At 36.7% G+C, this 71,708-nt stretch overlaps 5 protein-coding genes, 2 long non-coding RNA genes and 1 pseudogene across 7 annotated transcripts; 7 read left to right on the forward strand and 1 right to left on the reverse strand.

Moving 5' to 3' along the window:
• Positions 1-8,682: 8,682 nt before the first annotated feature.
• On the reverse strand, positions 8,683-9,570 carry LOC115966882. Its single transcript, XM_031086025.1, has one exon. It carries the CDS (start codon positions 9,568-9,570, stop codon positions 8,683-8,685), a length of 888 nt encoding a protein of 295 aa, XP_030941885.1.
• Positions 9,571-12,736: 3,166 nt separating this feature from the next.
• Positions 12,737-14,185, forward strand: LOC115969356. Its single transcript, XR_004086946.1, has 3 exons — positions 12,737-12,974; positions 13,081-13,118; positions 14,061-14,185. It is a non-coding gene; the product is annotated as an uncharacterized LOC115969356 (long non-coding RNA).
• Positions 14,186-16,645: 2,460 nt separating this feature from the next.
• LOC115967366 lies at positions 16,646-18,419 on the forward strand. The gene is made up of 4 exons (XM_031086448.1): positions 16,646-17,251; positions 17,331-17,660; positions 17,740-17,928; positions 18,071-18,419. Exons 1-4 carry the CDS (start codon positions 16,710-16,712, stop codon positions 18,417-18,419), a joined length of 1,410 nt encoding a protein of 469 aa, XP_030942308.1. The 5' UTR covers positions 16,646-16,709.
• A 13,897-nt stretch (positions 18,420-32,316) lies between these two features.
• Positions 32,317-35,772, forward strand: LOC115966883 (ubiquitin homeostasis protein lub1-like). The gene is made up of 8 exons (XM_031086026.1): positions 32,317-32,419; positions 33,072-33,105; positions 33,177-33,252; positions 34,621-34,693; positions 34,815-34,874; positions 35,114-35,260; positions 35,362-35,400; positions 35,563-35,772. Exons 1-8 carry the CDS (start codon positions 32,317-32,319, stop codon positions 35,688-35,690), a joined length of 660 nt encoding a protein of 219 aa, XP_030941886.1. The 3' UTR covers positions 35,691-35,772.
• Positions 35,773-35,781: 9 nt separating this feature from the next.
• LOC115966884 lies at positions 35,782-40,200 on the forward strand (annotated as a pseudogene).
• A 1,672-nt stretch (positions 40,201-41,872) lies between these two features.
• LOC115966885 (serine/threonine-protein phosphatase 7 long form homolog) lies at positions 41,873-49,329 on the forward strand. Its single transcript, XM_031086027.1, has 8 exons — positions 41,873-41,891; positions 42,090-42,152; positions 42,350-42,419; positions 44,808-44,919; positions 45,026-45,792; positions 45,969-46,059; positions 46,180-46,572; positions 48,967-49,329. Exons 4-8 carry the CDS (start codon positions 44,809-44,811, stop codon positions 49,327-49,329), a joined length of 1,725 nt encoding a protein of 574 aa, XP_030941887.1. The 5' UTR covers positions 41,873-41,891; positions 42,090-42,152; positions 42,350-42,419; position 44,808.
• Positions 49,330-51,475: 2,146 nt separating this feature from the next.
• LOC115966886 (26S proteasome non-ATPase regulatory subunit 2 homolog A-like) lies at positions 51,476-53,011 on the forward strand. The gene is made up of 7 exons (XM_031086028.1): positions 51,476-51,544; positions 51,637-51,708; positions 52,028-52,080; positions 52,309-52,429; positions 52,513-52,572; positions 52,711-52,778; positions 52,969-53,011. Exons 1-7 carry the CDS (start codon positions 51,476-51,478, stop codon positions 53,009-53,011), a joined length of 486 nt encoding a protein of 161 aa, XP_030941888.1.
• Positions 53,012-56,363: 3,352 nt separating this feature from the next.
• On the forward strand, positions 56,364-56,822 carry LOC115967806. The gene is made up of 3 exons (XR_004086554.1): positions 56,364-56,437; positions 56,576-56,686; positions 56,797-56,822. It is a non-coding gene; the product is annotated as an uncharacterized LOC115967806 (long non-coding RNA).
• The last annotated feature ends 14,886 nt before the right edge of the window (positions 56,823-71,708 follow it).

Below are 71,708 nucleotides of genomic sequence, written 5' to 3' on the forward strand. Positions count from 1 at the left end.
CCTGACAAAAACTCAAAGAAGGCCGAAAATTACCTAGATCCGGCGACAATCTAGCGCTTCTCAGCTCTAATCTAGCCATGTTTGGCCTTCCTTTACTCAGGTCTACTCAAATTTGGCCCAAATCTGCTCTCTTCTTCACTTAGATATGCTTAAATTTGGTGAATCTAGCCCAGATCTACTCAAACTCTGCCAAAACTCTGATTAGCCCGACTCTAACTTGGCCAAATCTTGTTAGATCTCGACCAAATCTTGGCCAAATTTTCATAGATTCGAAGGAATATCGGCCAAATCTCATTAAATCCAACCAAATCTGACTCGATCTGGCTAGATTTCAGCCAAAATCCGGCAATATTGGAAAACTCGAAACTGACCTATTCACATCCGAAAACCAATACGACTCAACCCGGTTGATCTGAAACTTCATTTGGGTCAATTGTGGGTTGAAATCTTCTCTACCCAATAATGTCGGGTTGAGTCTGGGTTGGGCACAAACCCAACCTAGCCCGACCCATGGACAACCCTAGGTTTTGCTATCACTATCTAGAACCCAATAGAAATTTGCCAAGTGTCGTTGAAATAAAAGCATAAAAAGCATGCAAAAAACCAATCACACATCAGCGTGTGTAAGCAGTGACGTAAGCAGCCTATCGCATGTAAGCAATGACATAAGCAATCCAATCGGGTGCTGACATGTGTCACCTTGAAAATCAAGACATTTCGGCCATTCAAAAGATGCCACATGTCTTGGAGAAAAAGTATTAAACCTCCTCCAATCAGACTGTGACACATGTCACCAATAAGACTTTGCCACATGTCACTCACCCATCCTCAAACTCCTATAGCACAGAAGCCTTCTAAGGCATTTGGACACACCAACACATCTTGGGACACATACTAAGACATCTTGGGACATAACAAGTCGTCCAAAGCATAAGTAGCATCAAAGAAGATTCAGAAGCACTCAGAAGTACAGAAACTCTATAGGAATCAAGCCTCAATGCCTTAAAGAACTTCAACCTCAGAATCGAAGAATATTCAAAGCAGAACTATCCAAACTACCTTCCTTAATCTTAAAGTTTGTTGGAATCTAGCTCAAAAGCCTCCAAAAACTTCAAGAAATTGTAAATCAATGAAGCTATACAGATTCAAGCCTCAAAAGCCTCAAAGAACTCCCACCACAAAACCCTCAAAGAGCACGCGAAGAACATGAAGAATAAAGAATTTCTAACAAGCTTATAGCCAGAGATTCATTGTAATTCTATTTCAAGGGTCTTTGATCCATCCTTCAGCCAAATTGAAGGTTATTTGGTGTTCGAGTCAAAAACACATTATTATAATTCCAATCAACAAGTCTTTCAAGGAGATCGAATCAGAGGATCACTCTTTTGTAATTTCAGAGAATTGTACCATATATTCACCAATACAAATCCATATTTGTGAAACTATTTTACTTGTTTGATTTATTTCAAACTAGAAATTTAGTTGTCCACAATATTCATTTGATTAAAATACTTGGCTGCTATAAATTGTGGAATCCCTTGATTGATTTCAACCAAAGACAAAGAGCTAATAATCACAAAAAAAAAATAAAATAAAATAAAAAATAAAAAATCATAGTATGTGTATACAACTACTAATATCAACCTTTTATTTTATTTTTTATTTTTTTTAAAACACCTAATGGATAGACACAAAATTGTAATTGCTATCTTTTGTTTAAGTTACATGTGATTCTTCATCTAATCCTTTTTTTTTTTTTTTTTACATAAATTATAGGGTAAAGTATATATTTGATCCCTATCTTTTACACCATATTTCAATTTAGTTCCTAACCTTTCAATTGTATCAATTTAGTCCCTAACTTTTCAGTCTCGTGTCAATTTAGTCCCTACTATTATATCTTGTATGAAAATTAATGACATGGAAAACGGCCAAAATAAAATTTTAGTTTATTCTCACATCAACGGAAGCTATTTTTTATTTTGGCCATTAGACATGTCATCAATTTTCATCCAAAAGATAACAATAGGGACTAATATAATATTTTTTTCTTATCTTCTTTTCCTATAATTCATATGTTCACAAATTAGACTAACATTAGACTTTTTGTTCATATCAACTTCTTCAATCTATAGTGTATATATATCAAATAATTCATAATAAATACCAACTATATGATTTTTTTTTTCTTCTCTTCTTCTGCTTACAACCTTACAGGTATGTATTTGTTTACACAAATTTTTTATATATTTGTTTACTCTAATTTCTTTCATCAAATTGAATAGGTTTTGTGTAATTTTTGTCTTTTTTTAACCTATATTTATTAAGTTTTATTTGGTTCATGTAACATAATACTCATAGCTGAACCAAACACGAACTCGACATACGACCATAGTTTTCATTATTAAGAGAGAGGGCTTAATTAGTTTCAAACTTGAATACAAGCATGTAGAATGGTAGATAAGAAGGGGTCGCCATGTCATAGTCCACAGAATAAGAAGATTTATGCACCCTATAAGCATTACCTCAGCTACTTATAACCATCTTAATATCCTTTGCTTTATAAAAAAAAAAACTTTGAAGTAAAGCTATCTCTTCTAATAACTAAATATAAGAGTTTAATTCCTCTTTGTTTCAATTTAAAACCAAACTGTGTATAAAAGCAGAAAATTTTCTTTTATTCCAATATGTCTTTAGTACCAAAATCACAAATCCATTAAAACCAAACTGTGCATAGAAAATCTTGGAGATTAAAAAACAACTTTAAAGTGTTTTTTGTATCTTCATCCTTTATTGTTTCACAGTAGTCCCTGAATATGTTCTTTTGTTTTCCTTGAGTACAAATGTTGGTGTGAGTTACACATTGCTTTGAACATCAACTTTTTGAAATTTTGTAAAATCACCACCTTGTTCAGTTGATAAGTTTACATTCATTTGAAGTATCACTGATGTAAGCTTGGCAATATAACAGGTTGAGGAATGTATTAGAACATACACATCTTAAATATCATATTTGTAATTTTGCTATATTAAAAAATACGTACTTCTGTCATTTTATCAAGCTGAATTGCTGTCAGTTCCTTCAAAAGATTCAAAAACTTTCTTGACGGTGTAGAGTTCCCATCCATAATAAGTTACAATTCAAATTGAGTTTCATGAGTTCTTTAAATGTAAAGAGAACACTACAATATTTAGAAATTAGATGTACATAGAAAAATAGATGCACTAAAAAAAATTTAGAAATTTAGTACAGAGGCAAACGAATACCATACCTTTAACCTTGATTCGAATGGAGGAAAAGACTGAAGAGAAAGGCAATAAAAAAAGCAGAAATTAATCAGGAATATTATATCTAAATAAAAGTGAATGGAAGAACAAAAATTAAGAATGAAACCTATAAATTGAACAGTCGTGAAAAAAAAAAGAAAAAGAAGAAGAAGAAGAAGAAGAAGAAGAAGAAGAAGAAGAAGGCTAATAAGAATAAACTATTTATAAGATAACAGTTATAGAGTCCTAATTAAATTTGTATATTAGTTACCTTTGGGCCAGTTTCGACGGGCTGGGTTGGGTGTGTGGTGTAGAGCCGACTGGGCTGGGCTGGGTGTGATGGTGTATCACCGACCAACAAAGTTGAGGTTGCATATGGTGGTTTGTTGGTGGGTCTGCATTTTGGAGGAAGGAGAAGTGGTCTTTGCTGTGGGTCTGAGGAAGGAGATCTTTATTGGTTTGTGGGTATGGTCGTATGGTGTGTATGGTGGGTATGGTGGGTTTTAATTAAGGAATCTGTGGGTATAGTTGCTAACCTGTGCGATGCACGGGATAGTTAAACAAAATTTATACACATTCACTTTTATTGGTACAATCATTTGAAAATAATTCTAACTAATACCCAAATGTAAGAGACATATTGACTTACTATTTAAAGTAGTCTTCTAAAGAATTTACACATATTGTACAACTGAGCCTTAATTTCTCATCAACGGTTAGAAATATAAATTGCAAATATATAAATAAAGACCATGACTTGAGAAGGACGCATTAAACTTCAAATTAGAGTAGTAATGTTACTTTCTCAATCTTTGCTTAGTTGTAATAATAATATAGAGGAAATTCAAAATATGAAAAGAAAATAAAAATTACAACAATTAATTCCATTATCTTTCATGCTATACTTTGTAATTGTACGGAATTAAGTGAACTCAATTTAAGTAGTTGTAATAAAATTGGCTTCTACTATTCTCTATTCTATAGAGATATGAACATATTGGATTTCTCAAACAATTACCGGTATTGCAATAAAATGATTTATTATTGAGAATAATAAATAAAGAAAATCTCTCTATAGCTTAAGAAACACAATATACTAAAATTAAAGGGAGAAAATTTTTGGAGGACAAAATATTATAGATAATTTAAAAGAATTTTGGTTTAATTCCTAAACACTATAACTCCATAAGATTCATACTAATAATAATATTTTATGATAGCGCAGTTAGAATTTTGGTTTAATTCTTGAACACTGAATTGTAAATTGATTATATGAGTATTCAATGGTGAACAAAAATGAAGTTAAAATTTGAGCATTGTAACAACTTCTTCACACAGTATTCTACAGGTAGCAACAAATTTAATTTGATTGTGTTACTATATAATCCAAACTTATTAATATATTAGGACTTTGAATAAACTCAAAAAAAACTATCAAAGCCTTTCCACTACAAGAACATGTGAAGATTCTATTAATTTGAGCAAACTTAAACCCCTCCATCCACTTAAATTTTAGAAACAGATTATACACTTAAAATGGTTAGTAATTTATAGCACTTACCCCCCACTATTAGTATACAGACACCAAGTGCGGTCATCGTAACCCTTTGAAAGAACCTTCCCCAATTGGACCCTTTCCAAAAAAAAAAAAAACACTCAATTAACAAAATTGATCCAAAAGGGTCTAAAAAGCACATAAAATCAATTCAAAAAACAAAAATATGAGACAAAGTAATTACTTTCCGCTGCCACTGAAATCGTCTTCTACATTGTTGTCTCTCTAAGGCCTTCAATTAACGAAAACACAAACTTCTCTTAGAATACCGAAGTATTATGACCATCTATACACACACACACACAAAAAACAAAATCAACATAACCCACTATAACTCTATAGAAGCCTAAAAAATACAAAGAGAAACTAAAGGAGTTGAATTTGATATTTACGTTTGGAGAGAGAGAGAGTTTGCAGAAACCGTGGCTTTATATTTCTTAACTTGAGAAAGGGGTAAGGTTGCTAGGGTTTTGAGAAGTTATAATGTTTTTATTTTTATTTCTATTTTTTAAATATTGTGCTGACGTGGAAAATTGTGGTGTGAGTAGAGGTTTCGGTTATATATATATATATATATATATATATGGGGGTAAGTTACACACAGGGGGAGAGAGTGCCGTTCAAATGGACAGTCTCAGTGCGGAAGCTTATATAGGTTACAAATGTAGTTCTAGTACAAGTGTAAACTAGGGGGAATGAGAAGAGAGCCATTTAGGTTTACAATGTATTTCTAGTACAAAGTGAAACTGGACCTCTGAGGTAGTGAGGAACTAAGCCTACAAACTGAACCAACTGAAAACTGAAGCAAAGGGTTCCTTTTATAGCTGGAGGAAGCCTTGGATCCGTTTAGGAGATTGCGGAAATCACGGAAGGTAAACTGCTTTTACTATCAGGTGAATATCTTTTCAGCCGAAAGTAAATAGTAACTTTAATGATTCTGTCAGGGCACTGTTGAGTGAATAATAACTGGTCACTATTTATGAATAGTGTTTTGTCCCCTTGCTTTTTAGAATAGTAACTCTGCATAGTGTTCTGGAACTTTGCAGTGAATAGTAGCTTGTCGGCAACCTTGCTGGTGCAGGTACTATTCTGGAATAGTAACTGAGTGCAAAGGTGGTTCTTGAGCTATTCTAAGGCTTATGGAGCATCCGGGAACCACTTCTGGGACCGCTCAGACTTTCTTAGTCAGAAGTACCAGATGGATACCCGTCATAGGGATCCCATTCAGGCCCATTATAATTGCAGTCATGTTCATGGTATTTGTCAAATAGATTACAAAACTCGCAATATAGGAGAAGTTCATAGTCTGCATTCTGTGTTATGAATTGACTGGGATCAACATAGTCAAGCCTCTGGGTTGTAAAGGCTTCTGAATATGGTCTGGTAGTGAATATGGTCATCCGGCCAGTATTTCCTACAAGATGATAATTTTCCCATAATTCGCCAGTGACATCGCGGAGTTCATTATTGAAGTAGTTTTTCCAACATTCTGCGAGAGCAAATGGGTCATCATAGGATAGGTAGGAGTCTCCTTCATACCAAAGGCCATTGTGAGTGCACCCGTTGATGAGTACAAGGTGGTGAGCAAGTTGCACTGACATCCAATTGTTACCGTCCCATTGTGGGAGAGTGCTCTAGCATCTGATGGATACAAATGGACTTTTGATCTTTGCAGCAACCTGTTGGATTATTTGTGGGAATTGGCTGATTTGACTATGGCTTGTTAGCTTGGTGAGCTTAATGAAGCCATATTCAAACATTCTTGAAAGCCAACTTGGATCTCTATCTTCATCATCTGCCCCGTCTTCATAGTTGACTATTAGACCGGGAAAAGGATGTTTCTTTTCATAGACCCTGTGACTACTTCCAAAATATTCATTCCAGGCTGAACGGATGAAGTCAGTTTCAATGTCATTTGATTCTTCACCGTAAACCGGGAAATGGGTGGTGACCATCATTTTGAAATGTTTGAACCATTGGTCATGTGATTCAGACATTGCCTTACTTCCCAAAATACGTACTTGTATATCAGAAGGTAAGTTGGCAACAGCACCTTTTAGCTGGTTTTGAGTCTTAAGACTTAACCTAGCATAATCGGTACCCATAATAGTCATTTTATCCATTGAATGGATATCCTTTTTGCCAAAGAGTTTACTAGTGAGAATTGCATTTCCTGCCTCATGCTCAACTATGTGTAATTCTAGTGCTTTAAGGGTTCTTTGGAAAAGGTTATAGTGATTTTGGGTAAAAGCTCTCTGAAGGTTATCAAGGATGAATTTAATGGAGGGTGGGAGATCCGTATACACTCCATTGCTAAATTACAAAGCCTTGTTTTTTACTTCTTGAAGAGTAATAGCCATATAACCACTAGAATATGTAACTGCTGTTGGATACATATTTTGAAGGGATGTTGCTTTTCTGGGTTCTTGTCCAGAAGAAGCACCTTCATGCATTTTCTGAGGAGATCCCTGTATAGGTGCCTTTCCTTTGTTTTTCTTAGAATTTGAAGAAGACATTCCTGTATCAACAAAATGGTTGTTTTTAAAAGCATTTTTGTTAAAATCATGAGATGTCATTGAACAAATTCTTTTATATGCAATGTGATGAGATGATAATTTATGAGGTTGACTGGGACTCACAGAATTATTAAATATGATGGATGGTACAATTTGATCAAGGTTCTTGGCTTGATTTGGACAATATGAGGAGGTTTTGGCATTGATGAGGTTAAGATTTTTAGAAACAAAAACTTCTTGGAGATATTCAATCTCTCTTGGTTCAGGGTTCCTAAGAAACTTAAACTTTACTGGTTGGCCAAAGGGATGGGTAGTGATTCCTTCACTATCCGTGATGAAAGGATACAACAGACACATCAATGGGTTTCCTAAGATGACCCTATCTGTCATATTCTTGACAAGAACAAAGGTGGTTTTGAAACACGCATTGTCTTGGCAAACATGTGCTTTTGGGATTTTGAATTCAATCTGCATTTTTCCTCCACTTGCGGAAGTTAACCGTTCTTTGGTTTTCTGGAAGTATTTAGAGGGGATGATTCCTTCTTGAATGCAGTTGAGATTAGCGCCTGAATCTATTAGGGCTACTACCTCAAATTCAAAATCTCTGCTTATGACAATCCTGATTTTGGAGTGCCATTTCTGGAAGTTAATTCTACTGATGGTTTGCAAGAACGATCCATTGGATGGTTCGGGTCCCATATCTGTAGTAGGGTTAACTGTTTCATCATCTTCTTCATCTGAAGGGTTCTGTAATGAGATTCTGTCCTCATTGCCTTGATGAGAAATGTTTTCCAAATGTTTGACTCTTTGGTCCATGAGACCGTGATCAACCCTAAGGATGACTAACTCTTGCCTAAGGTTTCTTACTTCTGATTTGGTATCCTTAATCTCTTTCTGGAGATCTTGGATGGTTATCTCTTTCTTGGATTTGGTAAACCTATTGTAGATTTTCTCCAAATCAACTTTGGGTTCCTGAAACCTAGGTTTGGATGTACTGGCTTCCTTGACTAGGGTTTTGTGGAACTCGCTAAGTCTCTGAGATTTCTCAACTGGGTCTTTAATCTGTTCTATGAGATCTAAGAGCAGTTCTTCTTGCTTAGAAAGGACTTTTTTGATAGTCTTGTTTCTACAACAACTATCTTGGCAGGCTAGGATTTCATCTGTGTCACTAGAGGAGCTAGAAGATACCCTAGAGGTTTCAGAGGAAGTCCTAAACAGTTGGTGTTTCTCTTCTTCACTGGACTCACTACTTGGGCGGTCGAGTTCTAATAGTTTGAAGATTTCTTCTTTATTGGTTCAATCACTAATGAGGGTATTGATAAGGGTTTTGGCCTTAGCTCTACACTATTTCTGGAAATGACCTTTCTTCCCACACTTAAAACATGTTCCTGATGTTTTAGGTATGAATTCTCTTGTGGATTTGGATTTGCCTTTCTTATAGAAATCATTAGTTTTGAACTTCTTTTTTCTATAATGTTTGGAGGCTGTTTTCTTCCTATGGGATTTTTCAGAGGGTTCTTCTTCTCTGTGTTTGGATTTCCTTTTGGGGATGATTGAAGGTAAGTCATATTGGGTACAGAAATTCCCTATTTCGTACTTGGCTTTGCTCTTGTTGGCTTGACTCTGGATTTTGAGATCTCTACACATCTTCATTCCTTCATTTTGGATTGTGCTTGAGATGTCTCCATAGGTTAGGCTATCATAATCTATGACACCTAAGGGGCTAGCAAGAGTTTCTTTGACCTTCTGTCCAAACAATGTGGGTAAGCCATTAATGAACTTCTCCTTCCAAAATGGAGAGTTACAATCGCTTCTATGCATGACACGGGTGGTGAATACATCCTCATACCACCGGTATTCTCCAAGGTTCTTACATCTAAGGTTACTCAACTGGTTGTAAATCCTAGATGTGATATTGCTGGGTTTATCTATGAAGTGTTTCATGATCGTATAGATCAGGGTATTGACTCCATCGGGAATACCTCTTCCTATACGTTCGTCAAAGATAGGGTTCTCATCCTCATCTTTTTGGACAGCATGTTTAATATCTTCCTTGGAAGCTTCTGTTAAACAGTTATTCCACCAGACTAATAGCTTTCCAGTGAATCCTAAAACTATGAGCTCTACAACCTCGGTATTCTGGATGCCATCATTTAGGTAATTATTGGCTACATGGTTATATGCTGGATTTTGTTTAGGATTTCTTGTTCGGATAAACCATCTATGTTCCATTCATAGAGTTTACCACTAGACACTGTGAACTAGGTGGACATTTCCTCATACTGAAGGTCAGGGGGTGTAGGTTTGGGATACCAATTCTTGGTAAGGCTGGTTGGGTTTACCTTAGGTTGGTAAAGCCTATTTACCTGTAATCCTCAAAATTGGTCTTCTAGGTGTTCTATCTCCTTTTTAGTTTCTGAGGAGGTTTTGCCAGAACTGCTAGAGGCTATGTGTGCTTCTAGGGTGATAAGCCGGTTATCTCTAGGTTGTTCCCTACTGGTTGAGGTGGTATCTGGTGAAGGGGTGACTGGTTCCTTCTTCACAAATTCCTCAAGTTTTTGGGCAACTATTTCTAAGGCTATTTGGTCCTTAGGTCTGAGACTGGCTTGTCTAGTTGTGGGGAGCTTGACTAAGGGTTTTTCTAGAGTTTGGATTGGTTTGCTATTCATTCCTGGCTGAAGGAGAACCTTATTGTCAATCCTATCCTCTATCCTATCAAGTTGTTTTCCAATGACTCCTAAACACTGGTTGGTATAGTTGTTTTGCTCTATCACCTTCTTGACAACCTTTTCTTCTGGGGTTGTTGCACACTTAAAGGGGGAGGCAATAACATCACTACCACGATGGTTAAAGAGTACGGCTTCTTGGGGAGGATGGCTAGACCTAACAATTTCTGGTTTGCTAGTACTTGGTGCATCCTTTTTGGGGAGTAACTTCCAGTTGGTCTTGGAAATGACACAAGACTTCTTATGCCATTTGAAATGTTTCTCAAAGTATTCAAAGAAAGGATAATCACTTGATACCTCTTTCATGAATAACTTTCATTTCTCCAAAACTTCAAGTTTATGTTCTTTGGTATGGTTGGCTCTATAGGCTTCTCTTTTGGCTCTATTTCTTTCAGAGTTGAAATCCTTTTCAAGAGCGTCCATATCAGGGGTGAACTCTTTTGTCAACATTAAGAGCTGATAGTCATATTCAGTTTCTTGCTAAATAGGATTTCTCATATCAGTTCCTGATGGTGAAGGAGGCTTAAGACTGTCCTGACTAGTGCTGTCTTCTTCTTGATCAGCAACTGAGTCTTGTTTGGCTGTGTAACAAGGGGTACTAATTTGGGAGTGGTCTTTGACACCTTGAAACTATGGACCTAAGTCTCTTCTAGATGTGGGAAAGGGAGCTCGTGTTCTAGATGAACTACACTGGGATGCAGGTCTATCTCTAAGTTGGATAGTTGGCTGCCTAAAAGGTTGGCATAGATCTACGGATCTAGACCTTGGTTCCTCGTACAAATTTACCCAAGATTTGGGCTTGGGTTCATCATACTCTAAGGGTGATCTAAACCTAGACTGGTCAAAGCTTAGTCTAATTGTTCCATCGGCTAACTGGTGAACAAAATCTAGATCTGGGTTTCTCACCGGATTTTGGATCTGCAATTGATAGTTCTCATTATCAATTGTCCAATGTGCTAGGAAAGTGACTTCAGACCACTTCAGGGTTCTGGGTACCTGAACTGTGGATCTAACGTCTGGGGTTTGGATAAGAGTGGTTTCTCTTGCCTTTCTCTTATCTATTGCCTGGATGGACATGTTTGTCCTCATGCACTTATAATACACTCTGTATATAAGAGCAAGTTGTCTGGTGCCATGTAACATAAGGGTTCCATGGGTTTTGATGTTAAGGGTGAGGACCTTCAGGATGTGAGGGTTGTCAAGTGATACAGTGAGATTAGGGAAACAGTCAAAGTGAACTGGTCCGCCACTCAAACTAGATTCCATGGTGCCTAGAATACTGTCATCAAATCTAAGAAGACGAGTGTCTCTAAGGGCTATAAGGATTGAGTTGTTCAACCCTTCCCTGATCAATGGTTTTACTCCTACTTGGACAAGTCCTATGTGGAGGAATTTATGATCTTTTTCCCTGTGAGCTTTCACAGCTGCAGGGGATAACAAGTAGCATGTTTCATACTCCTTGCTGATGCTGTAGATTTGTTCTATAGTCCTAACATGGTAGTCGGTTTTGAAAGTCTTTTTCAAGGACCATGATGATGACTTATAGACCTGGGTTGTGGGAACTTTGGGTATGTTCCAATCACCTAACTTCTGATCTAGATCTGAGAGCTGGAACGACTCCGAGTTAATTGTTCCATCTTCTTGTGGAATCTCAGGAAGGTTTGTACTGCTAGATCTAATGCTGGTGGATGAATCACTCCTTCTAAACATCCTATTCATCATCCTGGATTGAAAGCCTAAGAAATCAATTATAACCTAGACTACTTCTATCTTCCAATTTCTGGATCTAACCTTAGATCTGAAACAGGGTGTACAAGGATACTGATGCCTTCTGTGGATACTGCCACTACTTACTACTGCTTTTCCATATTGTTGAAACACACAAACCTTCCTGCTCATACCCTCAACGCCCTCCTAGCTACACAAGAATTACTGTTTGGCTCAAGTTCAATCACTCAACCTCGGTACTTAAGACTTACTGGGCAACAGGTAGACACAGAACCAGACTTACTCTTCTCTACAGTACACATCTGCAACAAACTTTGGGCTAAAAACAAAGACAAGAAGAAGAAGATAATTGGGGAGTAAAGGATTAGCTTAAACAGGTAATCACAAGATAATAAACAGAAAGAATGATCAGGAGGCTCAGCCTACCACCAAAAGAAAGAACAATAAACACTAACTAAGATGAAGTAGGAGATGAAGAATGCAGTATATAGGAGTAGAAGGGCTATCAGAAAATAGATGTAAAACAAAATAATGTTTGTTAGAGATAACATACTTCAAAGTAATGCACAAAATAATGGATAACTATGGCGGTTGTACTGGCCAACTTGATTGTAATCTATATATATATAATAGCAGAAGCTGAGAGAAAATGAGTTCCTAGAATTAAGGAGATAATGACAAATAGGAAAAGTCCCTACTTAAAATTCAGACATGTATAACTTTAAAAAGCGATACATTATATTGTTTTGACAACGCTATAACACCGTTTAAAAGTGACAAATTATAATTTTTCGCTACGTTAAAACACTGTTTGGAACCCCTCTTGGTATAAAAGGAAATTAACTGCTTAAGACAGAAAAAAAGGAAGATAGCTACATGAAGAAAAAAAGGAGAAAGAGAGACCAAGAGATAGAGAAATAGAGAGGCAGAGAACACAAAAGGAGAGAGAGATCGAGAGATCAAAAACTGCACGCTCTAAAAACTGAAACCCAAAACACACAATCATCCATTCTTTCCATTTGTTAACACAAACGGCCAAAAGAAAAGATTTTCCCTGTCGATAAAAAACAAAAAACAGAAGCCAATTGACATATTTCCATGGTTTGCAATCAAGAATGAAAAGAAGTCTCTCACTTTCCTGTCAGATTTCTTCATCTAACTGTCCGTTAATTTCTTTCATCGGTGAGTTTTTATCTTTGATTTAAGTTTGTTTATTAATTATGATTAGGTTTTGATATATAGTTTTTGATTTTGGTATTTTAATTAAGTTTTTCTCTTCGCTTTTCAGTTTAACATTTTCATATGCACGCCCTCAAGTTCAACCAGGTACCAATTTCGAATCGATCAGATTCCAGATCGCTTAGATCTACTTTGATTTTTTTTTTTCGTTTTTGTCGGATCTAGGGTTTATAATTTTCTCTTTGGATGAATATTTGAGACCTGCTCTTCCGCCCTATTCCGTTTCTTCTCTGCAACTCCATACACACAAGGTCAGAATAGCGTGGTTAATTTCCCTCTTTCGGATACTCTCTCTGATGATTTGGCCCACTTTTTAATTGTTTGCATGTTCCGTTCCAAACCAACAGACAGAGGAAAAAAGAAAATCCAAAATGTTTGGCTATCTTTTTCCCTAATTTCCCATATAGTTGCTTTGTAGACAAAATAGAAAAAATTATTATTGAAATCCATGACAGTTTGGCCGTGTAATCCATAGAAAGTTTGGTAAATCCCTATTTCTATCTCCTCATAATCATTTTTTCTCTTCTTGGAAGAATATGAAACTTAATCTTAAAATGAACTTTTAGACTCTAATTCTTATAGGGCTCCCAAGTTGGAACCCTTCTATATTTTTCTCTATAAAATTGAATGACAATTGCCTTTAAGATTATGTATTTGAAAGTTAGGGGAACTATTATGTACTCTATAATGAATAGGAACTATTTGTGGTGCTTTCTGACAGATTAAGCTTCTAGAGATAGTTGTGTAAAGCTTATTTAATTGCTAAAAAGAGTTTCTTAAATTGCCAAAATGTGTTTTGAATTTGCTTCTCAATATTGCTTCCTTAACATATAAAGGGCTTGATGATTAGTGAATAAAATTGAAATGCATCTTACATGATATTATTATGAATATAGATATTTCAAGTCATTTTGCAACAACGTATGTGAAATCTAACAGCATCTGATGTCCATAACTAGATTCTGTAAGCAGCAAACCATACATTTGGTTGGATTTGTGAATGCTAAATATGTGCTCTTTAATGAACAGGAACTAGATTCTCTCGACATTATTAGACTTTTCACTTTTGTGAGGTGCAAACTGGAATTTTGTGTATGGACATGATGCTATAGATTTCTGTTGGGTATCAGTATAGCCAATTCATATTTCATGGGGCTGGTATCTCACCGTTTCAATTGCCAGGTGCTCTATACAAAGGTCTGTTGCTAAAAGCAAAACATTAGGGTTCCAAGTAAAATAATAGTTTTCCTTTAAATTGGTTTGAAGAAATCTCCTCCAACCAATTACATGGCATTTAGATGATGAACCACATGTACTTTAATCACATGACATGTTAAGCCAACTTGACTATTAAATTGATCACATGTGGATGATCAGTTGAATGCCATATGGTGAGTTGGAGGGAAAACTATGTTCCAAGAAAAATCCCTCTTTTGATGGAATCATTGTGTTTTCCTCACAATTACTGTGCATTTCTCATCTGTCACAAATATAATGCTGAACATCTTCATCTAGGCATCAATTGTCCAAAAATGGCTTTATAGCGGTTGTGACAAGTGTTTTAGGACTTAATATGCATGAAGAGTACAAGATGAAGTTATCATCATGCAAGATGAAATTATCAACATGACAAACTCGCTATTCTCACATGAAAATTAGTCTATAGGAAACCATTGGATCAATTTCCTGTAGAAATTTCTTTTTCCTGATTTTTGGCGGCATGAGCTCTTAGTTACAAGTAGCTAGGAATGCTGAGAATGAATTTTTACAAATTTTTTAATTTGTCACTGAGAATGAATTGTTAGCTTAGTGAATTTGGGTTTGATTTAGAGGTGGCTCGGTGTTTTTGAAAGTATATTCATAAAAAAATTGTGGGTCTGTGAATGTGATCTTACATTGGAGATTTTTACTGATTTGGTGGTGGCAGTGGTATTGAACTTGGAATTTATTTTTTTTTTTGCATACAGGTTTGCATTAGTGAATTAAACTTATCTTCTAATGAGATTAGATTTTATACTCCAATATTTGTTTCTATGATTGATTACAGACCACAGTTTGATATTTTGGTTTTCTGATTACAGAATATATTCCTTCTTTCATTTATTTATGTGCCCTATATAGGGGCCGTCTTATTGTTTGATTTATTTTTTCACTTGATGTATCAAAATTTTGTAGATGCAACAACCTTTTTTTTGGTTACTAATATTCAAATCTGACTAGATTGTAATAAAGCTTTAGCATTTTTTTAAAAGCATGTTGAGTATGTTACTTTTGAGAAAACTGGTAGTAATAATGCATTTATTTGTTTAATGACAGGCATATATTAATTTTGAAATATCAAAGGGTGTGGTTGAATGGATCAAAGAGCTTGATGAGAGACTTATAGACATATTAAAGCATTTGAAGGTCTGGATAAGCCATAAAAAGTTGGAGGTTACTTTTAACTTTGTGCCTAGATAGAATAAACCACTCAAATTTCTTATATTGGTGTACTGTTTTAAGAGATTTGAGCTTTTATAGGACTTTGAACTTCTGTTAATATTCATGTATTACTTAAGGTTTTTTATTTTTGTATGGAAACTTCCATATGGATCTAACATTTCTTTATTGTTATATTCTTTTTTTAATTATGTTTTAATTACTTGAATTTTTTCCTTGAATTAGAAGCATATAAGTTTGTGAATGTATAAGAAAACTTACTTTGTTCTGTATAACCAAATTTGTAGTCCAACTTGCAATAGATTTTGGTTGCAAGGAGATATGGGTACACTTTTTGCAATTTCATATTCTGCCCTGCTGTTACAACTCCCCATACACTTTCAATAACGCATGAATCTATGTATAACATAAAATAAATAAATAAATAAAACAATTGGTGTATTGTTTACCGTAGATTATGATCAAACTTTGTGGTTTATATGCATTTATGATTTTTTATTTATTTAAATTTTATAGTTTCTTATCAACCTTCTAAGATACATTTACTTTGTGCAGTATATAAGTGTTGGGGTTGAACGGAATCTATAAATGTCTATATTTATTCCTCACAAAAGGGACATGATAGACAGAAAATAAGAAGGGAAAACAATATTTGGTCGATTGGAAAGGAGCAAGAACAAAAAGAACAACTGAGATATAAAATGAGCATTGAGCACATAACCACACAGAAAGCAATGTAAAAGGCACATTGGAATTCAAAAGGAAAAAAAGTTAGCTGATGCTGAATCAACATCTTCAAATGCACTTGGTTGGATTGTTTTAGATTTAGATATTTGAGTTAGATTTGGTTAAATTAGTTTTTGGTATCTGCCTATGGTGTTTGTAATTAGATTTGTAAATGGAGATATGTGTTGGGTGTTTAGTATGTGGTAAAAGTGTATTTAAATATTATTTTTTTTTAAAAAAATCTTTCTAATAAATATAAATAAAAAGTTTCGTATATATATATATATATATAGATAATAATAATAGTTAATTCTAAAGGATAGAAACGAGCTGACAGATTTTTCAGTTATGATGAGTCGGTTGATAAGTTAACCACACGAGGCCTATATAAAGAGTCTCACTCACACTACGCATAGCACCATCCTTCTCTTAAACTCACAGCTTTCAGTTTTAGATAAAACATAAAAGTACTTTCTTTCCGTTCTTTGAAAACCATCCCCACCGGCCACCACCATGTCAGATGATCCATCCAAGGTGTCGGTGAAGAATGCAGATGACGCTGCCTCCAAGATTGAGAAACTTCCAAAAATCAGACTTGTTATTCCCAAAAGAAGAAACGTTGGAAGTTGCAGCGGTGCAACTAATTCCAAGACAACTGACGTTGGGACGAACTCCAACACAATCTCCTTGGATAAGAAGGATGTCAACGAAATTGTCACCGAGTCGCGCCCGCGTGAAATAGGCATCGATGGTGATGGTGATAGTTGCAAGAAGGCAACGGGAACATCAAAAAATGATGCACTGGCTATTCCGACGAGCACTGGAGTAAAGAAAATCTCCATGGGTCCAAGTTTGAAGGACACATCTAAAGAAGTTCTCCGTGGGTCCAAGTTCAAGGGCGATGGACTTCATGAGGCTCACAGAGATTCTCAGCCTTGCCAGGTGGATAACTGCAATGTAGAGGGCGGATTTTTTCAAGTGTGTGGAGGCCACATGTGGTCTTTCGGTGTATCTGTGAATGGCAAACCAAGCACATATTGCCATTCATGTCACCTGTACGTTTTCTTTGACAATCTTGTTTAATTTGATTTTCTTGTAGGCTTTAATAATTTATGTATGTTTTATATGGGGTAGGTTTCAGAACGTCGAGGACTTCGACGAAGGGATGCATAGTTGCAAGAAGGCAACGGGAACATCAAAAAATGATGCACTGGCTATTCCGACGAGCACTGGAGTAAAGAAAATCTCCATGGGTCCAAGTTTGAAGGACACATCTAAAGAAGATCTCCGTGGGTCCAAGTTCAAGGGCGATGGACTTCATGAGGCTCACAGAGATTCTCAGCCTTGCCAGGTGGATAACTGCAATGTAGAGGGTGGATTTTTTCTAGTGTGTGGAGGCCACATGTGGTCTTTCGGTGTATCTGTGAATGGCAAACCAAGCACATATTGCCATTCATGTCACCTGTACGTTTTCTTTGACAATCTTGTTTAATTTGATTTTCTTGTAGGCTTTAATAATTTATGTATGTTTTATATGGGGTAGGTTTCAGAACGTCGAGGACTTCGACGAAGGGATGCATAGTTGCAAGAAGGCAACGGGAACATCAAAAAATGATGCACTGGCTATTCCGACAAGCACTGGACTAAAGAAAATCTCCATGGGTCCAAGTTTGAAGGACACATCTAAAGAAGATCTCCGTGGGTCCAAGTTCAAGGGCGATGGCTGTATGATGTATGTATTTCTTCTCTTTCTTTCTTTTTCTATATATGCTTCAAATTAAAAGAAGAAAAAGGGTGGACAATCTTTTAACCTGTTTTGATTTTCTTTGAGGAATTTTTTTTTTTTTTTGGTACGTATGTTTGTACCGTGGCAGGTTTCAGAATATTTCGGACTTTGATCCAGGGAGTCGGATTTGCAAGGGCCGGGCTATGGTAGAGAAGGAAGATGCACCAGAATGTTATCCGGGCAGTACGGACGAGGCTCTACATTCATCTAAGCTACTGAAGCTCACAGAGGAAATGCACAGCAGCATTGCTGACATGGGGACACAACTGGTCCGTTTGGCTGAAGATACTGAAAGAATGCAGCAAGATATTGAACAAACGCAGCAACTAGTGCTCAAAGGTAATAAAAAATTGCGTCAAGAAGTACAAACAAGCAACAAGCGGCTGCGAGAAGATATGGATAGAAGATACGCTAACTTGCAAAAGAGCATCCGATGAATTTTTCTTTTTTTTTTTTTCTTTTTTGGAATTTGGAATCCTATTTTGGACTATAAGAATAAGACTCATCAGCATCAGCTTTGAGTGTTTGATTTGTAGCAAACATTTTAGTAAAAATTCGTGTTTCATTAATTCTTCAACTTTGCTTCTTAATGCAACTCTGACCTGTATACTCAGAAACATGAGTGTGAGAGAGAGGGAGAGAGAGTTATCAATTTGGATTGCCCAAAAAAAAGTTGATATTAACCGAAAAAGTATTTGAGTTAGGACCTGCTCAAGAGAACATCCACATTGTCATCCAAGCATACCATAGTGATCCACAGTTATTGTTGCATCCTAAATTGAATTTTATCAAATAATTGCATCATGAGAGAACATTAAGGTTTCAAAAACACAAAATTCATGTGATGCTCAAATTTTGCACGAACAAACTAATAAGTGCTCTTTGATCATCCTGTTAACCATAAACATAAAAAGGGTAAAAGTTTGTCCAAGTAGAAAGTAAAATACAAAATCAATTATTAAAGAGGCAGATAATGATTACGTATGCCACGGAGAGCTCTTTCGATGTTAAGAGCAGGAATCCAGGACGGAGGTTCTTTTGGAGCTTCAATGGAACTTTCTGATTCTGCCTCTGTTCCAACAGTCTCATCGGGTACAAAAGCAATGGAATTTGTGAAAATGGCACCACTTATTGGCGTCTGAGTGGGGAAATCTTTTCGAGAAATGTACACTGTAGCGGTGGTGGATGACACAGCCATTTGGCTGGGGTGACCATTTTCTGTTATCTCATGGACGCTTTTCTGGACTCGTTTGTTTGGTTGCTATTCTAGGAGTAGATAAGGCAAGGACTTCCCATCACTGAATTGTTATCTGACATTCTGACTAAATTTGGACTAATGTAGTATAAGAGAAATCTTGGAAGCAAAATAACAAAAAAGAGAAAGCTTGTTCTAGTCAATTTCATTAATTTACTTTTAATGCATTAGATGATCCAATTTGAATTTCCCATGATCATCAGACTGGCCTGCAGACATGTTTATTGCACACAATACTTTGGGCCTAGTATTCTGAAATGCCCTAAATTGTCTAACACTCATACGACAGTTCTGCTCTCTGACATACTGTAGCAACCCCCTGCTACAACAAAAAAAATACACATTAATCAATCAAAGCATGTAACCCAACCCAGTAAAGCATTTGAGGCCAAACTAGTTCAGCTGTTAATTAAGATAACTACAAGGCAGAGAATAATACTGCCAAAAGCCATGAAATTTAAATGAAATACATGGGGAATATAAATTTATCTCCTCCACTGAAAAGACATAAATCACAAATGCAACTGATCTATTGAAAGTTAAACCCTACACTGGCTTCTTTTCTCATTTTGGGTGCCCCAGGGGGGGGGTGCGCGGGGGTGGGGCTGGCTGTGCGGGGTGGGAAGGTGGACAGATTGGAACTTTACACACCTAGCAGGTCTTAAACCCACAACCTCAACCTCCACCCCATTCTGATAGGAAGAGGAAATGCCATTTGAGCTCAAGCTTAATGGATCTGAAGTGGCACATTCATCTTCAAAAAAAAATCCTTACTTTATGAAGGCCAGAGTGTTGCCTAATAGTATCGTAGTTCATAACCTCTCTCTCTCTCCAGAAACTAAAACTTAATATATCAGCAGTGATGACTGATGATACAAAAGGCTGCGCATTGGTGTGACACTAAAGCAGTGTCCTAAATAGTTAGTTATGTTTACGAAACCAAAAGTAACTAACCCAGCAAAAAAACATATTAGGTCATCACTCTAAATTAACCGTTCATCATAAAAACATATTTTTCTCTCTATATGCATATTTGTTAGACCTTAAATGATAAAAGAAGGAGAGAGGTGTATATGAAGTTGCATGTGTGATCTGTTTCTTCAAGTGATCTTTTCTATAAATTCTACTCAAAAGTATCGTCATCAGGAATGAGACATATCCATGGAAGACAATTTTAATCGGTATCACATAAAAATTGACACTCTGAAATTGAATGCATTTTGTTATAGGGTATAAGGCAATATTGAACCAAACAGCAAGCTTTTCAAACAAACAGACCGCTAGTAAACCATATTTTCCTCTTTCTTGGTCCATTGAAGGTCAACTAGGGTATATCATGTTCCACATGACAGGAGAAGCTTCCATAATAAATCGACCAAACTTATCCACAAACAGACCCTCAAAACCAAAATGATTACTTTAATCCCTAACATAGTTAAAGCGATTGCTTTTAGTCCTTAAAGTGCTCAAAAGAGTGATGACGTGACAGTTTTTAGTTTAGCCATATAATTCTAAGGACTAAAATCACTCATGGCCTAAAGTTTAGGTGCTAATAGAGTATATACCATTTAAACCATTACAATAGTCTAAAAACCAAAAGCAACAAACAGAAAATCAATGCATCAATTTATTTAACAAAATTAAATTCTAGAAAAACCCATTTTCACTAAACACAATAACCACATTTTTTCCCCAAAAACACACACTTTAATGAGCATAAAACTTGTATTTATCACGAATTTTATAAGACCCATTTCCTGAACCCACTTCTCCAAGCAAAAAAACATATAAACTGGAAGAAACATAAAGAAATAGACCTCCAAACATATCTAAAACCAAAAAGCTAAAACACCCAGGTAAGAATTGTACACAGTAATCTATTTACTTCATATAAAATAGAAAAAGAGACATAAAAAATTTCACATTCTCCCATTAAGGGAACACTCCATGGGTACAAAAATTCTCAACACTTGATGTGAGTGACACTTTTTAAGTTCACAGAAGAACACTGTGATCGAAAAAGCTCACCTTGAACCTCTGAAACAAAGGGGAATGAATTCTGAGAGCCATTTTGTTGGAAGCGTGGAAGGCGAGAGCAGATAACAAATGAGAGGGATATGGAGTAGTCATTTCTGAAAAATATGGAAACCCGTTTTGGGCGAAAATGGGATATTTTTGGTGATGGGGCTCTATTATTTCTAAAGCGCCATAGTTGTGTGTTGGAGGATAAGATCTTGAAGCCCTTGGATTTCTGAGTGAAGACTGAAGAGTTCAGAGTGGAATAGCGTTTGAGGTATTGGAGGTTTTAAGGGGGAGGAGACATGATTGGGTGCTTGCAAGTCGTAGTGTAGACACTTGTCTTTGTTGTTGTTGTTTTTTTTTGATAGGCATAGTGTAGACACTTTTTTTTTTTTCGAGAAACTAGTGTAGACACTTGTGTAGCCGCATCTTATCTTATTTTTCACATCATTTTTAGGAGTTAGACAAGTTTTGATTAGTCGTCAGTTTATCTCGTAACTAATGTTACTTTTGTGTTTACTAATAAATAATAGTAAATATATATATTGTTTTATATTCTTTTAGAAATATTGTACTAGATTATTAGACCCTTCATACCTTAGTTCCACCTCAAATCTAGATAAGTCTAGACTATAAGAATGGTAATGGGATGGGACATAATTATTGTACTAGTTTAGGCATGTTTTTCATCCAATTTATTCTTGCTGCCTTTTAAATTGAACCTACACTTAAGCTAAACTAATTTTGTTACTAGTTCTGCCTTTTACTAAATCTGAACTAAAATGTATTGCTAGTTTATTACATGTGAAATTGTATTATCTATAACAAAGTATTGCTTGTAAGAGCATTGAAATTTTTACATATTTAGTTATATATACATAAAGAAGCTTATCTAAAAGAAATGTGTATTTTAATTGATTGTTGTTGGATTGAAAAACTGAATGAGTTGAACCCAAGCTTAGTGCTCTATGAAATCCTTCAACTAATTAGGTTTTGTTGTATTACTTAGACTTTAGCCTCTATAACAGCAGAGTTTTTGTAGCTTTAGAAGTGTACCAAGTTCTTTTCCAAGAATTAATGCAACTCTTTGAAAGTGGATTTAATCATATTTTCTACAAGGGTACACTAGATCCTATGAATAAAAGGTTTTTGACTGTACTAAGAAATTTGAGTTGATCATGCATATAATGGAGTTTCCAGATTTGTTTTGTTTGATTTGGGCATTAGCCTTCCAAATTGTAAAAGTCAATTTGAACTAAGCAAGGAATATACATTTTCATAATTGGTCAATTATGGTGTAAACTCTTTTTATAAATTGATGGTCAATTATGTATTTGGTTGAACATTATTATTAAAAAATCTAAATTTTGTTTAGATGGTTAAGAACAAGGAGACTTCAAATCCCAACACTAAACAATCCCAAAATAGCTCAAATGTTAGAGTTCAATGGCTATCAAAAGTAACGACTATCTTTTGTGAAGCTTGTGTGGATTAGGTATTTAAGGGTAATCGGTTTAATACCCACTTTAGTAAAAAGGGTCGGACAAATATTATATCATCTTTTGAAAAGAAAACTGGAAAGGAATATCGTAGGTCAAAGTATAAGCATAAGTGGGATGGATTGAATAAAGATTGGGTACCTTGGAATAAGTTGAAGGGAAGTGAAACCAAATTAGAATGGGATGCAGCCAAAGGAACAATAGCTGTAGTTGATGAGTGATAGGAGAGGAAACTAATGGTATGTTTTGTATAACCCCTTGTACGTATTTTGTATTAGTAGATAAACCATGCTAATTTGAGTTATTAATGAAAATATTCAAAATTGTTTTAGGTTCCTAAAGCTACAAAATTTCGAGAGAAAGGTTTGGAGAATGTTGACTTATTAGACATTATGTTTAAGGACATTGCAGCCATGAGAGAGTTAGCATGGGCCCCCACTTCCCACTTCAGGAGTGTTACCTAATGATCTTGAGACACCTGAGGGGTTAGGTGATACTTTTGCTGACTCGTCTTCTCCAAATGATGATGATGACGTTAATGAAGATGAGACTCCTAACCTCACATAAAATAATGAAGAACAATTAAAGAATATTGTGAGCATTACAATATTGGCTAAGAGGTTACCATTTGATTCGTCAGAAAAGACGGCTCGTCCCAAATCTTATCTATCATCAGGGACCCGTTGGGACGAGCCTTCTACTTGATGTCCTTGAAGCTTGACGGTCTGAAGTACCACTTCCTTGAGGACCCGTCGAGTAGGTCACACGCATACCCTACTGTGGTCTCGCTCCAATACCGAAGAATGGACCCTCTCAAAGATAGTCAAGTGGCTTAGACCCCAAGGAATTTTTATGTGTTCTGCACTCTCAAGTCCAAACATGGAAATATCTTGTACAACACGTCCAAAGACCTCATTACTCGCTTATATCTTCCCTATTTGGGAAGATAAGCCCTAAGATCTCGGGGACTTAATTCTGAATCTTCTCTACAAGGAAAGCTCCTTCATCCAAGGGATCTAGGTCAATACTGCGCCACTATATGAGCACCAAAACTCCTATTCTTCAAGGTACAAGAAAATCCCTAAGTCTGACTCTATTGAGTTCTCAGAGGTTTTCCAATCACTAACTTAATCTTTGGAGGGTTTTTGACTGACACCCCACTGGTGCTCTCTGTTGGTTCTCTATTTTCTTATTCTACAGGTACCCTCATTGGTGTACATGTGGACAATCAGCTCGTTGATGACTTTTGTGCATCATCAGTTGGCATCTTCTGTGGGAATTTCAAGTGAATAAGCCATATCACCACTTCCAAGACAAAGAGTTGCATGGTCCAGACACGATCAATTGTTACCATCAACCAGGAGACTGGGAACCCTCTCAATGCCTTAGAAAGACAAGTGCAAACCCTCGCTACGGCAGTTGAGCAGCTCACCCAGTGTAATCATGAGTTGGAGTGGTAGTTGGATCAGAGGAATGAACGACGACAAAACGATTAGCATGAGTAACAGGACAGTGGTGAGCATAACGACTATCGTCCCTCGACAGGCGATCGTTAGGAGAGAGAAGATCCGGAAGAAAGCAATGTTGCCAGTAGGCAGGAGCAGCAAAAGGACACTAGCCATCCCTCTGAGCTGGAAAGCAGTGCGATGCGCATGGTGCAAGACATGCAGATGATGAAGGAAAAGATGGACATGATGATGAACGCCTTGAGGGAACGGGTGTCTACCAACCTAGACAAATAGGTCTATTAAACCGACTCACCCTTCACAGCACCATTAACCTTTTTCCCCCTTCCAACCAAGTTTAAGATGCTACAAGTAAAGGCGTACTATAGATCTCAACCACCTAGAATCATTCAAAACCCTCATGCATCTACAAGGGGTTCTAGACGAAATCATGTGTAGGGCATGTCCCACCACACTTAAAGGGCCGGCCAAGGTTCAGTAAGAGAGCCCTCATGTAACATCCTAACCCAACTTTATAGTTAAACTATGTATTTGAGTGATTAATTATTATTTTAAGCCACTTTCTTTCTATAATTAATAGAAGAGTATTTAATAGACATATAATTTTTAATGCCATTGAATAAGAATTGTAAAGATTATAAATAATTGAATGGCTAAATTGTATTATGAATATATACTAAGTATGCACAATACTATATTAAATGGTTTAAGTTATTAGATACATGGTGTTTTATTTAGGTGTGATGCATGAGATGTTATAACATAGTTAAGGTTGCAAATAGGTAGTCAAGAGAAGGATATAGTGGAAATTCCAACTACACATATAACCAAGTAAAATTCATCACATGTAATGCCAAAGTATCATGCATGGTGACATATGTTATCTTCTTTTGACCCAAAGACCTACACCTAGCTGGCCATGCAATACCTCATTCTTCTTTCTACTCTCTCAAAGCAACTAGAACAATTAAGAAACTCTTTCCCTTTTATACCCATGGGTCCAACATCAAAAGAAAGAAAAACTCTAAGCTCTTCTCTCCCTCTCACACCTACGGGTCCAGCAACAACAAGGAAGTTTATTTCAATTCTTCTCAAGCTCTTGTTCCCAACTTAAAGCTAGAGTGATTCTAGCTCTATCATTCCAAGACAAATGTCTAGGATAAGGGGAAAATCTAATTCTTTTAATCTATTATCCATTTAAACTTAAGCGATAGTTATATGAATTTGTATATGGATGTGTTGGATTCTAGAGACTGTTGATTGCCCGAATATGAATTGAGTCATTGTTTATGCTTATATGTGCTCCTAGATGATAGACTAAGATAAAATCCGTTATGAGTAAGTGTTAAAATGACTAAAATAGCTAGATAAACTTATGGAATTGCTAATTGAGGTGCTAAATGTGCAGTTAATTCAGTAATTGAAGCTTGTTGAGAGTTAGTTATTAGGCGCTTCATAAACTTGTTAAGAGTTGCACTCATTGGTTAACCTATTTGGTCATTGTGAATCCTGTATATTTCTAGGACAACTATGGTTAAAGGTTTGTTGGAGATTATTATATAATATGTCCAGTATGTGTGTATTGAATTTCATATGAAAATACCATCTTTTGATGATTGTTTGTGATTTTACAAGAAAATGTTGCAAAGCTGCCACTATGATAAATTCTATGTTTATGCACAATAAATTATGTATTAAATTGTATAAAGTGAATTTGGATGCTAGGGATATTTTCTATGAAAGCTAAGACACTTGTGGTTGTTATTGAATTGGTCTCACAGCAATCGGATCAATACAAAAATAATAGTGCAACTTGTAAGTCAATTGAAGTTCTGTTAGGATAGATTTGAGTATGTTGTCTTGTATGATTTTTAGTAAATCATGGTTTTATGATTTGGCTCTGAGAATGATATGGAATCTACTAGACATCCATAGGTGAAGTATATGCTGCTAGAATAAATAGTGAACAGTAATTGACATACCTAAATTTGAGGATTTAATTCTAAAGTTAGGTTGAATGATTTGAGCTATAAATTAATATGCTCATCATTTGGTATGTCTGGATCATAGATAAATTTTGAATACCTTGGTTCGAGATTTAGTACTCAAAGCAATTTGTAAGTCAATTGATGTTCTGTTAGGATAGATTTGAGTATGTTGCCTTGTATGATTTTTAGTAAATCATGGTTTTATGATTTGGCTCTGAAAATGATATAGAATCTACTGACATCCATAGGTGAAGTATATGCTGCTGGAATAAATAGTGAATAGTAAGTGACATACCTAACTTTGAGGATTTAATTATAAAGTTAGGTTGAATGATTTGAGTTATAAATTAATATGCTCATCATTTGGTATGTCTGGATCATAGATAAATTTTGAATACCTTGATTCAAGGTTTAGTACTCAAAGGAAGGGTTCTAAACCATTCTACTACTTTTTCATGTTGCTATTTTGTTAAATGTGTTGTATGTTGCTATATGGCTGTATATGGATATACGACTATGCTTAATGGACTTTATATTTATGCATGCATTATTGCCCAAATCTCAAGCACATTTTGAAATGAAGTTGGCTCCTTTGGAGATATGATATAAATATGAGAATGATGGTTTTTCTTTAGTTTGGTACATCATTTGTTGATGTATGCATAATATGTTTGTGGGAACCTCGTTGAGGTAGGATTAGGATTTCCTTGATTTTAAGAGATATGCTTTGAGATGAATGTGTAAGTTTCTTCTAAGATATAATTGATAGTAATAAGTTTCGATATTTGGTTTAAGTATTACCAGTACCCAAGTTTGAGCTCCTTCGATTATAGGCTCTCAATTCCTCTACTTTCAGGTTAGGATAAGTTATATGGGCATTTGATAAGTCGTGAGGTTATTTTAAAGTGTATTATGCATTAAAGGTTTTTTATTATAGATATGACATATAATTATGTTTTAGACAAAGATAGGTTTGTGAACTTTCAAAACCTTATGTATATTATTTAAGCATATTGATGCTATTATTAATTCCACAAACATGATATTTAAAGAAAATAATGGAAATGCTATTACTATGAAATTTTATGCAAACTATGAATTTCAATATGATGTATAAGTGTGAAATGTTTTCGAGTTATGTCTTTTGATGATCTGAACTCAGTCAGTAAGGGTTAAATTACTGGTTTTTTTATGGAAAATGTTATCTAATTGGCCATTAAAAGTAGTGAGGACTCTGTTGTACCCGCCCTTGTTAGGAACGGCCAATTTATGGAGGATGCTAACCGACCCTCATGGTTGAAGATATGTATTATGATATGATCCTGGGAATCCCTAGCACTGTGGGGAATGCTGGATGCCTGGGACAATGATGCTAGAAGCCTCCTAATTTTGTACAGACTTATTAGATATGGACTAACTAGTATGTTACTTATGAACAACAATATTATTTTATGGATCATGAGAGAATGATTTTGTTTAAATGCATTGTGAAAAGCTAAAAGCTCTCATGAATAGAAGAAGTTTCTGATGAAAAGAAAAGCTATTCTTTAAAAATAAAAGTTTCTGAAGTTTGTATATGTTTATGTTAAAAGTAATCAGATATCCATTCTTTATAAAATATTAAGTTTTGTGACTATGAAAGTTATAATATTTTATGAGAAGAAGTTTATGAAGAAAAGTTTGTTATTCTTTAAGATGTTTCTAATTTAAGACAAAGTTACCAATTATCTGATTTAAGTTAAAAAAAAAAAAATTAATATTATATTTGGTGACTTTGTAAGAAATAAAAGAAATTTAGTCTGAAAGGTTTTGGTAATATTATTCTGATAAGAAAAAGGAGAACAATTATTTTCCTATGAAAAGCATATAAGTTATTATTATGAATAGTATAAAATAATATGCATGAAAAGATGTTTTCCTATCTGAATATTCATAAAATGAAATGATTTGATTTACATGCATTCTTATTAAATTCTCGTGTATCTTACCCTTACTAAGCTGTGTAGCTCATCCCTTCCAGTCTTTTGGTCAACTAGTTTTATTCTGGAACAAATAGGGCCTTAGTCGAGTTTTGGAATGGGCTAGTTTTAGTTTGAAAAGCATAGATCCCAAATTAGCAATTTGATTTTTAGCTTTGTGGTATTGTGTATTTTAGGATCTAAAGAAAGTTATGTACCTTAAAGTATTAAGAGATGTATCATGTGAAATTCAGAATTTGGATAACTGGTGGATTGTGTTATCCCTTGAAGTACAATGTAGATGCTTTGAATATCAAGTGAAAATTTATGTCAAGAAGTAAAGAAACAGGAATGAAAAGAATGAGGGAGTGGTCAGTTGAGGAGTTTGTTGCGGGACTAATTGAACCCCGACAAGTTGGGCGCCTAGAAACCAATGCTCGATGTTCATGTTGCGCCTTTGAACCATGTCATTGGCTGGTTCTAGAATGGCTGGATCTTCAACAGGGACATGCTCAGCTCTAATGTGGAAGACTAAGTCCGCTGAACTGTCTCGGGTAATAGTACTAAGGAGCCTTCTCTTACAAATTGAGACCCTTTCTCTCGAGCTTCACCCACCATAAGGCCTCTTGGCAAGAATTTAGGCAAGTGAATGCCAATGTACGACAGTAGAGGGTTGCCAACTATCAGAGCAGATATGGGGTGCTGGTAGCTGGTATGGGAAGGGAAACAGTCGAGGATCAGGTGTAATGCCCTGAGCTGCCCGTCAAAATGCATGAAGATCTCGAATCGTAGAACAAAGTTCTGGTCTCTTACATGAACGAAGTTGAGATCGGGTTTGAAGCACTTGAAAAATGCATGATAAATCAAAGACAAGGTCGATACAAATGAAAGTCAACAAAAACAAGAAAAAGCTTATGTGATAAATAATAGATACAGTAAAGGAAAATTATACAAGAAAGAAGTAGGGGAAGGTAGGACAAAGGAAGCTAACCTTACACTAGATGTGCTCGGTGTTGATACCGTATTTTGTCCGTCCTCGATTTGCGTGTCGGACCTCAAAAAATCCAAAAATATCATCTTCTCTCCATGGGGCCACAGGAACATCTAGAATGACATAGCGTAACCTGTTCGGACATTGGAGCATTCAAAATGCCTTTTTCAGCCAAAATGACCAAAATGCCCCTAGTCAATCCTGGGTTGACCAAAAGTCAAACAAAGTCAAAATCCACGCAAAATATCACTTTTCATCATACCCAAGCTTCTCAGACATTTTTGGCAACTTTGACCAAGTTTTATCCGGAAGCGACTCTCGGTGGGTCCTAGAAACCCTAAATTTGATTCGGCTGTCAAAATGGGTTGAAACCAATAAAATTGTAAAGATTATCAAATTCTCAATCCAATGACTATTGATGGGTCAAAATTGGAGTTAGAACGGTCGAGATATCATGAAAACCGGGTTAATGCACCGATTGATGCACTACTAACTTCTAGGAGCCATAACTTTTGATCCGATTGTTGGATTTTCAGGTTCCATACCTTTTTAGAGACAAGAAGTCAAGATCTTTCCAAAGGTGTCAAGATCAACCAGATCTGAGGTCATTTGAAGGTGGTTGCCCTTGAAGGGCTGTCGGCCGCCTATAAGGGCCACTACCTTGTAAAGCATGCCAAGGCTATAAAAGGTCCCAGACACCTCCAGACTAGAGAGAGAGAAAAAAAGAAAGAAAGACTTTTCTAGGTTTTGCTCTCTGCCTGGTTGTTTACTACACATTTTTCTTCTCTCTCAAACACACTTTTACACATAAAAACACACAAAAAACATATTCAAGCCTCTTGATTTTTCTTTTGTCACCAAAAATACAAGGTATTGTTCTTATACCCAATCTTCTTCTCCTTGGTTGTGCACTTTGGATTTGGGGTTTAGGGGTGTGAATGTAGCTTTTTAGCTACTATCCACACCCCTAACATTCTAAATTTTTTTCTAGCATTTATTTTGCTTTTTTTTGCCTTGATAACATGATTTGTTGCTTTATCTAGCATGCTCTTTGCTTTATTTTGCTTCTAGCTTGTTTTTGGTTTATTTCCATATGCTTCCATGTTTGTCCATGTTTTACCTGCCTCTTCTATATGTTTTATGCTTTATGTCATGCTTTAGATGCTTAGATCCTCTCTTTTCCATGTGTTGATGTTTGGGTCTACATGCTTACATGCTTGATATCATGTCTCCCACCATGCCTTGCTTAGATCTACATGTTTATATGCATGTTCTATGTTCCTATGCCTATGTCTATGCCTTCACATGCTTATATGCTTGGATTTGTGTTCTTCCATGCCTTTATGCTTACATCCACATGCTTAGATGTACATTTACATGCCTACATGCAAATTTCCATGCTTATATGTGTAGATCGGTGTGTTTACATGCTTAGATTGATGTTCTATACATGCTTTATGCCATCATCTATGTGCTTGCGTGTTTCATGCCATGTTTATGTGCTTAGGCCTAGACCTTTTTTGTCCTACCATGTGCTATTGTACCCCTTTTGTTCCTTTTATTGCATTTTCTTCTGTTTTGGCTTAATGGTTAGGACCCGATCTAGACCCTATGGTCTTTGTCATCGTCCATACACAAAGGCCCATATCAAAAGGGTTTGGATCATTCCTATTTGCATGTCTATGCTTGCTTGCTTCTATGCTTTATACTTGTGTTAGCCTCTTTAGTTCTAGGCTTTGCCATGTTTGGCGCCCTTCGCGAGCTTGACCTTGTGTGGTTACATCCGATGCCCACGAGGCCTTGTTCGGATGTAACCATTTGAGAGGCATCTCCGTATGCTGGGTTGCTCCTTGTGTACCCTTCCCTTTTTCGCTTCGCGCGATGCTATGCTTACCATGCTTGTTTATGCCACCCATTGGCTTTCTATGCATCTTTACACGCTTGCTCACATGTCCATGCATAAGTCTTGCTTGTTAGTGTGTCGTCCATGCTTTAACACAATGAAGTTATGGACATTAGATCCAAACCTACATTTGTCCCTCACAGACACCACCCTTTGTTTGCTTTCTTACTTGTTTGCCTTTTTGCTTGTTTGCTTGCTTTCTTGTTCCTTTGCTTGCCATGCCTATCATGCTTATAAGCTTTATGCCTCTTTCATATACTATTTTCATTTTTTTCCTTCCATTGCTTGTCTGCTGGTTTCTTGTCTTTGCCTTTGCATGTACACACATGGAGCTAGGGCACAGTCTCCCATGCGTAAGCAGAAAGGGCGAGGATGTGAGCATGTGGATATAAGCCAAGTGGTTATGTTCAGTAAGTTTAGGGGTCTAGCTTTTCCCATTTGGTTATGTACTCTTTTAAACCCCCTTCCCTCCTCCCTCATTTCTCTCTTGGATGGGTTGTATTAGGTATATCATATCCTGTATCATTCGTCCTCATCTCTAGAATATGGTGACCCTTGTTTACTTTTCTACACCTATATTTTGGGTTATGCTTTAGGGGTGTACGCATTCACTTTCGTGCTCTGTGTGCTTGCATTGTGCATGATGTATGTATATATACCTGCTCGCCCTTTCCGGTGTGATTGTCACAGTCCATGTCACCTAAAGCAAAAAGATGCCCAATTTCCGCTGCGAAAGTAAGGTGACATGTCGCCGGATTTTTACCATGGAAATCTGGTACTTTGCCCAAATGCCTTAGGAAAGCATAGATTGGGACCACACCCATTCAAAAGCCAAAACCTCAAAGCCCCCATGCAAGCAAAGCCCTGAAAGCCAATGCCAAAATTATGTTTTTTACTGCCAATCTCCAAAAATTAAGGTTTTATCAAAACAAAGGATTGTCCTTGGACAGACGTTGTGGGGTGCCTAACACCTTCCCCACATGTAACCAAACTTCCAGATATTAACTAGATGTCATACTTGGTGTTTCAATTGGTTGCAGATATTTGTTGATAACACAAGCTTCTTTGTTGTCTCCCGGAAATTTTGTTCTTATTTAATTTTTTACTTAAATTTTTTTTTTCTTTTCAATTCCTCATTTGAATTTTCAAATTAATCTTGCCCAAATTTGTTTTGTGTAATAGGCATCCCTAATTTTTAATTTGTTTTCATTGCTACAGTTCCATAAGATTATGGGCATTAAGTGGTGAGGTATTAATGGAGATGGTTGGTCATACTTCCATTGTCTATTCAGTTGATTCACATGTCTCTGGACTTATTGTCAGTGGTAGTGAAGATTGTTTTGCAAAGATATGGAAAGGTAGTTATTTCTGGTTTCCATCCTCTTTCCGGAGAAGTTATTTGTGCTTGGATTCTCACATTTGATTCTTGTTCAAGCTGAAATAGTAATTGATCTGTGTTGTTGCCTGGCTCAGATTTATTCTGTGCATTTATAGAGTTTTGGGAGAACTTTTTCAGATTGGCTGTTTTGGCCCATACTATTTCTTACATTTCAAATTCACTCCCCCTTCATCACCCCACACCCCACACACCCCCACCAAAAAAAAAATAATAATAATAATGTAAGAAAAGAAAAGAGGAAACTTCAGTAATTTTTGTTCATTTTCTTCACTTTCAATATTAAATGTCCATTTATACATTTTACGGATATGGAATTTCTTAACATTAAAAGACGTGGATGTCTACCAATAAAAAAAAAAAAAAGACGTGGATGTCATGTGATGACTTCTATTGTGGATTGTAAACATTCTTGTCTAAGGGACAAAGGATTAGCAAAAGCTTCAAATTTGGGTATGTTAAATTTTGGTTCTTGCCATGTAATATGTCCTATACAATGGACCTCTTCACTTCTTTTTCCCACTTGAAATCTCATTACATGATTATCTTAAATTTTGTTTGAATTCTGAAGTTCTCGACTTATTCCTAATTGTGAATATATTTCTGATTTCCAGAAATTCTTTGGATGGATTTTATGATTTATCACCTGTAATTTCCACTTGGATCAACATTACTTGTCAACTTTGACTTATTTTCATGTTGGGACTTGTTTGTGTTAGGAAGAGGGTTGGAGGATTAAAACTGGATGATTTACCAGGGCTGGAGGCTTTACAGGTTCCAGGTGTGATTCTAATTGTACATTTAGCTGCATGGTATCTTAGTTAAATTTACTAAATATCTTTCAATTCAGTTTCTCAGTTATTTTCCATTTCAAGTTGTGGCTGACAGGTTTTCTTCTATTATAATTGTTGTATCAGAGATTTCTCCTTTTCAAATACGTTTTCAGTGTGAGTCATATTGTTTGATTCAAAGTCTGATTTTCTTCAGCCAAAAATAAAATGCTGTCAGTAAAGAATAGGAAACATTTATTACTTGTGTAGTTTGCTTGTGACTGGGCTTTGCCTTCGCCATTTTCTGTTCGGAGTTTCTGAAATATATATATTTAATGTACACAATAAGAAGAAAATGAGCTTCCATGAATATTGCCATGTTGACTCCTTTTTCCCCATATGTATTAAAAAAATCAGTGTTCGGATGTTCATACAGGATTGATATGTTGCACCTGATTGCTGTTGTATGCTGCTTAACATGAATTGTATTTTCTTTTCTTCCATATCAGGGATGAGTGATGGGCAGACAAAATTCATCAGAGAGGGGGACAATGGTGTCGCATATGCTTGGAACTTGAGGGAATAGAAGTGGGATAAGGTAATTTACAATTCCATTCTAACAACTATATCAACAGTTAGATTTATGGTTTTCTGTGCAATGCAACATTAAGTGGTTGCCTCTCTGACGCTTGATATACTCCTTTCCTTTTCTTCCTTTCTTTTCTGTGGTGTTTCTTAGAATCCTATGCTCTGCAAGTTTGTTCATTTAAAAAAAAAAATTTAATCTCTTGTATAGCAGATGATGTGACAGGAAATTTTTTGTTTTTTCCCCCTCAATTGTGAATAAAAACTAGGAAGTGGATAGAAAGGTAACAGGTCCAGTTTGCTGTGTGATATTTACAGCCACAGCCTATGTCCGTCTTCACCAAAATTTCCACCCTATCTCTGACTTTTTTTATGGTGTTTGTATTTTCATCACCCATTTACTTAATTTTATGGATGGTAGTGAAGTTTATGGGGAGGCTTTTTAATGCAATCTCTGAGACTGCGGGATTCTAAAAATGTGCTCTATCTAGTAGTCTTGACTTATAATTGTTGAGTGAGGTGTCCTGCACTTTCATGCAAATGGCTTTAATATTGTCCTTATTCCTATTCTACTTATTTATGTTGAATTCCCCTCTTTTAACTCATGTTTAAGTTGACATTTGGAATGAGTTTTGAGCTGGACCATTAAAGATTTATGCATTTAATTTTGCATGTTAGTGCATTTAGTTTGTTTTCCGAGTACCTTTACATTCGCCGTTTTTGTTTGCACTTTAGTTCTCTCTTTCTCTAATATTTGAAAATTTTTAATTAGTCTTATGTTTTTATTTTTATTTTTATTTTTTTTAAGATTGGTGAAGTTGTTGATGGACCGGATGATAACCTGAGGCGCCCTGTTCTTGATGGGATTGAATATGACTATGGTCAGAATCTTATGTTCTTTGACTACTTTAATATGGTTGACCATTTGTCTATATCATTTATTTATTACTATTTTTTTGGGTAATAAGTAACGATTCAGTCTTTTATTCTGTTGTCACTCAGTATTTGATGTCGATATTGGAGATGGGGAGCCTATTCGTAAGTTGCCCTACAATCGATCAGGTATTTTTTTCTTGGTCCTTTTTTCCTGTGGTTGATTATAATTGCAATATCTGTTGCTCTTCATTTTCCTTTCCACCTTACACACACCTAATGGGTCTTGAACCATGACTTCACCCTCCACCTTAGTTTAGTTTAGGCCTTAATTGTTGTTTGTTTAACTTACTACATCATTGACATCTAATGAATCATGAATGTAATTGTTAATTCAAAAAACAATGACATAAAATTTGATATTTCAGATAATCCTTATGCTACTGCTGACAAATGGCTTCTCAAGGAGAATCTACCTCTTTCCTATCGTCAACAAATTGTAGAGTTTATACTCCAAAATTCTGGACAAAAGGACTTCACCCTGGATTCATCATTTCGTGATCCCTTTACTGGCTGTAAGTACAATATTTTTATGGAACTATGACGTGAACGTCTGAGATAATTGATGTAGTCGCTTACTTTTTGCTTGTCTAATGTTTTCTTTTTTTCATTTCAGCTAGTGCTTATATACCTGGAGCAACTTCCAGTATGTCTGGTACGTATTTGTATTTGTATTAGTTAAAAATTAAAAATTGCTGTTACTGTATGTTACTTTCTCTTGCATATGCTAATATGTATTGAATGCCTGACTTACTTCACAACCTCCAATATAAGACTATGGCTCTAATGTTTTTTCATATTCTTGTTTATTTAGCAGCTGTTTCAGCAAAACCCACTTTCAAGCACATTCCTAAGGTATGCTGTTACAGTGTAGTGTTAATAGGTTTGGATATATCAGTCAAGGGGTTTAAGATGCATTTCCAGGAATTGCATGTCCATTCTTAGGGAACTTGTAAAAAAGTATATATTGAGTGATTGTAAAAGCTCATGTATTATATTTTATTTGTTTCACATGAAATATTACCTAGTGAATGCAATGTACCTTTTTGGAATTGTTTTCCGTAATTCTCCAGCCAAAAGAGGCTCTTTGGCTTCCCTACTTGACTATTATGGCTCTACTCCATTATGGTTGGGATTGACACCTTTTCACTTAGAGTTGTAGACTGCTTTTTTAATTACTTCTGGGTTTTTTATTTTCCTCTTAAATAATTTTATGTTTATTATTCTTTTTCTTGTATTTCTGTTAGAATGTTATGCTTGTATTTATACCCTCTGGTATTTTATGAAACTTTTCTCTTTGGTATTAATCCTCAGTTGTACAAGGGAATTATGAGGGTTTTTTGTTGTTGTTGTTGTTGTCTATAGAAGTTTCTCACTGTGCTGATTGTGTTTTCATTCTTCCATACAAATTTTTTTTGCTGTTCGTTGTTTGGTAGATATGTCATGTAATTAGGCTCTGGCTGTTTTGAGGCGAGTTTTACCCCCTTGAGCATTTTGGGCAGTGTATTTTGATATGCTAATTATGTATTCCAGGACTGTTAGTTTTGATATTCCAGTGTATTTTGATATTTTGACTGTTAGTTTTATATCTATATAGGGATCATTATTTGAGTATCTGATATATTGCTGGTTGGGTTCGTCAATAGGGTGGCTTCAAAAGACGCATTTACCTCTCTCAAGTACATTTGTTCTTTTCTCTTTTTGGGAATTGGGTACAGTTGGGGTGTGTGTGTTAGTTAGAAGCTGAGAAATTTGTTTAAATTTCCTTTGGTTTTTGAATACATAGATTGATATGTAATGTTAGTAGCATGGTTTAGTACTCCAAAAAATTAACTTTCATACTCTTTACTTGTATACAAAATTGCCACTGATAGAGTTCGAATATTATGACACTAGGTCTTAAAAGTGTAGAAATTTATGATGTGAGGAAGAAAAGAGAGGAGAGAAGAGAGAAAACATGATAGTTTACGTGGTTCGGCCTTGTGGCCTACATCCACGGGACAAGAGTCCAAAACACTACATTTTCTATTACACCTTTCTTGATAATACATTGCCATGGAATCCTTATTTATAATGAAGAGTATACACAAAAGACAATGTCAATTTAAATTTGAATTGCGCATTGATTGCATAAATCCCATGATTTTCTCTAGCAAACAATTTCTTCATTTATTAACCAATCCCATTATATTCTCTGGCAATTAATAACTTGATTTGGTCTTCAATAATTGGACAGTGAATTATAATTTTCAACAAAAAGACCTAGGAGATGAGATTTTACGACATAAAGGGATGGCCATATTGTCAAACTGCTTTAGCTACATAAAGTATTCTGTAATTTTGCCCTGATGTGTTATAATTAGAAATTGGTCTTGTATGTATGTGATGCTTCTACAGGTACTTTCATTGATCAAGGTGAAGATCCAGACTTCTATTTTCAAAAGTACCCTGAAGACAATCCTGTCTTGGGATTCTTCACTTGGAGATGGGTTCTCACCCTTGGGTTTGACCACATGTACTCATCTCCTGTTTTTCTTGGAACATTAGTTCTCCTGGGTGCATCGCTCATGGCCTACACTTACACAACACAGATACCCCTGGTTAAGGTCGCAAGAAGGTCTAATTGAATGATTCTTATTATTATTTATTATTTTGCTTTCTCATATTTAGGTCCTCTTTGGCTAAGAATGAATTGGAGAAACCTTTCAATCACAGAACTTGGTTGATATTTATATATGCAGATGGAATTTCTTAGACTCTTCTGAGGCTATCCGCAAGCAGGAATATTCAGACACTCTACCTAGAGCATCAGTTCGAGATTTAGGTGTTCTTCTGATGGGAGCAGGATATGAGGTCATACAATCTTATTATTGCTTGCTTTATTTTCTTTCTCATTCTCATTTTGTGTATGTGTGCACACGTATGTTTCTTTTTTCCTTTAATTTAAGTGGTGTAAGTTTTTGTTTCCATACATTCATCCCTTTTCTACCCTTAAAACAAAAGTTGATGCATGTTCTTTTGGCTAGGCTTGCATTTTACTAGCTCAAGGTATGGAATTCTGATATTAGCTTTTACTAATGATGTCCTACATGCAATCTGTTGTTTGGTTGCTGTAGGTATTCCTGAAAGGACCATCTTTATATGCCTTTAAGGGGCTTGCTGGTCGGTTTGCCCCTATTGGAGTACATTTAGCAATGCTACTCATAATGGCCGGTGGAACTCTTAGTCACAGTTCCACAGGGACTGAATTTTGTTGTTGGAGATGTATTAGGCCCAACGGGGTTTCTCTCTACTCCCACTGATGCTTTCAATACTGAGGTTCATATCAACAGATTCTACATGGATTACTATGACAGTGGAGAGGTAGATGTTGATTTTGTTTTGGCATCAGTGAAAAACTATAAGGGGAAAAACCTTATTACGAGTTTATTAGTTCTGCATCAAATTCTTAATTTAATCAAAGGCTTCCTGTCAATTTTTTTATAGGAAAAAATTCATTTTTTTTTCTCTGACTGTATTTTTCAATGGGACCCTTCCCTAAGTCGTTAATCCAATGGATGAGAGTGAGTAAGTCTTCATGAGTTCTTCAATAGGGATCCCTATAGCTGATTAGAAATATGTTGCTTTAGTAATCTCTATACTCATTGCTAGACATTTTTTGTGTTCTTTCTTTGGATTTATAGGTGTCCCAGTTTCACACTGATCTTTCGCTCTTTGACCTTGATGGGAAGGAGAAAATGAGGAAAACAATTAGTGTAAATGATCCTTTAAGGTATGGTGGAGTCACTATATACCAGACAGATTGGAGTTTTTCAGCACTGCAAATACTTAAGGATGATGAAGGACCTTTTAATCTGGCAATGGCACCCCTACAGATCAATGGAGAAAAGAAGCTTTTTGGGACTTTCTTACCAGTTGGAGATGCCGAATCGCCTAATGTAAAAGGAATGTATGTATTTTTCTACCACTATGCACACTTGATATAAGATATATGTATTCCAATTATATATGCTCACTCTCTTAAGGTTATGGGAAAAATGTATGTTGTCCATATAGCCATGTATTTTCCCTTAATTCTAAATTCCTTTCCCTTTTTCATTTGGATTCAGATCAATGCTTGCTCGTGATCTACAATCAATTGTCATATATGATCTGGAAGGTAAATTTTCTGGAGTTCGACGGCCTGGCTCTAAGCTCCCGATTGACATAGATGGTTCAAGAATTGTAATTGTAGATGCAATAGGCAGCAGTGGCCTTGACCTGATGGTGAGGACTCAAAATAACTGCTGTACTAAACAATATAGGATTTTCTTTGACAATTTATTTGTATTTGTGTTGGAACTAAACATGGTTTTTTCTCAGACTGATCCTGGGGTGCCAATTGTTTATGCTGGATTTGGTGCTCTAATGCTCACAACTTGCATCAGTTTTCTATCTCATTCACGGGTAAAACATCTTTTTACATGATAAGGGTTGGCTGTATATGTTTCAAAAATAGTAATTATATACCTGAATTATAAAGGTTCATAATAATGTTGTATTTGGTCATACTGATCTGGCTATAGTTACAATTTACATATATATAAATTGAGTGGGTTCTAATTAACTCAACCGGTAAAGTCTCTTGTTGTCGAATAAGAGATTTGGGGTTCAAACCCCGCCTACATCAAAAATCGATTAGTGTTGTTACTTAAGAATATATATTAAATTGGAATGTGGTTCTGGACTTAAGAATGGTGATAAAAAAAAATTAATAAATTGAATTTCTTGCATCATTACTTTTACACTGTTAGGGTGCAATGTGTTTAAATTTCTGTTTTTTCTTTTTAATTAATAATTCTACTTTTGGTTTGATATTGCCATAATTGAAACCATGATTCCAATTTAATCCATACTCATCTGTTCCACTATTTTCTTTCTTGGACATCCAAAAGATTTGGGCCTTACAAGATGGAACTATGGTTATCGTTGGAGGAAAAACTAATCGAGCAAAGGCTGAATTTCCAGAGGAGATGGACCGCTTGCTTGATCGGGTTCCAGAAATAGTTGAATCATCTCGTTCCAAGGAACCTGATAAAGTTAGTGGCTAGTTTATGAGGCATTTAGATGGAAAGAAAGAACACTTGTAGTGGGATGATAGATGCAATCTTAAACTTTGAAGTAAAGTAGAGAGGTGGCTTGAATACAATCTGACGTCCAGCTCTCAAATTAAGGGCACCACTCCATCCCAGTTGAACAAAACTTTGGCACAGAAGGTGAATTTGTCTTTCCAAATGTATAGTTGCAGGCCTTTTTCAGCTCATATTGCAGGTTCCACAGCCACGTTTTGAGACACAGTTTTACAGTCTTTTTCTGCTGAATTGCTTATCCTCCAATTATTTCACTTACCATACAAGATGTAAATTTCAGACTGAAAAAAATTTCATAAATACAATATCATTCTTTACTGCCTCTAGGTCTACATTCCATTATTTTTTGTGATTGAAGGGATGTTGTTTGATAATTCAGACTCTAAAGATCGAGAGTTTATCACTGCCCTATTTTTATTAAAACTTTTGTCTTTGATTGATGGGATGTTGTTTGATAATTCAGACTCTAAAGATTGAGAGTTTATCACTGCCCTATTTTTATTAAAACTTTTGTCTTTGATTTCCTAGATGGTTGATAAATTTCTTTCCTCATTTTAAGTACTCATGATATTGGAGTCAAACATATATTTTCTAGTATTTGATAATTTGTATTTTCCAATTGGAGTTGTGACGAGCTTGTACTTGAGTAGCACTGGGTGCTAACTAGCCGAAGTTTGATAATTGCAGAGAAGTTGTGGACTAATAATAGACGTGTACAAGCCCATTGTATGATCTAGTCAAGCCCGAAGTATGTTGTATAACTTGTATTATCCTTATCCTGGTTCTTTCTACTAAGAATCCCGATGTTACTTGTATTAAAAAACCTAATCCATTTTTGCAGTGCAAGTAATAAGTCCATTAAACTGAATCACGGTAATTCCATGTATTTCTCTTGAATTTTTAATTCTCTTCATATATTTTTCCCATTTACTTTAACAATTAAAAAGCAAGTATTTAATGTCAACCAAATTTATGAAATTGACTTGACCAATCCATCTCTCATCATCCATTTTTGGGTAACTGAAGTGTTCATGTTGAATAACTGTAATTTGCAAATCCCCACAAAAGGATAATGAAAAATAATAATTTCAGGCAGAAGCAGATTTCTAATTCTGGAGCAAGAACTGAGATGAGAAGTGACCCTAGTAAATGACGATGGGGAAAAACTCAGGATTGTGCAAAGCTTGAGAAGTTAACTATAAAGTCATCAATAAAGGTCTGTAATTACATACCTATTATATCTCAGCATGCTTGTGAAACATGCCCTAACATCTTCAGGGAAAAAAAAAAAAAAAATGGCGAAAATGGCCAACTGGCCTTAAAAACGAAACTATCTAGTTAGTAGGCTCTCTTTAGAAACATATTTCATTTATAGCATCTCGAGTCTTAAAGACTCGATTTTGGGCTTCAAAATCGGCTCTTTAAGGCTCGGTTTGTATGCTTGACCACGTCTGATGTGGCAGAGTTGCCATCTGGCATTGACATGGAAATCGAGTCTCTTAGACTCGATTTCCACATGTATTGCAACCGGAAATCGAGTCTTAGAGACTCGGTTTCCTATTGGGGTTTTTCAAATTTAACGTCTTCGTCTATTGCATTTGTCTCACTTTCACTCACACTCACGCTCACACCCTCTCACTCTCACACAAACCAGAGCGCTCTGACTCTCTCACCCTCAGTCTTACATTTTCATTTCCCACACTCACAAAACTCTCTCATTTTCTCTCTATCTCTCACACGGCCTCTCACATTCTCTCTCTATCTCTCACACGGCCTCTCACATTCACACACGCTCACACACACACAGAACCCTGCCGGTGTCGACGAGCAGAGCCCAGCCCAGCCCAGCGACGACGCCGACGAGGCTGAGCCCAGCCATCGGCTCCTCTCCTCGTCAATCTCTCTCTCCCTCACTAGGAGATCCTTTCTCCTTTTCTCCCTCTCTCTCATTACCACCCCCATACCCATTCATTTTTCCTCACCATAACCATACCCATACCCATTCCGATTTTGGTTGGTAAGTTATTTATATGATTTTTTGTTTTGATTAATGTGAAATTTTGGGTTTGGATTTGGATACTTAACATCTAGGTTATTTATTTAATTTTCAGTTTTGATTTTTGTGAAATTTGGGTTTGGATTTTGTGGTAGATACTTTATTTAATTTTTATTTTATGATTTTTATGAAATTTGGGTTTGGATTTGGTGAGTGCAGATGACATTCAACTCTCTTTGGCTGAAGTCAAACTTGCTTGGTTACCCATTCCGATTTTGCTTGGTAAGTTATTTATTTGATTTTTTGTTTTGATTATTGTGAAATTTTGGGTTTGGATTTGGATACTTAACATTTAGGTTATTTATTTAATTTTCAGTTTTGATTTTTGTGAAATTTGGGTTTGGATTTTGTGGTAGATACTTATTTAATTTTTATTTTATGATTTTTATGAAATTTGGGTTTGGATTTGGTGAGTGCAGATGACATTCTTGCTTGGATAGTGCATATTGTTGCTGCCATCCTTAAGACTTTCCAAATTTCTGGCTTCAGGTTAGATTGTTATTGCTGATTAGGATTATAGCTTTTACGAGAGAATTGTATATCTCATTAGGCCCATTTGCTTGTCTATTAGGAGCTTAGAACTTACAAGTTTATATGAAATAGTTATCTCATATATTTATAGTGCTTGCGTACCATTACAAATTACTAAATTATATGCATATAAAAAAGCACTTAGTAGTTTGCTATTGAAGAAACAAATTACATAGTCTTTTTTCAGTTATGTATTTTGGTTGATTGGTTATGATTTAGGTTTTTCGGTTAGGAATGGTTTTGTTTAATTAGTTTAAATAGATGGATTAGATTTAGTTTTGATTAAGGGATTTTGGTTAGAAGTTTTTTTTACGTTAGCTGGCTTGGCATAAATTGGTTTTAGGTATCTAGAATCGATTTTGCATATTTGGGTGGCTCTGATTCGGTGAACAAAGCACATAGAACTTACGGCTTTAAGCTACGGGTGCTTTTGAACTCTAGGAAGCAAATGCCTCTTTGAAAACAAAACCTAAACCCTATTCAATTATTGAGGGGGATTTAAACGCTGTTTTCCTTATATAAGAGATCAGGAAATGTCACTAAATTACAAGATTCTTGGCCCATTTAAACTGATTCTAAAGTAGAAATGGACAACAATATCTCTAGAAAGTTTAGATGTTCAAACAAGCATATCTCATCCAATTTAGTCTGATTTAGAACTGGGTTCTAAGTTGGCTATGGAAAAGTCAACAAATTTTTTTTCTTGGTCATTAATATTAGTATAAAACACAAATAATGTGTCACATCATATTATTTTTCAAGTATAAGCATGATTTGTCAATTATCACCAAAGTTGTATCAACACCACTTTAAATGCTATCTTTACTAGCGTTGTCAACTTGTCATTAGAATCTGGCTTATTAGCCACTTCTTTTTTGTTTCTTTTTTTATTTTTTTCTCCCCTTCTTATTTTTTTTGTTTTTGATTAGTCATTAGCTACTTCACAATTTGTCTACATCGGCATTCCTCTTTTACCAAACTTTTGCATAAGATTTCTCATTCCGAAGGGATAAAATAAAATAAAATAGAGAAAAGTCAAAATATCCTCCATTTAAGATTATGTCTTACTGCTTTACCACTATTAAAACTTAAATTATCATTAAAAATAACCCAATTGATGGGTTTCCAAGAGATTTTAAGAAAAAGTACAAAGAACAGTGGGCAATTTATTATGCCATAATGCTGTATGAAGAAAGCAACTAGTCTTTGTTGAGCAGATAATAACTGCTTGTTTGAGGAATTGGTTTTCTATTTGATGGTAACTGCCAGGTTGGCTCCCTCTCAGACAAGCAGTTAAATAAAGAACATCAGTTACTGAAACCATAAGATCTTTAAAAAAGGAATAATTGAACTTCAAACTAAAAGTTGCTACAAAGGTATTGTGTCGATGTTTTTTTGATACATTTTAAGTTGGGAGTGGGGATTTAAACCCTAGATGTCTCTGTTGAAAACACCAAGCAACGTAATTGAACTATAAGGCTTCTTGGCAAAAGTAGTGAATCAAAGTTAAATTATTATTAAATAAAATGCATTACTATAGCCGCAATATACCTTGTCAAGGTCCTTAACAATTTTAGCCTCTGGTGAAGAATTCTCCTCATATTCTGAGAAAAAATCACCTATTTCCTGGGCTGCAATTTATAAATAGGAAGTCAAAAATTGTCAAACAACTAATTACTTTCAGGTAGAGGAATAACAAATTCATTTTCCTCACATTGACAACAACACGTGCGCACACATAGAGTTAGTGAATAAAGTACCTCTTGACCCTCCACCAAGTAATTTGCACATGTGGTCTAATGCTTCTCGTTCTTGTCGACTCTTCTCTTCCTTTGAAATCCCATCTGAAGGTGTAATGTCCCCAACAATGGCTATTCAAAAAAAATTTCACAAGGTAAAAATAACTTTTAATCGTTCACCAAGAGAATTTACTAAAGAAAAGCACAAATAAGTAGAGATTATACAATGATCCTCATAAATCACGACTAATAGAACTTTTAAACATTTAAGGTCACATAATTGTAGTTTACTTGTAAAAGGATTAGTTCAATCTACTGCAATATCATATGGATCCAATCCACTTACGTGTGGCTTTGGACCATTATTCAATATAGGGAAAAAAATGGGAAGGTTATGAACACCTAAGTGTTCTCATTGGAGTATAGTAATTCTAGTTAGACCTAAGTGATCTCATTGAGATTCTAATCAGCAAGTTTATATAGCTAGTAAAATATTAAATTATCATATTTTTGTTTTATTTAGCTCAAAAAAAACTTTTGCACCATCATATCTATGTTTACTTGCAATGTCAATATTACGTGCTAATTGCTTATCATTCTTGTGCAGTATGGATGCTGCAAATGCTGGACGGATTGACCATACACGGCCTGGCTCTATTGACGATTCGGTGTTAAAGTTGCAGTCCACCCATCGGTCAGAAGCTATTTGGAATGGGCAGGTACAATACAGCAGTAAATATTTATGTAAAATGTACACGTATTTAATTCATACAATATACATGCAGACGTTTGTCATATGTTAATCCAAGGATTCGTTTTGTGCAGGATCCAGGGGCCCTTACTTGCCGTGGCCATACTGAAGAGTTCTCCAACCGAGAACCAATGGTAGATGATCGAGTTGTTGACATTATTAAGGCATTGGGCTTGGAGGGACTGCTGAGGCAGCCGGGTAGAGAGCTTGACCACGGCCTAATTACAGCCTTAGTGGAGCGATGGTGGCCCGAGACTCACACCTTCCACATGCCACATGGTGAGATGACCATTACATTGCAGGATGTGGAGGTGATTCTCGGGCTTCCTATCGATGGTGACGCTGTAACAGGGAGCACACAGAAAACTTGGACGACTGTGTGCGAGGAGTTCCTTGGCTTTCAACCAATAACTCAAGACCAGCATAAGGAACTTCATGGCCAAAGGATTCTCATCAAACAGCTTTTGGAGCAAGTTGCTAATCCATTGCCACCTAATGCCGAAGAGGATGAGCTGCATAAGTACGCACGATGCTATATCCTAGCGCTACTGGGGGACACAATATTCATGGACAAATCTGGCGATAGGGTGCATCTAATGTGGGTGCAGCAGTTGGAAGACCTTCGCAACCCACGAAGGTACAGTTGGGGGAGTGCTTGCCTTAAATGGTTGTACCGAGAGCTATGCAGAGCAAGCCATAAGGAAACCAATCAAATCGGTGGATGCTTACTGTTGGTGCAGTATTGGGTATGGGCCAGGTTCCCTTATTTGTGCCCGGCAATTGAGCGTGGCCCACCAGTAGGCGCTTATGGTCCTCCAGCGCGTGGTCCTCTGTACCTGAAGTAAGTCTCTACCTTATAAGGATTATTTCTTATTGTAGTGATATTATTAATTGCCTAGTTTTTATCTATAACATTATCTTAGTAGTTATATGTGATAACATTATAGTTTTAGTCATGACATTATCTTAGTAGGAAAGTTATAAATATTGATCTTTTGTTCTTGACAACACTTGTAGGTGGGCGTGGGTCCCAAACAAGAAAAACAGGCCTGCCCACATCTTCAGGGATAGGTATCGCCAGCAAATAGCTTCAATGCTGCCAAGCCAGGTATGAAAATGTCTTGTTTAACATGTTAACATGTTTAGGAACAAGATATATGTTTGGTGAATTTTGAAATATAAACATAGTTGCCTAATATGTTGCGTACTTGTTTTTGGGCTACTGTAGGTGGTGTGGCAGCCGTATGAAGCCGATTTTGAGGACCTTCCGCCATGGTGCGTTGCAGGGAGGGTTGTGTGGACGGCAACGGTGCCGCTTGTATGTTTCCACCTAGTAGAGATACATACACCGGATCGTGTCGTTCGTCAATTTGGGATGATCCAAGAAATTCCCGAAGATGTTGACACTGACCCCGTGCTTCATGCCATTGATTTGAGGGGGAAGGTGGGCGTTGATTGGATGCGGAAACATGCTCTGCATTTACTAAATTGGGGTAACCGCCTTCAACGGTGTTGTCAAGCAGTGCTTGGTGATATGCCTCCACAGCATGAGTACTTCGACTGGTTCAAAAGGGTGACTCGGAGGTTCATTGATGTTCCTGGTGCTACATTGACTATACTGGTAACTTCTCCACATCTTGTACATTTTACCGTACTCCTTAGCATGAAGCAATATTGCATGCATGAAGCAACATTACAAATTTGATAAAAATCAGTTTCAGAAAATTCGGTAAACATGTTACTAATTTATTCAACAATATTGCATGCATGCATGGACAACTTACAGAGTTATGTCATAGCTTTTTTATGATATAACCCTCGCATTTTGCAATTAAGAGTGAACACACATAGAGTTTTACGAAACCCTGGTCTCTGGATATGTAAATTGCCTATTTACAAACAACTGAACACTTACTTTCTAAAGGAGTCCACAAATGTAGCAAAAAGGTTAGAGTTCCTCTCAATAGTTATGCTAGGCAGTGCACATACCAACTTTTGCAACATTAGAGGGGACATAAACCAGACCATTAGTTAAATGTCACCAAGCTTTAAAAAAAAAATTGTTGATTGAAGGTGGACTATATATGAACTTTATTGAAAAGGATATCAGAATTTAGAACTGTGTATGAATAGTAGACACATACTCCAAGAATCATAACCATCGCCACCAGACACCATAAACTGATACCGCTCAGCAAGAGTACGCTTCGCTAGGCATTCCAGTACTAGATAGTTTAGCTCTTTAACTCTCTGAAGCAACTTAAGAGCAGCCATTGGCCTGTCACCTCCAAACCCAGCTCCACAGCCAACATAAACCTTCTCCCTTCGCTTTTGAGGATTAACTCTCTACAGTTAACGTTCAACATACTCATCTCTTCCACTGCTTCTCCATGCCAAATGAACAACAACCAAAATGAAAGAAATTTAAGGGAAAGAAATGCAAACTACCAGCTTGATCACACAATTATGAATTTCATCTCTGTCCTGGCTTTCCATTGTCACCTTAAGCTCCCTACAAACTGGTCCTGCTAGCAAATTAGTGATCAAATATCAATCCTGTGTATCCATCGAAAGCCAACTTTATTGAGATTATAGACACTTGAAGCTTGTTCTTTTAACATGTCCTTCGCATTTTCTAATTTAAAAGAAGACACTTCACAATTCACATCATGTCATATATTTCATCATTTCATTGTTGATACTCTTTAAACAATTACCAAATATGTATTTCAAGTAGTAGAAGCACAAGATTAGTAGAAGTTTTGCCGTTTCAAAAAACAACTCTTTCAAAACTGCAAACAAAGCCTTACCTGCCATTTACTTCAAAGATATACCACCTTATAAGATATAAAGAAAAAATGTGCACAGATCCGCATTACTAGAGAATCAGTATCACCTTGAATAACTCATGTACATAAATTTTTTTTTTTTTTTTTTGAAGTCCATAATTTTGGAAATATTCAGTGAATTATCCCCTGAGTATCTAAGCTCATATGGCTATAAGCACCAAAACATTGGAGGGTTTTCAATACCACTTCCAGGAAGCACTCACTTTTCACAAACACCAAAGGAAGCACTAAACTTTTTCGTTCATTATTTTTTAAGAAGTAACTCTAAAATTTTATGTTAAACCCATCACAGTCCAGCTTACTCACAATCATTTGAAAGCCTTTCAAATGATATTTTCTGGCCATCAAAATATGACCAAAAATTTTGCTCAATCTATCCATCTCACAGAAAACCCATTAACTATTTTTCAACTACCAGTCAATAACCCTCATTAATTCCACCAAATTAGTAATCAAATGGTTCAATTTTACTTAGTATTAGCAAAGCTCATCTTTTGGTTTGTAGTATACAATAAAAGATGTCTTTTTTTGGTCAGACAAAATACAAAAAACGCTTGAGAGAAACATAGACTCACCGCAAAAGCTTTGTTGAAGGTGATGAAACAGGGAAACTGCTGCTGTAATGTAATGAGCCGGTGTACAACTGTGAAGAAATCAAGTCAAATTTTGGAGCTCATCATTTTTTGGGGCTGAAGTCCAAAAAAATAATTAGTTTTAAATTATTTTTGTAAATGAATTAAACTCTATTTGGGAGAGGGAAAAAAAAATACATTGTATTACGTTAGTTTTTGGCGAAAATGGCCAACTGGCCTTAAAAACGAAACTATCTAGTTAGTAGGCTCTTTTTAGAACATGATATATGTGGTCCAATGTATGCTTAGCATCAAAGAAGTAGGTTAAAGTTGTTTTCTACTTAAGATTCCTTATAGAGAACTTTATTTGTTTACCTTATAGAGAACTTTGTTGATTTCAAAATCTAATTTCAAAATCGAAGGTCATATTTCTTATTTCAGCCTTTAGAGTTATGGTATATATTCTTCTTCCCAATTTTTTATGGAATAACTTGAATTGCCCTACAAGTAGAGGGCCCATAAAACATTGATTGTTCATTCGTACATACATAAACTGTATTGCATTACTGATATACATGGTTTTTCCATGTGCAGATTGAAGGATACCTCCGTTTGTTGAGCCGTCACCCGGTGGGCACGGAGGACCACCAGGATATTATAGATGTGCTAACTGCAGTACAGGTGATTGGCCGTGTACGACCTCGGGACCTTAAGGTCCCGAATGAGGAGGCAGCTACTCCTGCCGCAGCAGCTACTCCTGCAGCAGCAGCTACTCAGAGGCCAAGCACTACTGAGAGCCCAAGCACGAGCATAGCTCCCACTAGACGTCTGGTGTTCGTACCCCTCGAGTTGTCCCTACCTCTGATCCCCCTCCACCCACCCCACATCCATCCCTTAGCCCCACAATCCCTTCACCCACCCTACATCCATCTCGTAGTCCCACCATCCCCCCATTGACTCCACATCCTTGTGTTGGGCCTGACATTCGTCCACCCACCCCACGGTCATTTCCCGATGTGTCACCCATTCCATCCTTTGACTTGGTTATTCATCTAACCCCACCTGACATACAGCAGGAGCCACCCTCTGGCAGTATGTCTACTAGCCCTTCATCAGCCATCACCCCACCCCATGTTCATGTTGAGGAAGCTGGTGGGTTACCTGTTCAACAAGAAGGTCGGCCGAAACGCATATCAAAGGCACCTCCTTGTGGGACAGGAGGGCACAAACATGGACACAATGTCGGGCCCGAGGCATCTGACGAAGGACATGCAAGACCTCCTCCTTATTATACGAGACGGCATAAGGTCCAAAAAAGGTAACTGAAATGATACATTTTCAAAGTTTATTTTACAATATATGACCAGCTAAAAAGCATTATTTGTCATATAATAATTACTTAATCATTATGGTTTGTTCATTAATTATGTTCATGAAGATGATGATGCTATGTAAAGGCCGGAAGCACCAAAATTCAAGTTCAGCACAATAAAAGTAGCAACAAATAACCTTTCCAATGCCAATAAGCTTGGAGGAGGCAGCTTTTAGGTCGATTTTGAAGTGGCTGGTAATTTCCTAAAAGCTTAAGCTTCTTGGGACTTGGTAATTTATCAGTTTGGTTTTCTTCTTGTACTTGTATTAAAAACAATTGTGGTTCTTAGGTTATTCGAAACGAGGCCTTACTGTTGCTTACTTATTTGACCCGTGAAGCTGAGGTAAGATATTCCTGCCATTTTGTCATCTAATGGTTTTCCTGAACCTGTGCTTGAAAATGTGTTTGATTTCCCTACTAATTAATACAGTTTTGTGAATTTTAGGAGATTCAAAAAATTGTGGTCTTTGAAGGTGCATTTGAGAAGATTTTCAGCATCATTAAAGAGGAAGGAGGTTCAGAAGGTGGTGTTGTTGTGCAGGTGATTTACTGTTACTCAATTTGGAATGGTAGTTTAATCAACTTTTCTAGCTTGTTTATTGATAAATTACTTGTCTTGCAAATGGCTTCTTATTGTTTGGGTGTCTACAATTTAAAACTTGTTTCCTTTATGGTCTTTTGAATGTGACACTTTCTCAATTATATCAATCAATCGAGTAGTTTGTCATGGATTACTAAGGCAGCTTCAACAATGAAGTTATGATAGTGTTTAAGTGACTCTATTGTATATCACTAATTCGCTAGCTAAATGAGCTGTTTATATGCTATAATTACATTGAGATTCAGCACCATTTGTGGGTTTTGGTCTGAATGTTGTATTTTGTCATTGTTTATTTACGGTTATGATTCTACTTGTAGCCTAAATTAAGGACTCTTGTAGTTTTGACCATTTTTTTGAGTTTGAAACCCAAATGCTTTATATTATCCTTTGGCTGTCCTCTCCTGTATGGGTTATGTTGCTCATTTGACACATTCTAGTTGAACATTTTAGGTGACAAGAAAGCATGAACATTTTATGGTTCTACTTGCCCAGACAAACACCTAACATAGAAGAGAGAGAGAGAGAAGGGGGGAGGGGGATATTCTTTGTAGAAAATTTGTTACAATAAACAAAGTTATGTGCATTGGCCTTCATTCTGAGTCCCATTTTCAAAACTTTTTGTTTTTCTCAGAATCACAAAACAACTTATGGTCGTTGACTGTTTAGCTATTCCTCAATTTATTCATTTCTATTTTTCTTTACAAGCAGTTGAGAATTATGCGAATATCTTGGTTATAAAACTATTATGCATGTAATGGTGCAGGACTGTCTTCCATTGTTGAACAACCTTCTCTGAACTAATGCATCTAATCAGGTCTGCAGCCTCTGTTGTGTTATATTTTATGCTTGAGATTCTCTCATGCTCCTAATGCTTCCAAGTGTGGTTCAGATACTACTGAGAGAGACTATGGGATTTGACCCCGTAATATCAATTCTGAAGCTACGGGGAAGTACTTACAGTTTCACCCAACAAAAGGTTAGATACTGAAATGTATATAAGATTTTACCAGAGATCTTTGAATTTTCTGTTACAGAAGCCTTACTGGTATTTCTTCTTTTCCATGAAACAAACGCCATGCCAGTACACAATTAATCTACTCAGTGCAATAGAAACCATTAATTTGTTAATGATGGGAGGTACAGAGGCTGATCCTGGAAAAGATGCAAATAAGCTAACAAATAAAGCAACACTAGTTCAGGTTTCTTACTAACTTCATATCTGCTATAATTACTTCCTTTAGAATCATTAACTTGGTGGTATCTTATCCTGTAATGTGTATATTGGTTGCAGAAAAAAGTATTGGATCATCTTCTTTTGTTGGGTGTTGAAAGCCAGTGGGCACTAGTAGCTGTCCGTTGCGCGGTAAGATGACTTTTCTGAACATTGTTCACTGTCTTTTTGCCTCTCTGTCTCTGTCTCTCTCTCTCTCTCTCTCTGTCTCTCTCTCTCTCTCTCTCTCTCTCTCTCACACACACACACACACCCTTTTTGTGCACATAATTTGCACAGAGAGAGAGATAGATAAAAGTTTAGATATTGCACAAATAAGCATTTAGGAATACTATTTCAAATTTCTGGTTGTTGTTGGGTCATTCGCATAACAAATTTCAATGTTGTGTATTGTGTCAGTCTGAAGAGGATCTTGCTCTGAAGCAACAATTGACAAGTGCTGTATGTGGAGAGAGTTCAGGATGCTGACCATAACTTACACAAGGTTGCGCTTGAGAGCATGAGGTAATAGTATTTAATATTTGCTTTCACTTAATATAATTCTGATCTTTATGTTATGGTTTAATGTTTGGGACTTTGTTATCATTTTTGGGTATAAGTTATAATTCATCAATTTGGTTCCTTGATTGATAAAAACATTTCTGGGGTTTTAGATTAACTTTGAAAACATTAGCTCCTTGTATAGAATGGAAACATATGTCATAATAGCATGTAAAATTTTGATAATTGTAGGCAGGAAATCCGAACCTCTACAAGCTCCATGACTTCGGTCCCAAAGCCATTGAAATTTCTGCGTCCACACTATGGAACATTAAAGGCATTTTATGAAACCATGGGGAACTCGGAATTGAAGGTATAATTTTGTTTGCTTGGACATCTGTTGTGTTATAGAAGTAGCATTCTAGCCCATCTAATTAACTTTCTTTGTCAATGCAGAAGTACCTCGCTGATATACTCTCCGTTCTGGCTCTCACCATGTCTGCTGAGGGAGAAAGGGTACGACTGAAGTTTATTGTATTGTTTTTTCTGATTTGTTTAGTTGATTCTCTTTACAATTGCTAAAGTAAATTCGTTTTATGTTATTTGGGACTAAAATATATTTCATTGCTTTTCTATTGCTGAAAATTCTTTTAGGAGAGCTTAAAATATAGATTGGAGGGTTCAGGAGGTGATATTGGCTCATGGGGCCATGAATATGTGAGGTGAGTGTCGTCTGATTAAAATACATTGTGGTCTCTATTGGGTTTTTTGGTGGTGGTAGGTAGTTTGATCTGGTCAAATCAAAGTTCATTGTATGGTTTTTAGGTTATGGTAGTGTTTGAAGTTCAATCCATATAAATGAATATTAACCTCACTCACTATTGATTATTATTATTTTTTATGTGTAATCAGGAACGTAGCTGGAGAAATTTCACAGGAATATGCTAAGCGATAGGTTAGAAATCAATGCTACCCCTCGTGTTCTTTATGAAGAAAAAAGCTTGTTATGGGTACTAGGACCATTCTATAAATCTTATTTTTAGAAACCAGTAAAAAACAACTTTTTATTCATATGCATTTACAGCTCAAAAAATTTAAAATTTGGTTCCATATGCATCTTGATAAACAGATTAAAGTGCTTTAAACTTTATACTATTATGCATTATGATATCCTTGCTTCCCTGAATTTGAAAATATGTATTATGCGGTATGGTATTGGAGTAGTATTACATCTTAATAATGCTCATTGCTCTGTGAATAGAGTGGTGCATTCTCTTTCGATAGAGGATTTTCTCTACAATATTATCTTCTTTGGCCTTCAATACTTTATTGTTAAGAACTCGTTCTTAATTTTAATATATTTAATTTCTTTGAATTTACCACAACAGAGTGAAGAAGTTCCAATCAAGGATCTTATGGAGCTTGTTCAACAAATAGTTGCTTTTCACATGAAGGTATGATTCAGTAACATGTTACAGTATGACGACTATAGGTGACATTTGAAAGGATTATTTTTTTTTATTTTTAGTTTTTAGTTTTCAGTTTTGTTCTAATCATTGTGAATTGCAATGCAGCACAATGCCGAGCCTGAAGTTGTTGATCTTCTAATGGAGGTATTGAGCAGTATTTCTCTTTTGATCTGATTTGTTTATTGTGCTTTCCTGCCCTTAATTTTTTCCTCCTCTTGGTGTTTGGCCAATAATGAGATGTGTGTAATCTGACTAATGCTAGGTTGAAGACCTTGATCTTTTAATAGAGCATGTTGACAGCACGAACATTGCAACATTGCAACATAAATTTTCTGCCTTATATGAAATGCTATACCAATATGTTCAGTAAATGACAACCTTTTGCCTTAGGGTTCTTATTTCTAAAGAGTATTGCAACTTGCAACATTAGTTTTTTGTCATGCATGAAATGCTGCACCAAAACTAAGTTTATAATTGCTCAGTAAACTACAGTCTTTTGACTCGGGTTGTTTATTTCACCTCTCTTTCTCTCTCCCCCCCTTGATGACATTTCACATTGCAACGTAATGCAGATGCCTCCCTGGACCTGATGACATGTTGGTTCTAGATACAGCCTACATGATTTATTTGAAATTTGAGGAGTATCCAAATGCACTTCAGATTGCCCTATTTCTGGATAACATGGTTTGTACTTTAAGAAAAATACTTTTTATAACTCATCCTTCCCTTACTATTCAATTGTGCATTGTGTTTACCTGTATTTGGTGAAGAGCTACAAGGGGAATTATATTTCTTCATTGATTGAAGAATTTCACAGCTACACATTACTAGAAAATCTTATTAAATACTTGATAAAATTTATGATGCAATCCTTAAAATGTTATTTTGGTTTGGTCCTCGTAGGAATTTCCTCTTTTTGTATTTAAAGTTAATCATGTCCATATTGTTGGGTTATAGTATCTGTCTAATGTAGTTACTCTGTCCTGATCATTGTTGCTGGGTATTATTATAAGATGATGAAATAGTCATGACTGTTGTCCTTGGTCAGTTTATTTGTTTTATTTTATTTTTTAGGGATGGATTGTAGAGTTTGATAATTTCTTATGTCACTGTATCAATATAACCTCAATCTGCTTCTTACATTTCAAACTACGTTTCCATGAAATAGGTTATTAATTGTATATGGCAGCATCCTGATGCCCCTGTGGTTTATCTGACCTGTGACCTTCTCGGCCAGGAAGAAATTCTGGCAAATGTGTCCCAAACATTTGGGTCCAAGATCTGCAAATGTGAGAAAGAGTTCTTGGAGAATGAAAGTCAAAGAAAAATGAGAATTAATGAGGCAGTAAGGGACCAATTTGGTGTTTGGCATGTTTCTTACTCCATTCACTCGTCCAAGGAAGAATTAGAATGGGCCCTGCAACTTCTTGTGCCGAAATGGGTTGTTTCAACAACCCCCAGTTGCAGGGCCATGGAGCTAGATTTTGTTAAGAAACACTGCTTTGGCAATCAAGTAGCTCCAAATGACCCTATTTGGAAGCTTCTTGATATTTCCACAGAAGGTTCTCTAGATTTGGATGTATCCGTCAAAGGTGTTAGTGGTTCTCCTATGGTTGAAGAGCACACCCAAACTTATGCTCAACCTCAATTTGAACCAGTAAAAGTATCTACTGGCCTAAAAGGACTTATAAAATTGTCCCCTCCAAGCAAAAAAGTGACATTATTTGGAAGAGCGAGACTTGGTCTCCAAGATTTTAGTTTTTCACATGAAGGTCCAATAGTTGTATCTATCAACAATAACCCTCCACAAATATCTGCCAGCAAAGTAGAAGAATTCTCATTCCAGGAGGAAACTGAAGTGAAATGCCATAAGTCAGAAAGCAAGACAGGTATAGCAGATAAGAGTGTAATAGTCTTGCATGTTATGTTTTCTAGCTAGTGCACATGCGGGTTATTCAAATATTATTGGAGGATGACAGCAATAAGAACCAACACTTAGCTCCAAATATTTGGGGTTGGTTATGGAAACTCGACATATTAATCAAGTTCAAAACGTATTCTTTCATTCTATTATATCCGAAATCATAGTTTTTGTTACATCTTTAATTGACAAGTGCTGTTTTGCTAATTTTATTAGTAAAAGTTTAGGACTTCCTCTACCTTTTTCGTTCCATTGACTAGAATCAAACTCTATTTTTTATTGGTGCATTAATTGCTCTACTTGGCATATGACCAAACCATTTCACATGACTCCCTCCCATCTTTTTATTAATAAAGGCCATCCAATTTTTAAGCGAATTTCCTCATTTCATATTCTATCTTATTTTTTTCATTTATTCATCTTAACATTCTCATTTCAATTACACTTATTTTATAAACATATTGCTTCTTAACAACATTTAGAGGGGCTAAGCCTCATGAAGTTGGGGAGTTTGAAAATGTGTTGTATGATTATGTTGTTTATCAGGACCGTATCTATTTTTGAACTTTGCTCTGTACGTAGGGTCCAAGGAAACTGATGAAAAGGCTACGAGGTTCTAAAGTTGGATATCTTGGACGGTTGGACGCCAGAAAATCACTATCGATGGACTGAATCTAAGTGTTAAACATTTCTAGGTTTAGACCATCGATAATGATTTTCTGGAGTCCAACCGTCCAAGATATCCAACTTTAGAACCTCGTCAGCCTTTTCATCAGTTTCCTTGGACCCTACCTCTGAGGTCCACGAAAATGGAGGTGTATCATAAGAAGTCGGGTAGGTGTATTCAATCGATAAGTGGACCAAATGGGGACTGTATGCCCGTCAGCTACTCTAGCTCAGTACATGGTCTTCTTCTTCGGGCTCTATCTGGTTGCTTTGGGGACTGGTGGGATCAAACCTTGTGTTGATCAGTACTGCCTTGATGATTTAGGTTAGTTTTTAGTGCGTGTAGCGCTGCTGCTTGGTTTTCTTTCCTTTTTGGGTGGACATCATACTATGTTGCTTTTGTCATGGTTTTATTTCAGCGCAAACGGCTTCTCATTTATTGAAATATCTTTGATATGGGTAGGAGCTCGCAGAACCATCGATAAGAGATGCATTTTTTTCTTGCATTCAACAAGGTGCAGATCATGTGATTGTAAGCCCATTTTTTCTCTTCCTTGGACGACACTGGCATCAGGTAGCTCGGCTTACTTTCCTCTGGTGCCTTGATTATAGATATACTGTACAGAATTGGTGACTAGATTGATTTTTTTTTTTTTAATAAAAATGCTTTGTGTCACTTTACAGGATATTCCTTCGTTAGCTGCTGAAGCTGTAAAAGAACACCCTGATGTGTCATATATCGTTACTGCACCTCTTGGTCTGCATGATCTACTTGTGGTATCAAATTTTATCCTTTTCCTTCTATTGGGCGAACATCCGAATGAATGTCTCTAAAGCTTTGCCAAAAGTTTAAATTATGCTTAACTTTCTGATTGGGCTATGTGCTCTAATTTTATAGTGCTTGCTAGTTTTTTAATCTTCACACCATTTATATTTTGCAAATTGTTCCTCATTATTGCTCTTTGTGGGGAACTTATTAATTTGAACTCAAGTTCTCTCCATGGAGAGATCTGGGAAATGCCATTGAACTGTTTTCCCTTTCTTCACAAGTGGTACTGTTATATAATACTCTTGATTTATTAAATTAAAACTAGACCCCATTTGGGGCCAATCTGGAGTAATCGAGTAACCCCTGCTTTAACATTTTAGTAATATTTAGATGGAGATGCATATGTATCCTTCTTAAATGAAATCTATTTGCTTAATTTTTTAGCTAAAATGAAATTTGTGTTAGTGGTGCTGATCTGGATGGAACTTGTAAGGTTGAATTTATTCAACCATCTAATTGGCTTTATTCCGTGCCAAATTTGCTTGTAATTCAGCATTTAGTAACCCTGTATTTAGGTGGGTTTGATGTAAGGGTAGTGAGTGAGATAGAGTGAAGTTTGCTCAAGAGTGTGCAAGAAAACAGAGACTCGCGGCTGGGACTCGCGGGTGACTCGCGGCTGCAAGCCGCCAGAAGCTGCACACGTGCCAAGCATGCTGGAAGATGAACAGTCATGCTAGCTGGAGCACTACAGGACAAAACAGGACAGCTGGCCATACGGTTATCTCGCGACTGGATCTCGCGACTTAGTCAAGCCGCGAGGTCAAGCCGCGAGCCACCCCTGTTTTGTAAAAACCTGACGTTTCACATTCCTCTCCACTCCAGTATAAATACCCCTATTACCCACGATTGAAAGAGAGCTTCCAGAGAGAATTTTGAGAGAGAAACCCTAAAGAAAAACCAGATTGTTTCACCCACAATCTCTACCTTAGAATCTCTTCAAATTCCTCAACTCTCTTCCTCTCCATTGTCAAATCCTTGAGAGGCATTATACCAAACCTGGTTCTCACCATCATCATCACTGTGAGACAGTTGTTTGGATTTCTGGGAAGCAGTTAGGAAGGAGCCAATCTTCATTGGTTGATGCTACGGTCTAGTAGCGGAATCCGGGAAGCTAGAAAAGAAAAAGGTTCGGCGCAACCTCGTTGGAGCAAGAAGCTTGGAGGGCTTAGGTGCACTGGGTAGATTAGGCTTGGAGGGTCTATTGCTGTCCTTGTATCCCAACTATATTTTCTAGTGGATTGATTACCGCTTGGAGGGTGGCGGAGAGGTTTTTCGCCGAGGGCTTCGGTTTCCTCTTCGATAACACGTCGCGTGTTGTCTTTGTGTTTGCATCTTCCTTCCTCTCTATCTTTTCCTTTTATTTATCTGCTGTGGATTTTAATTTGTTATGGCTTAGATAGTATTTAATCAATTTCATATTATAGCATATGTTAAGTTTCCGCACACTAGTTGTTTGACATATTGCTTGAATTGATTAAGTTGTATTTTGGGGGTCTAAACGTTTAAAAGTGTTTTTGTACACGTTTTTGAACTTTCAATTGGTATCAGAGCGGGTACACTTGTTTTGGTTTTATTACCTAAGTGTGATCCTTGACCTCTTGTGTGTTTTGCCATGGATAATGCTTTGTATGCTTCTATGGATATTGTTGATTGTAACATGCCATGTGTTTGTGAAAATGCCTCTATGAGTGCTAATCCTCATAATTGTGATGACATGTTACTTGAATCTATGGGTGTTGTTGACAAACTCTTGAAGAAAGGAGCTAAGAAGTTTCAAAAGAATTTGAGCAAGTTAGTTTGTGAAAAGGATGATTTGATTGCTAAACTCAATGAATCCAACACATTGGTTGAGAAATATATGAATCTTGCTGAAATTTCTCTTGAAAAGCTGAAAGAGTTTGAATGTTTGAACATGGACTTGGATGCTAAACTTGTTTTGACTAACAAACTTGTTGATGATCTTAAATGTGAAAATGAATCTCTTAAGATGCATGCCAAGTGTTTGATTGCTGAACCTACTGTTAAAAATGATGAAAATATGTGTTGCAATCATGTTGTGGTACCCGATTTTGTGCCTAGTGTGTGTTTTACCTTAAAGGACAAATCGGTGTACATTCCTCCACATAAAAGAAATCAAAAGGTAGAGAGAAAGGTTGTTAAGTCAAAGCCTTTGTTTAGGTCTCAACGTAAGGCTTTAGATGAATCTAAGTTTGTTCCAACTTGCCACCATTGTGGTGTGATTGGTCACATAAGACCCCAATGCCCCAAGTTAAAAAGAGAACAAACATTTGTTGTTAGATCCCTTTCCAAAAGGCCTAGTGGACCTAAACATATTGTTTGTCACCATTGTGGTGCCTTTGGTCATCTAAGACCTCATTGCTCTGAGTTTCAAGCTCTTAAGAGAATAAAAAAAAAAAAGAAACTTAAGCTTTTTGGAAGTTGTGCTTTGAAAGCTAAACCGGATTGGATGGAAAATGGTAAGTTGTTGAAGAAAGTGGTTAATGCTCTTACCTCCTTGTCTATGTGCATCTCCGGTTCTCATTCTTCTAACCCTCGTCTCACTTCCCTTGAGACACTCATTCCAAACAATCGTTTCGTTTGGATGAGGAAGGGTTCCTATGGTTGAGCCTTTGCTCTTTTGGTCCTTGATCTAATTCTTTCGATCTTTGTAGGACCCTTCATGCATTAAATGTCATAACTTCATGCATTTTGTGCATCTTGCATCTATTTTTATGCATTGTTTTGTTTTTTATCTTACTTTTATATTTCAGTTTTGTGTGTGTAAAAAATCCAAAACCACATAAAAAGTGAAAAATTTAAAAAGTTTGATCGTATATGTTTGAGCACATATCACATGTGAGTTTGGCCTTGTACCTTTGTACAAATGGCTTTGTGCATTTTCGAGCTTAGCTTGTTATTTTTGCACTTATATCTTTGTGGGAAAAATCTTGACATCTTTGTGTGATTGTTGTAAATCGATCTTCAAGCTTGTCATGAATGATTAGTCAATAGTCATGTTAGTCTTGATACATGCGTAGACTTGTGCTTATATCTCTTCCTACTCTTTTATTTTTTTTTGCTTAAAGAGCTCAATAAATGTAAATCTCAAAATGAAAAGAGATAATGAGCTGCAAAAGCCGTCGCACATACTAGTATTCGACTAGGAAAAAGGGAAAGCGACTTAAATGAAATTGTATGATGCCTAAAAAGCCAAAGGCTTGTTCATCAAATTGAAATATCACAAATTTCAGGCATCGATCTCAAAATGAGATGTTTTGATTCAAAATGATCAAATGTTATGAATTGTAAAGAAGCCAAATGAAAAGCTTCATCATATGTAATCATTTTCTTGTGGGAGGTCATATATGTTCATTTCTATAATTGAGATAGACCACTTGACTTAGCACTAGTTGTGTATGGCTTGATTGAATTGATCATTGAAGTTTCACTCTAGACTAAGGACTACTCCACATTTGATACACACACACAACACACATGCCTAATGTTCAATGAATGTCTTATTCATTTGTTAGATTGTACTTGTCTAAATGTGATGTGCGTGTGCTCAATCTTATATGGTTTAATCCAAAAATATTTTTGATCATTTTATATGTTTTTGGAAGTGATTTTTATCACTTTTTGTGTTTATGTTTAGTGCTTACTTTGTTTTTCAATGTTTAAACATGTTCTGGTTTGAAAAACAAGTGTCAGATTTTTTGGCCACTCATTTTGGCCACTTGCGTGAGCTGCCAGCAAGCTGCCAGTTTTGGCTACTCGGTTTGGCGGCTTGCAAGCCGCGAGTCTAAGCCGCGAGTTCATACAGAGAGGTTTCGTGGCTCACTCGCGACTCGCCAGTCGCGAATCGCCCAGAATCAGCCTTTTAAAGAGCTTTTTCGTGGGAAACTTGTTTTAAACCTCTCCCATCCTCTCTAAAACCCCTCTTTTAATATTTTTACATCAAAACCCAACCAATTTGAATGGTTTTTCAATCCATTAACATCTCTAAGGTAATTATAAACTCTTTTCATTGATTTTGATCCTTAGATTATGTTTTGGAGAGTTTTGTGCTCTTGGTTGGGATTTTCATCATAGGGGTTGGGAAAACTTATTTTTTGTCAATTTTCTTCATGGGATTGGTTTCTTTTGTTGATATGCATTGGATGTTGGCCCCTTGTGGCAGAAAGAATATGTATTAAGGGTGGATTTCATGATGTTCATGCATTGTTTCACATTTTTGTTCATAGTGTGCATGTTAGGTGTTTGATAAAATGCCTCTTAGACATTTTCTCGCTTGTTTGGACTCCAATGAGTACCAAACTTTGGGGTTTCTCATGTTTCCTCATTAGGAACATGTTTGGTTCATTGGTTGTGTATTTTAACACACTTTGCCCCACATGTGCATTTTTCATGCATTGGTCATGCATGCACTTAGCCACCTCTTGCACACACCTTTGCTACCCTTGTCATGCATTGGTCTTTACCTTATTTCTTCATCCTAGCATGTCATGCTTACCTTATGCTTTGTAGCATGTTACTTTATCTTAGGTTTGAGCTTCATTTTCTCATTCATCTTGCACCTCTCATGCATCATTAGCATTGTTCATACCTTCATCTCTTGCCCTCGTTTCTTCTTGACCCTTTGTCTATTCCTGACAAAAAGAGGGAGAGTATACTCTAGAGAATGTTTCGGAGTATTTTGTCATTTCTATATGACTCTTGTGCACATCCTTAGGGGGAGAAATTTTATTTCTCATGTACATTTGTAGGGGGAGAGATATTCCATAGGGGAGATGCATATACCAAGGGGGAGAAGACATTGTGTTAACTAGAAAACCTTATTCTGTTTGTTTTCTTGTTGGCTTTATGGTGCTTTGTGTTATGCTTTGGTGTTCTCATTGCATCATGTTTGTGCTTTGGACATGCATATGTCCCTATGTTATTATGCTTCATTGAATGCATGTTCAGATGATCATTTGCTTTGCTATGTGATCTTTGTAGTCTTTTCTATACTTGATTAATACAACTTAATCAATTCAAGCAATATGTCAAACAACTAGTGTGCGGAAACTTAACATATGCTATAATATGAAATTGATTAAATACTATCTAAGCCATAACAAATTAAAATCCACAGCAGATAAATAAAAGGCAAAGATAGAGAGGAAGGAAGATGCAAACACAAAGACAACACGCGACGTGTTATCGAAGAGGAAACCGAAGCCCTTGGCGAAAAACCTCTCCGCCGCCCTCCAAGCGGTAATCAATCCACTAGAAAATATAGTTGGGATACAAGGACAGCAATAGACCCTCCAAGCCTAATCTACCCAGTGCACCTAAGCCCTCCAAGCTTCTTGCTCCAACGAGGTTGCGCCGAACCTTTTTCTTTTCTAGCTTCCCGGATTCCGCTACTAGACCGTAGCATCAACCAATGAAGATTGGCTCCTTCCTAACTGCTTCCCAGAAATCCAAACAACTGTCTCACAGTGATGATGATGGTGAGAACCAGGTTTGGTATAATGCCTCTCAAGGATTTGACAATGGAGAGGAAGAGAGTTGAGGAATTTGAAGAGATTCTAAGGTAGAGATTGTGGGTGAAACAATCTTGTTTTTCTTTAGGGTTTCTCTCTCAAAATTCTCTCTGGAAGCTCTCTTTCAATCGTGGGTAATAGGGGTATTTATACTGGAGTGGAGAGGAATGTGAAACGTCAGGTTTTTACAAAACAGGGGTGGCTCGCGGCTTGACCTCGCGGCTTGACTAAGTCGCGAGATCCAGTCGCGAGATAACCGTATGGCCAGCTGTCCTGTTTTGTCTTGTAGTGCTCCAGCTAGCATGACTGTTCATCTTCCAGCATGCTTGGCACGTGTGCAGCTTCTGGCGGCTTGCAGCCGCGAGTCACCCGCGAGTCCCAGCTGCGAGTCTCTGTTTTCTTGCACACTCTTGAGCAAACTTCACTCTATCTCACTCACTACCCTTACATCAAACCCACCTAAATACAGGGTTACTAAATGCTGAATTACAAGCAAATTTGGCATGGAATAAAGCCAATTAGATGGTTGAATAAATTCAACCTTACAGCAAAGATAAAAGGGAAGGAAGATGCAAACACAAAGACAACACGCGATGTGTTATCGAAGAGGAAACCGAAGCCCTCGGCGTAAAACCTCTCCGCCGCCCTCCAAGCAGTAAACAATCCACTAGAAAATGTAGTTGAGATACATGGACAGCAATAGACCCTCCAAGCCTAATCTACCCAATGCACCTAAGCCCTTCAAGCTTCTTGCTCCAACGAGGTTGCACCGAACCTTTTTCTTTTCTAGCTTCCCGGATTCTACTACTAGACCGTAGCATCAACCAATGTAGATTGGTTCCTTCCTAACTGCTTCCTAGAAAACCAAACAGCCCTCTCACAATGATGAATATGGTGAGAACAAGGTTTTGGTAAAATGCCTCTCAAGGATTTGACAATGGAGAGGAAAAGAGTTGAGGAATTTGAAGAGACTCTAATGTGTAGATTGTAGGTGAATCAATCTTGTTTTTCTTTAGGGTTTCTCTCTCAAAATTCTCTCCGGAAGCTCTCTTTCATTTGTGGGAATAAGGGGTATTTATACTGGAGTGGGAGAGGAATGTGAAACATCAGGTTTTACAAAACAGGGGTGGCTCGCGACTTGGCCTCATGACTTGACTAAGTCGCGAAACCCAGTCGCAAGATAACCGTATGGCCAGTTGTCCTGTTTTGTCCTGTAGTGCTCCAGCTAGCATGACTGTTCACCTTCTGGCATGCTTGGCATGTGTGTTGCATTTGGCGGCTTGCAGCCGCGAGCCACCCGTGAGATCAAGCCGCAAGTCTCTGTTTTCTTGCACACTCTTGAGCAATCAACACTCGATCTCACTCACTACCCTTACAACAAAACCCACCTAAATACAGGGTTACTAAATGCTGAAATACAAGCAAATTTGGCACAGAATAAAGCCAATAAAATGGTTGATTAAATTCAACCTTACAGTTTTTAATCTAGAACACTGAATTTTATGAGTTTTAATAAGAATTATTTGCTGGAATTTAATATTTTAAGCATCAATATCTAAATATAGAGAAGAAACAAAAGAAAGTAAGAACGCAGTGGGGAAATGTTATTGGGTCATCTTTGCTTCTTTCTCTTTTCTTTTCTTTGCCTTGCTTTTTGTCCATATCCCCTTTTTTACTTTTTCTCCCATGCCTTGCTGCTTGATTTGTTGTATATGTTCTTGTTGTTGGTTATTCTGTTGGTTGTTGAGGGTGAATGGGAAAAGGAGTTGCCTTTGCTAGGTTTCTTGGTTCAATAAGAAAAAGGAGGAAGCTTTATATGCTTTTGGTCATGCTTTCTTTGGGTTTCTTTGAGAAGTTGGTCTGATTGCTGTGGGAGTTGTTGGTGGTCTCGACCCTCTCGGGTTGTGGGAAAGAAGGGAACTTTTTTGTATTTTTAAGCTAGGAAAGGGTTCTGTTTATAGAGTTTTGGAGGGCTAGAATAGTGGTACTTTTTGTATTTGTTATGTTACTTTTTTTTCTTTTCTATCTCATATGTCTGTATTGAATTATGCTTAAGAACAGCCAATGCTATTGCCCATTGTACCTAGATAGATAAATCACTTTGTTGTATACTACAAAATATGAGCAGTAAGATAGAATTACAAAAAATTGCCCCCTTTTGTAAAATATGTTACTATCTGATTTTATAAAGAGCATTTTTCTACCACTGAGTTGGCTTATCAGACTTGGAATATATGTAGTTTGTTTTAAATCTAACCCAAATATATAAAGGGTTTGTGATGTTTCCTTCTTTAAAGTATAGAGTATGGGTATGTACACTTTACATGAAACTATAATTTGTGTATACACAAATTTTACTATTAATAGAAATTTTTCTACTGTGATTGTTTGAGTAAAAAGTGAAAAAGAGGGTTAATTTTTTTAATAATTTGATAATTCAAGAAAAGGATGTTTGAACCTAACCAATATAGCTATAATGTTATATAGATTTTATAGATATTTTTTGTGATTTCTTATGCAATGCACGGGTTAGCGACTAGTATATCTAAAAGCTGGAGCGTAGCATTTATTATTACAACGCTCCAATTGAGCTACATTAGTGTCTACGTCATTATCCTTTTTTCTTTCCAATTTCCTATAATCGTTGATGGAGCAAGATTTCGCCTCGTCAGTATGTTCCTCTTCAGTACGATGGATGACCTAGAGATCTTATGCAAGAGAAAACACTAAGTGGATAATGGCACCAGTTTGTGGCCTCCCAAGGACCCTCCCATGCCTCAATTAGCTTTAACTCTTTAGAAAATAAGTAATCTGTAGAGAAATCTGTGTGTGTGTGTGTTTTATGAATCATTTACCTGTCTTTCTTGGCTTTATATAGCCTATGTGTGAATAAATGCTTAGTGTAATGTTGTACCATAGTTGGAGGAGTTATGGCTCAATGATGACCACTTAATCGTAGCCTTTTACTGTCTGTAACGACCATTTAAATACACATTATTGGAAAATAGTAATGGTTTTAGAATGGATAAGAGGCTCATGGGATTAACGTGAGGGGGTAGGGATGGCTATATTTCTGGGAGCGAACTCTAGGTGAATCTGAAGCACTCATTTATCACTCAATCATTGAATGTGTTTTGGAATTAATGCACTTACACTCGTCCATACTCTTACTCATCATTATAATGGACAGTTTGCAAATGACCATTTATACGCTACTCGTCAGTTGCCCCCTTTATTTCTTTGTCGTCATTCATTTGGACGAGCAAAGGAATATGGAAAGTCTTTTTTGGTGGGTCAGCTTGTTCTTGCCCTGAGATTCTTGTCTCATCACATTTATTGTGAGGTGATATTCTTGTCAGGTGATTACCACGTTTCCCTCTTATATTGGTCGCACGTGTGTGTTTTCCTTGTGTTTCCCGTGCATTGATTTTACTTCACTTTTTCAGCAAAAACCCATTATATTCTCCTTCTTCCTCAACATAGGCTGTATTTAAAGTCTAAAACTTTCAAAAAAAAGAGAGCTCTTGCACATTCAGTATGGTAAGACTCCTTTTCTTCAAAACTCCATTAATGGTTGATTTTGCTTTCATTAGGTAGGAAGCTCCTTCTATTTCATTCTTCTTTGCTAGATTAGGGGTGTTCTTAGAGTTCTCTAGTAGGCATCATCCTCAAGTAGGTTTGTTTTTGAAAGTTCAAATATGTGTATAAACACCCTTAAACATTTAGACCCCCAATTTACAAATTAACCATTTCAAGCTTTATGTCAAACAACTAGTTTGCGGAAAATGAACACAAGCTATAATATAGAATTGGAAAACTATCTAAGCCAAATTAAAATCACAACCCACAACAGATAATAAAAGGCAAAGATAACAAGGAAGGAAGATGCAAACATAAAGACAATACGTGATGTGTTATCGAAGAGGAAACCGAAGCCTTCGTCGTAAAACCTCTCTGCCACCCTCCAAGCTGTAAACAATCCATTAGAAAATGTAGTTGGGATACATAGACAACAATAAAGCCTCGAAGCCTAATCTAGTCGATGTACCTAAGCCCTCCAAGCTTCTTGCTCCAACGAGGTTGTGCCGAACCTTTTTCTTTTCTAGCTTCCCGGATTCCGCTACTAAACCGTAGCATCAACCAATATAGATTGGTTCCTTCCTAACTGCTTCCCACAAAACCAAACAGCCCTCTCACAGTGATAAATATAGTGAGAACAAGGTTTTGGTAAAATGCCTCTCAAGGATTTGACAATGGAGAGGAAGAGAGTTGAGAAATTTGAAGAGACTCTAATATATAGATTGTAGGTGAATCAATCTTGTTTTTCTTTAGAGTTTCTCTCTCAAAATTCTCTCTAGAAGCTCTCTTTCATTTATAGGTGTAATGCCCCAATTTGATTGATTGTGTGATGTGTGTAGGTGTGTGATATTGTGATGCCCTAATTTGATTGATTATGTAGGTGTGTGATGAGTCCTACATCGGGTATTTACTGGGTTGAACTGGGCTTTATTAACAACTGCAAGGAGCCTCAATTGTGACTAGTCCTTTTGAGGTATAGCGCAGATGTGGCTAGCGCTTTTCCTTGGGTTGTTACGACACTACCCCACAAAGTGGGCCCTAACGAGGACGTTAGGGATTTAAGTGGGGGAGATTGTGATGCCCCAATTTGATTGATTATGTGATGTGTGTGGGTGTATGATGAGTCCCGCATCGGGTATTTACTGGGTTGAACTAGGCTTTATTAACAACTGCAAGGAGCCTCAATTGTGACTAGTCCTTTTGAGGTATAGCACAGATGTGGCTAGCGCTTTTCCTTGGGTCGTTACGTATGATATTAGAGCCAGGTTGGTAACCCCGTGTGGGCTTGGAGACACTACCCCACAAAGTGGGCCCTAACGAGGACGTTAGGGATTTAAGTGGGGGAGATTGTGATGCCCCAATTTGATTGATTGTGTGATGTGTGTGGGTGTGTGATGAATCCTACATCGGGTATTTACTGGGTTGAACTGGGCTTTATTAACAACTGCAAGGAGCCTCAATTGTGACTAGTCCTTTTGAGGTATAGCGCAGATGTGGTTAGCTCTTTTCCTTAGGTCGTTATTTATGGTATCAGAGCCGACCCGGTAATCCGGTGTGGGCTCAGAGACACTACCCCACAAAGTGGGCCCTAACGAGGGCGTTAGAGATTTAAGTGGGGGAGATTGTGATGCCCCAATTTGATTGATTATGTGATGTGTGTGGGTGTGTGATGAGTCCCACATCGGGTATTTACTAGGTTGAACTGGGCTTTATTAACAACTACAAGGAGCTTTAATTGTGACTAGTCTTTTTGAGGTATAGCGCAGATGTGGCTAGTGCTTTTCCTTGGGTTATTACATATGGTATCAGAGCCGGCCCGGTAATCCCATGTGGACTCAGAGACACTACCCCACAAAGTAGGCCCCAACAAGGACGTTAGGAATTTAAGTGAGGGAGATTGTGATGCCCCAATTTGATTGATTGTGTGATGTGTGTGGGTGTGTGATGAGTCCCACATCAGGTATTTACTGGGTTGAACTGGGCTTTATTAACAACTACAAAGAGTCTCAATTGTGACTAGTCCTTTTGAGTATAGCGCAAATGTGGCTAGCGCTTTTCCTTGGGTCGTTACAATAGGTATAAGGGGTATTTATACTGAGGTGAGAGGAGAATGTGAAACATTAGGTTTTTCAAAACACGGGTAGCTCGCGGCTTAGCCTCGCGACTTGACTGAGTCGCGAGTTCCAATCGTGAGATAACCGTATGGCCAGTTATCCTGTTTTTTCCTGTAGTGCTCCAACTAGCATGACTGTTCACCTTCTAGCATGCTTGGCACGTGTGCTGCGTCTGGCGACTTGCAACCGCGAGCCACCCGCGAGATCAAGCCGCAAGTCTCTGTTTTCTTGCACACTCTTGAGCAATCAACACTCTATCTCACTTACTACCTTTACAACAAAACCCACCTAAATACAGGTTTACTAAATGCTGAAATACAAGCAAATTTGGCACGGAATAAGGCCAATAAAATGGTTGATTAAATTCAACCTTACAGTTTTTACCTTGAGATTGTGGAGCTTTTAGACCTATTTTGACCACTCTTTACCCCTTGATTCATCATTCTTTGATTGCTCATTACTCAGGGATGACTATCGTAGAGTATAGGGACACCAATGTTAGATCTAGTGAACTTGAAACTAGTCTATCTTCAAGTGGTGAATCTACGGATAAAGATTTTGAAATTGTGGTATCAAAACCTTCGTCATCCTATAAACCCTCCTCTTCTTCATCTTCTATCCCTTTCCATGCTCTCTTCGAATCTTGCTCTTTGGAGCAAAGACACCTGAAATCTATAAAAAAAAGATTTCAATTCCTTGGAGGGGTTGTCACAAAATTACCTCGTCCAAATGAAAAAGCCTACACCTTTTCCCATGGTGAGGTGAGTTTTTACGAGGCTACTTTTTCGTGTGGCCTTCATTTTCCTGTTCATCCTTTCATCATTCAATTTCTTTCTGTTCTTAATGTTACACCTAGACAGCTCGTCCCTAATACTTGGAGGACGATTATTGGTTGTATGTCAATTTGGGTACCTGCCCATGATGGGGACAGGATAACCTGAATGAACTCTTTCATTTATACCGTTTGAAAACCTCTACCCATTATAGGTATTTTGAACTTTTGCCTTGGAGTAGGGAGTCTAGGATCGTCCATAGTTTTCCTACTCCTTTTCATGATTGGAAATCATAATACTTTTTTGTTTCTAGATCTGGATGGGAAACCATGACTAAAGACCTATGTGTTAAGGTCCCGTGGTTGCTACAGAAATGGAAAATTCCCTATCTTGGTGCATTCCTCTACCTTTTCGTTAGACCAACTATTTTAACTTATCATTTTTTTATTCTTCAACTTGTTTTGCAGTTTCTAATCATCCTAATTTGGAAGACTGTTATCAATGACGAGTTCAAACTGCTCTTGAGTTTGCCCTTATAATCGATGATTTTGACAACTTGGTAGACCCTTGTCATTTGTATGACTGTTGCCTTGGACCTGAACCCTCTACATTTGTGTTAAATAAGATTACTCGGGAAGAGAAGAGTATGTTTAACTTACCTTTTCTTCTCTTATTTCCCTTTTCTTTATAAGAGCTTGGCTTTCTAACTTTCTATTTTGGAGAAATGGCTACCAAGTACAGCAAAGATAAATATGCCTGTGTGAAGAGCCTGAAGAACAACCCTTTGTCTCAACTTACCCCTACATCAAAGAAACACAAGCTAGACAAAGGAAAAGACAAAACTCCTATCCCTTGGTCTCTTTTTGGCACCCCATTCCCTTGCGTGTCTGTTGAGATTATGACCTTCACTCCTCTAGCTACTCACTCCAAAGGCAAGGGTAACATTGGCATGAGTGTCTGGGAAGATACTGCCACAGCCCTTGGATGAGCTCACAATATTATTATTGACGACGAGCTTAGAGGTCTCTCATCCATCCCTTCTCACAAACTAGTCAGTCATCACATTCAATAACTGGTGCAGGTATTTTACTCAGCTACTTTTTGTTGCTCATTAAGTATTTACACTTGTTAAAAGTTTTGACCTTTCTTTCGTCTTTCAGGTTCTTTGGTGAATCCTTGCTTTTAACAACAGATTATCAGAGTAGTGAAGCGAAAGTAGTGGTGGCGAATTCCAAGGTTGACTCAATTAAGGCCGAGCTCAAAGTTGAGGAAGGATTTGATTGAGGCAATGGACCAGGCAATGAAGGCTAAAGAGAAGGTGAAGGAACTCAAGGACACGCTAAAGGTGGAGAAAAAGCTTGTCATTCAAAAGGACGATGAAGTTCAAGCTACCCTTCTGAAGACAAACGAAGAACGTGAGAAGTTGATCACCAAACTTCTTGAGTTTGATCGCTTCTTTGATCTTCAACTCTTCCCGTACTTCAAGGGCTTCAAGCTTCTTTGTAGTTGGATGATGAAGCACCATAGCCAGGTAGCGAACTTTGCAAACCTTGATTTCGAAGCCATTGATACTAAGATTCTTGCCCATGAGACAAAGGAGAAGGAAGGCGAAACTATTGCTAATCCTGGTGAAGGAGATGGTACTACTATAGGTGGAGTTATGGACAAGGCTCACATGGACGAGGGCCATGTTTAGGAGGTCATCACTACTCCTTGAAAGGAAGATTTTTAATAACTTTTTTGGTGTTTTTTAAAATCTCTAGCTGCCTCGTGTTTTGAGGCTTTAACTCAAAGACAATAGATGCCTCCTATTTTGAGGCTTTTAGAAACAATGAATATTTTAGATGCCTCTTGTTTTGAGGCTTTTGTTTTTATAAGCAATGCCCTTATTTAGGCTCTTTTTTCTTTTTTCTTTTTTTTCTTTTTTCTTTTTTTTATTTAGCCTTTGCTCAAGGAGTTTTGCTATGGCTTAAACCTTGAAGTTCTCATTATAATACTAGACTTCATTGTTTGAGGTTCTTTCATCTATACTTGATATTCCTTTGGGAATAAATTATATGAACTTGGAATTTTCGTCATTGACGACGTACTTCTGTGATTCTTATCATTTTGAATTCTTGCTACGTTCATCGTTTGAACTCATTGTTGGAGTTTTTACCATATTTATAATTTAAACTTGTTATTGGAGTTTTTTACCATGTTTATGATTTAAACTCGTTATTTGATTTTTCACCATGTTTATGATTTAAACTCGTTATTTGAGTTTTTACCATGTTTATGATTTAAACTTGTCATTCGAGTTTTTACCACGTCTATAATTTAAACCGGTTATTTGAGTTTTTACCATGTTTATGATTTAAACTCATCATTTGAGTTTTTACCACGTCTATGATTTAAACTTGTCATTTGAGTTTTTACCAGGTTTATGATTTAATCGAAGTACTTCTTACTGATTGTAGTTCTTGAGATGTTCCACATTCTAGGGGCGTAGTAGTGGTTTGCTGTTGAGGTCCTCCAGGTTGTAGCTTCCTCTCCTTGAGTAACGAACGGACTTATATGGACCTTGCCAAGTAGGGCCTAGCTTCCCCTGAGCTAGGTCCTTAGTGGCTTGTGGGACTTTACGCAATACCAAATCATTGGGGTTGAACCTTCTAAGCTTTACACTCTGATTGTGGTACTTTGCCATCTTCTACTGATATCGGGCCATCCTTTGGGTTACCTCATCTCTAACTTCAGGTAAACAATCCAAGTTGAGTCTTAGCTCGTCATTCTT

Source organism: Quercus lobata, chromosome 11 (assembly GCF_001633185.2).
Source record: "Quercus lobata isolate SW786 chromosome 11, ValleyOak3.0 Primary Assembly, whole genome shotgun sequence".
In the NCBI taxonomy this organism is placed as follows: domain Eukaryota; kingdom Viridiplantae; phylum Streptophyta; class Magnoliopsida; order Fagales; family Fagaceae; genus Quercus; species Quercus lobata.

Coding starts and splice junctions, on each gene's coding strand:
- LOC115967366 (XM_031086448.1), top strand. CDS start 16,710: ATGTCAGATGATCCATCCAAGGTGTCGGTGAAGAATGCAGATGACGCT. Junction 17,252..17,330: donor TATTGCCATTCATGTCACCT/GTACGTTTTCTT, acceptor TATATGGGGTAG/GTTTCAGAACGTCGAGGACT. Junction 17,661..17,739: donor TATTGCCATTCATGTCACCT/GTACGTTTTCTT, acceptor TATATGGGGTAG/GTTTCAGAACGTCGAGGACT.
- LOC115966886 (XM_031086028.1), top strand. CDS start 51,476: ATGGGAGGTACAGAGGCTGATCCTGGAAAAGATGCAAATAAGCTAACA. Junction 51,709..52,027: donor TAGTAGCTGTCCGTTGCGCG/GTAAGATGACTT, acceptor CTGTATGTGGAG/AGAGTTCAGGATGCTGACCA. Junction 52,573..52,710: donor TGTCTGCTGAGGGAGAAAGG/GTACGACTGAAG, acceptor AAATTCTTTTAG/GAGAGCTTAAAATATAGATT.
- LOC115966882 (XM_031086025.1), bottom strand. CDS start 9,570: ATGGAACATAGATGGTTTATCCGAACAAGAAATCCTAAACAAAATCCA.
- LOC115966885 (XM_031086027.1), top strand. CDS start 44,809: ATGGATGCTGCAAATGCTGGACGGATTGACCATACACGGCCTGGCTCT. Junction 44,920..45,025: donor AAGCTATTTGGAATGGGCAG/GTACAATACAGC, acceptor CGTTTTGTGCAG/GATCCAGGGGCCCTTACTTG. Junction 45,793..45,968: donor CGTGGTCCTCTGTACCTGAA/GTAAGTCTCTAC, acceptor CAACACTTGTAG/GTGGGCGTGGGTCCCAAACA.
- LOC115966883 (XM_031086026.1), top strand. CDS start 32,317: ATGGAGATGGTTGGTCATACTTCCATTGTCTATTCAGTTGATTCACAT. Junction 34,694..34,814: donor TGGGATTGAATATGACTATG/GTCAGAATCTTA, acceptor GTTGTCACTCAG/TATTTGATGTCGATATTGGA. Junction 35,261..35,361: donor TCGTGATCCCTTTACTGGCT/GTAAGTACAATA, acceptor TTTTCATTTCAG/CTAGTGCTTATATACCTGGA.